This window comes from Ixodes scapularis, unplaced genomic scaffold (assembly GCF_016920785.2).
Source record: "Ixodes scapularis isolate PalLabHiFi unplaced genomic scaffold, ASM1692078v2 PGA_scaffold13__105_contigs__length_92229423, whole genome shotgun sequence".
NCBI classification, from domain to species: domain Eukaryota; kingdom Metazoa; phylum Arthropoda; class Arachnida; order Ixodida; family Ixodidae; genus Ixodes; species Ixodes scapularis.
This window is the reverse complement of record NW_024609839.1, coordinates 23,842,464-23,912,651: the sequence shown is the minus strand read 5'-3', so window position 1 is coordinate 23,912,651 and position 70,188 is coordinate 23,842,464. Positions and strand designations below refer to the sequence as shown.

At 47.8% G+C, this 70,188-nt stretch overlaps 4 protein-coding genes across 4 annotated transcripts; 3 read left to right on the top strand and 1 right to left on the bottom strand.

Annotated features, from left to right (window-relative positions):
- Positions 1-2,245: 2,245 nt before the first annotated feature.
- Positions 2,246-4,286, top strand: LOC115329215 (beta-1,4-N-acetylgalactosaminyltransferase bre-4-like). The gene has a single exon (XM_029990755.3). It carries the CDS (start codon positions 2,838-2,840, stop codon positions 3,906-3,908), a length of 1,071 nt encoding a protein of 356 aa, XP_029846615.1. The 5' UTR covers positions 2,246-2,837; the 3' UTR covers positions 3,909-4,286.
- Positions 4,287-7,955: 3,669 nt separating this feature from the next.
- On the top strand, positions 7,956-21,865 carry LOC115329221. Its single transcript, XM_029990760.4, has 3 exons — positions 7,956-8,335; positions 19,010-19,288; positions 21,304-21,865. The coding sequence occupies exons 1-3, from the start codon at positions 8,246-8,248 to the stop codon at positions 21,574-21,576; spliced, it is 642 nt and encodes a 213-aa protein (XP_029846620.2). The 5' UTR covers positions 7,956-8,245; the 3' UTR covers positions 21,577-21,865.
- Positions 21,866-28,419: 6,554 nt separating this feature from the next.
- Positions 28,420-37,545, bottom strand: LOC115329222 (mitochondrial import inner membrane translocase subunit Tim10 B). The gene is made up of 3 exons (XM_029990762.2): positions 37,495-37,545; positions 33,138-33,233; positions 28,420-28,647 (listed from the first exon to the last, which is right to left on the bottom strand). The coding sequence occupies exons 1-3, from the start codon at positions 37,522-37,524 to the stop codon at positions 28,477-28,479; spliced, it is 297 nt and encodes a 98-aa protein (XP_029846622.1). The 5' UTR covers positions 37,525-37,545; the 3' UTR covers positions 28,420-28,476.
- Positions 37,383-68,285, top strand: LOC115329223 (E3 ubiquitin-protein ligase RNF14). Its single transcript, XM_029990763.3, has 9 exons — positions 37,383-38,009; positions 42,045-42,213; positions 43,424-43,551; positions 45,224-45,398; positions 51,802-51,906; positions 52,429-52,649; positions 56,897-57,125; positions 62,702-62,874; positions 66,232-68,285. The coding sequence occupies exons 2-9, from the start codon at positions 42,048-42,050 to the stop codon at positions 66,433-66,435; spliced, it is 1,401 nt and encodes a 466-aa protein (XP_029846623.1). The 5' UTR covers positions 37,383-38,009; positions 42,045-42,047; the 3' UTR covers positions 66,436-68,285.
- Positions 68,286-70,188: the final 1,903 nt, after the last annotated feature.

The following is a 70,188-nucleotide window of genomic DNA, read 5'->3' as shown; positions in this document are numbered from 1 at the left end:
AATTTAATCAAAGTCGTGGGTCACTGAAGGCACACACTCATTATTAAAAATAGAAAAAAATATGAAACCCATTTTTTGTGGCTTCTAAAAAGCTGTAAATACGTTGATTGAAAAAAAAAAAGTTCCACAGACAACCGGAAGCATTCTGTGCGTTCGTCGTTTCGCGTATCGTGGGACTCGCGGGGACGGCGATGGCAGCGGACGACGGGCGTGGGACCTCTATTTCAGAACTGTCGTTCGCGGTACCGGCGAATTCCGTCTACCGTTAAAAGAGAAATTTGGGACTGATCAAAAGAATTGGTATTCATCCCGTACGACACGCCCGGCCACCAAGCCGATTTGCACGAAGACGTTGCCGAGCCGTCGCTCCCTTCTCGTGGCTGAAGACATCGCTCGCGCAAACGTCAAGCACGACGTGTCTACTTCGAGTTCAATATGCACGCGTACGATTTCTTTACTAGGTGCGAATGTCCCCAAAGCGTGGTGCTTCTCGACTTCGACCCAGGAGTGCTTTTGCTGGAGCAAAATCGACAGCAAACTTTCCAACTTACAGTTTACCGGCTGAATTGTTACTAAGGAAAGAGATCCAACAGAAAAGCGATGTCCCAGTAGCTTAGTGGGGAAGACGTCCGGTTCACACGCGGTAGGACCGGGTTCGATCCCCCGTGAACCTTTATTTTTTTTTCTTCGAACATTTTCCGATGTTTACATATAATTTTTTTTTACAATCATCACTGAAGAAACAAACAAAAAATAACAAACTAATGTTGTGGACGATACTTCGCTGATTTAAATGGTGTGGGATTTCCGTTTTGACACCTGCGAGCTCAATGTAATCACTTTCCACAAAATGCAAGGAGCATATAAATCAGGTAACGTCCGCTTTCCGAGGTGCCCGTATATGTTCTACAGGAATTGCAGCCAGCCGTTGGTCCCGATCCCGTTGATCTTTCGGAAACTCTGTCGCACAATGCCACTTTTTTTCGGATTCAGGAAATGTGAGCCAGCTCTTCACGCAACATCTTGGGTGTATTCTTTTCGGAGCCGATCATGGAAATTCACCACGGGCACTCACTACTCATCTCCAACTCCTCAATGTACAAAACAACTCATCTTGGGGTACAGAACAACGAGCGGAACAAACATAACAGCAAAAAAATCGCACGGCGAGCAGTTCCCGCACGCCCCATCGCACGCCGCATGTCCTGTCGTCTGCTACCAAAAAAGAGAAAAAAAAAAAAAAAAAAAAAAAAACGCACGGTAGGGTGTAGCCACGTGACTTCCGCCACTCACACTCTTCTCTCCACTTCTCCGACCTCCGCCGGGTTTCGGTTTCGGTTTCGAGGAGTTGCGTCTTTTGGCTTTATTAAAAAAATACGCTACTCTGTTGCAAAATATTTATTGGGTAGTACTCCGACACCGTAATGAAGCGCCTGGCAAAAAATAAAAAAAATTTTTTGGGGGGTGTCAGTGTTACGCACCTTTTTGGCTTACGATCGTTTCGTGAATCTGGCCTCTTCACTTCCGAAAGTTGCGAGCAGACGACGTTGCAAAGGAGCAAACGACGCTCAGATAGGGGTCGCGATCAGCCAATTAGGGTTCGGCGTTCTGACGTCACCGCTACCCCCCTGCGCAAGAAGCAGACGAACTTGTTCTCCGCATACCCCCATGCTGGAAAGCGCCGGCGCCGTGTTCGCGCTAACAGTGTCCGACAGTGCACATAAATACATGTACGAAGGGGTTTTAGCACCGTTTTTCCATGCCACGATTTTAAAATAAAAACGCCGTAACTGACCAATTATTTCATCTGCGTGTCTGGGAAATGTTCCAATGTGGCTAGTAGGTACGAATTATTCGTGATATTTGCTCCTATAATCGGGTGCAGGGAGGAAATGCACTCGCTTTTTTCCGTAGAAATGCATTACCGGAAGTCAATTTCGGACTGCTTGCTGTCTGCTTCAATTTGCAACAGCACACTAGCGCCAGTTGAACCTTTAGGGTACATTGTAATAACTCTATGCATACAGTGAGCGCATCACCTCGTTGGAGCGCATACAGTTCACGTTTCCGAACGACCGTTTCTCAAATATTTAATACTCTTGAGTTACAAGGTTGGTTACAAGCGTTATTTTTTTTTTGCGTTTTTTAAGCATTTTTTTTAAGAATCTGATTGAATAGATAGATACAAACTAGGCTCTCCAATACACACAGACTGTGGCTTGCGCCACCTAGCAAGTTTACTTATTAAATGTATGTGACGATGTGACAGATCGCCCGGTGTTCGGGAAAGTAGATCCAAAACATGCGAGGTCTTGCTTGAAACACCTCTGGCATGCCCTGCCTTTTACAGTGCCGACAAAGCCACAGGCGCGTGAGCCTAGCGCAGGCTAATGCTTTTGTTTGTACGAGAATAGGCCGATTTCACCAACGAGTGCACGAGATGGTGACGTCTCCGGCAGCGGCGGCGAAACGCAAATAACTGGTGTGATCTAGGGCCTCTCTCTGGCGCCACTAAATAATCTCTATATATACCTCGTTTCAGCTGAACACCAGAAGCAGCCGATGCTACAAACGCGAGCTCCGGGCTTTCAGCGTTCCCTGCCGAGCACGCGCGCTGGTGCAGTGCCAGCATTGTTCAGAGCGGTTCAGGGCCTCGTGCTCGTAGCGTCGGCTGAAATGAAGCATACTAAAATCGATAGGAGGTACTTTGCAATTTTACAAAGCCATGTTAGCCACGCGCTGGCGCCCGAGCCTGTCGCGTGTCCACATGCTGTGCCACAACATCGTCAACGGAATATCGAACCCTACGAAGTACAAGGGCAAGAAGAAACAAAACAATGCGTTCATTTCGAGTGCCGGGTTGGAGCTTTGACAAATCCTTCAGACAACGCTTGGTCGCGACAGCGCGTCCACTCCACGAATCGCATCTGGTTGTTGTGTTTATCACACTCCTCGTCGTTTGTTACCTACTTTTCTCGGCGGGGAAATCAACGCGGCCGACTGACGGCTTCCTTCAGATGTCCGAGTGGGATATAGACGCAAACGCCAGCGAGTGTCCGTGGACGCCTCGCACGGAACGCCAGGACTTTTGGATTCCCGCCGACAGGCTCATGTGTCCGTCCCTGTCGGCGTCCATGCCACAAAGTTTTCCCATCAACGCGGAAGTCAACAAAACTCTACTGGGCGAACTGTCCACAAGGTTACAGCCGGGGGGTCGGTGGGCGCCATCTTGGTGCAAGTCGGCCCACTTCGTCGCCATCTTGGTCCCTTACCGCGACCGCCAGAAACACCTCTCCCTGTTCCTCCAACACATGCACCCGTTCCTGCAGAGGCAAAGCGTGCAGTACACCATCTTTGTCGTCGAGCAGACCGCCGAAGGCGCCTTCAACCGGGCCAAGCTGTTAAACATCGGGTTTGTGGAGGCCACGAAGCGGGACAGCTACTGCTGCATCTTCTTCCACGACGTGGACTACCTTCCGGAAGACCTGCGTAACCTGTACCGGTGCGAGCAGCATCCCAGGCACGTGGGCTCGGCGGTCAGCGCGTTCCGCTACGTTCTGCCCTACCCCGAATTCTTTGGTGGGGTCGTTTCGATGAGGGCCGAGCACTTCGTCCGGATCCGGGGCTTCTCGAACCACTTCTTCGGTTGGGGCGGAGAAGACGACGACTTGTTCCGACGGGTGAAGCACGCCGGACTCTTGGTGGTGCGCTGGCCATCGTCGATATCGCGCTACACGATGCTGGAACACAAGAAAGAGGTGCCTAACCCTCACCGCGATGCGCTGCTGTTCAGCGGGGACGAGAGGTTTCAGTCGGATGGTCTGAGCAGCCTGGAATACAAGCTGATCCAGCTGGAAGAGAAACCGCTGTACACGCACATCCTGGTCGACGTTTATGCGCCGACTTGATCTAGAGTAGAGGGAAGCACCCTCACTCGACGGATCGGTTCAGCCCCACGAAAGCGCTGCCGCTGAAGTCGTTTTCTACGTTAATAATTCTAGTGTGTTCCTTTCGGGCTGTGTTTGATTGCTGGTAAGGTAGGAAATGCAACGACAATTCGACCCGCATATTGCATATAGTTCTTGAGAACAGCATGCGTATGCAACTGTCATGATTCCTATTTGTGTTTATTGGGTTTGTGTGAAACATCAGGTGTGTGTTTGATACACTGAATAAGTAATATTGCTCCAATTATCTGGTAACGAGTAAAGCATAAGTTCTTAACATCACGCTTGTATCCAAATGTACCGACATGCAAATAAAATTCAATACCTTGATCGTCTAAACGGCATTCCAGTGCACCCTTTAATATGTTCTTTTATTTGTCAAGCATTTTATGTACTGGATTTTTGCAACCGTATTACACCATATAAAAATGTTGTTATGCAATACATATTATTCCAGTCCCATTTATGATTCAATTTGATGGTATGTATAATTATTAGATCATTAATCACATCATGCCACAATATTGCGAAAGCGCTATCGCAAAGCACGTTTTACAAGATTCAAGCTTTAATTGCAAACACACAATATACTACACTTTTTAGTTAAATTTTATAATAAACCGCTATCATACGTTGTTACTACTGCTAAAAAGCGAAGGAAATTAAAAGTTGTTTTTTTTTTTTTTTGAGAAAATCGATCCTAAATTAGCAAGGTTTTTGAAACATTAGTTAATTCAAAGGTATGTAGCAAATGTTTTCTTTTAGATACAATATTCAATTTTTAATGAACAGAAAGAACTAGGTTTAGGATTTCTTCTACAACGAAATTTCGGCTCTTGGTGTATTCTGGGGCAGCGTAAAGGCATCGGAACAGGTGGGCTCATTTCAATACGTTAGTCGTCGTAACTGCAACCGTGGCAGGTTTCGACGGGGCAGCCGTTGGCTCGTTGCTCGCTCGACTCGGCGACTCGGTGCTCAAAAGTCGTTGCCGTGGTAACCTGCGCCTGCTCGCGTATGCCACGTGGTCACGGGAGGAGGGGCGTACCAAGGGTTCCCATTATTCGTCGCGCGGCGCGCGTGGGCTTTTGGGACTTTTGCAAAGCGTCTATTGAGCGTCGTTTGGATTAAAATGAGCGGGAAAACCCGCAGCAAGTAACGTTGACCCGCAGACTGTGTCCACTCGGCGCGGCCATCTTCAAAATCTTCAAAATGCAGTGCTACGGCCAGGAGGGTAAAGGTGAGTGAGGAGGGGTGGCAAATCCCGCGCGCCGACATCCTGGGTCCCGAGTGAAAGATCGCGAAAGAGAGCGACAGAACACGAGAGAAAGAAACCAACGTTGCCAGTTGAAGGAGGGCAGTCGCAATGGTAATCGCGAAGACTGAAAACTCTCATCAATATAGACAGTGATAATTTTACATTGTAAACTAAATTCTGAGCTATTCTAACGCGTATAAAAAGCAGTTACGCTGCATTAACATTAGTTCTGATGAAATTTCAGAAATCTGGTGGTTGCTTGGTTTCGTATTCTTGGGATTACAGTGACCAAGAGACGACTAGAAGATTGGTGGAAATTATCTACCGAAAATTAAATGATGGACAACTAACTAGCACAGCTGGGAACAGGCGGGACCACTGATCTCAATGACAATTGCTGGATCGCGCTTGCCGCTCCCGCAAGTGAAGCCACCGGACTTCACTCGCTTGGGATACGATTTGCCGTTTTTGCTAGCCTTTGCTGCGGTTTTCCAGCGTGCTGTGGACACGTTTTCTACTCGTTCGTCGTCATTCGCCGAAGAAGTTTTTTGAAGACTCTGTGTATTGTTGAGACTTGCCGTCGTGAACACGTGGAAAATTTTACGAAAGTGCAGTGTCGCAGGAAAAAGGCACAACGCGTCGAAAGGAATGGGCTGGCGGCGTGTTCAAAGCTTCCCTGGCACGCCGAAGTGCCGTGTCTCTGTGCCTTCGCACGCTTGGATACCGACCAAGAATCGACGCCGTGTGGATGTGTTTTGCGAGTGCAATGTGCGTGAAGCCGTATCAAAAGGTACAACTCGTCGAAAACAAGTGTCGCCGGTGTCGCGGCGTGATCAAAGCTTCCTTGGCACGCCGAGTGATGCATCTTTGTGCCTTCGCACGCTTGGATACCGGTCTAGAATTGACGCCGCGCCAAAGTTCTGAACGTGTGTCGCGCGTAGAAGCCTTTAGAGTTCTGGATCGTCCAGCTGTTCCGGTGAGTTGCTATCAATAAAAGGGAGAGATCTGTACGTGTTCTTATGTACTATATTAACCATGGCTATGTCCCAAATCTACTCTAATAGATTCCGTGGGAGCACGAATAGGGCAACGTTGTGGAGCCAGGGGGGTTTTCGAAAGCAAAAGTACAATACGGCGAGAATGAAAATCTTTGAAGCGCGGCCGATATAGTCGTGTGCAATCTGCTGACCAATTACAATTAGGCGAGCCGCGCTCAAACGTCAAGTGCAATTAAGTAGGTTGATAATAAGCCAGCACTGATCAGTGATGAGGAGCTGTTGTGGGCGGTATTGTGTAAATCGTCTAAGGACGATTTACACAATACCGCGCACTTTCCCCCCACCTTCCGTCGCCAGTGGACCTAAACCGCGAGGGCAAAAGACGCTGATCCAGAGGCACGAACAGCTTCACGCACATTGCACTCGCTAAACACATACACACGACGTCGGTTCTTGATCGGTATCCAAGCGTGTGAAGGCACAGAGACACGGCACTTCGGCGTGCCAAGGAAGCTTTGAACATGCCGCCAGCCCTTCCTTTCGACGCGTTGTGCCTTTTTCTGCGACACTACACTTTCGTAAAATTTTCCACGTGTTCACAACGGCAAGTCTCAACAATATACAGAGTCTTCAAAAAACTTTTTCGGCGAATGACGACGAACGAGTAGAAAACGTGTCCACAGCACGCTGGAAAACCGCAGCAAAGGCTAGCAAAAACGGCAAATCGTATCCCAAGCGAGTGAAGTCCGGTGGCTTCACTTGCGCTGCAGCGAACAAGCGGGGAAGCGCGATCCAGCAATTGTCATTGAGATCAGTGGGCGGGACAGAGGAAAATTGGGACTCCCTTCCGCGTGGCTCCGGCCCAAAGTCTCAAACCTGTCTCCCAGTGGGTCCGGTGCTGTGGTAACGCCGAAAAGGTTTGACCAGAGGAAAATTGGCGACTCCCTCGCCGGGGGGGAAGAGGCAGGGGGGTGATGTTTTTTAGTTTTTTTGCCCGATCCCCCGAAGGTCATCCTGGTGATATCCCACACTGCCTGGTGATAGTTAGGGCCCGTTCACACTTACGACTTCGGACAGTCGCTGGAGCGACAAGCGACTGGTGACCACCAGTGTTCACACCTGATCGGACAATAATCAACACCTTCCCGAGCCGGCCGAACGGTTTTTCTGATCAAAGGCGCCGGCAGAAGAAAAAAAAAAAAAAAAAAAAAAAAAAAAACTTAATGGTGCTTTGGAACGTAAAACAACTATATGTGCGCTCCCTCAACAATGATATTGTTCGTACCTGCAATGCCGAAAATGCCGCCAATCTCGTTCCAGGCCTGCAGCTTTTTGTCCCGATCTTTCTGGTCAGGGTGCCGCTGATTCTAAAGAAACGGATAGTCTTTGACAGCCTTAATAGGAGCTTCCGCGGAGAACTCCATGCCAGTTACCGCCGCCGTGCGTGCGTCGCTGTTTCCCGCGGGAAACAGTTCCGGACAAACGCACACTGTGATTGGCTCCGCCGTCCTGCAACGACTCGGTTTTGCGACTTGAGAAATCGGTCAGGGAGCGACTGCCCAAAACCGGTCGCTAGCGACCTGTTTTGGTCGCTCCGCGACTAAAAATCAGTCGCTAGTCGCTCCAGCGACTGTCGCAAGTGTGAACGGGCCTTTAGGGGCGGGAGGAATCACGTTTTTGTCTTTTTAGACTTAGGCTAGGTGGCGCAAGCTACCGCCCGTCACAAAGGGAATAGCCATTAACATCCATCCATCCGGTCTGCCTGCGAGGTTGCTGGAAGGCCTGCAAGCTCCGCCGCTTGCGGCAGCCAGAACCTTTTCCTCTAGAATCCCCAGTTACAAGCATATATCTTCTCATTCGTTTCTGAAACTGCTAATATTTTGCAACTGCACGCTTGAGACGCGTAGAAAGAACAACGTTTGCTTCCCGATCGATGCGAGAAAAGCCAATATGAGTCAACTGGAGTCCAAGCCGATCCAAAAGAAAAAGTTAGCCGCCACACCACTGCAGCCACTGTCCTTGCTGTGGTGCGAAGTTCCGCCAACATGCTGCGGACGTCCTGGACTTATTGCACCTTACCAGTGACCTCAATGGCCCGGTCACTGGTGAGTTCACCGCTTCTAAATGTGCTCCAGGTAAGCTAGTGCTGATTTGCCTCGCTAAACGTGGTCGTAGTTTGGTAAGCTACCAGCGCGCGACTACGGAAAGTGCGCACTATGGACTCGGTTCCCCTTGGGTTTCCTCAAACAAAAGAAAAGAAAATATTAATATAAGCTTCACAGGCAGTAGAGTTAGCGCTGCAAAATTCTCTACTCAACAATAGACCTCGCGTGCGAAAAAAACAAAAAATTGCTTTCTGGAGGGGCACGCTTGTGCACGTGCGCGTAGGGAGCCTACATACTCGCCGACTCCGTCAAGTATGTAGGCTCCCTACGTGCGCGACGAAAACGGCAAAAGGAGCGCGGCCGGAGGCTCAGCATTTGAAAGAGACGCCCTTCCGGTCTCATCCTGTCGGTGTCAGCTGACCCGACCGCAAAGACGGCAGGACGGTGACACTAACGTTTCGCACTATGCGCTGATATGGGCATGTAGTACAGTCCTAATCACACTTGTCTATAGGCAGTCGGCAATGGCCAGGCGGCGCCACGATAGTACTGCATTCAGCGCCTCAAGCGGAGGCGTCTCTGTTAATGGGGCGGCCAGTTCGCCCGTCGGGCCGTTGCGAGCGGCGGCGACCCCAATTTCAGCAGTCCCCGTGTGCACCTGCGTGCCATGTCCCTGGTTCTTCTATGTGGTTTTTTAAGACCATCGGGAGCCTTGATAGGTCCAAGTGTTGAGAAAATATTCTAGAGTCGTCATTTGGACACCAGTTTGAGTTGTTTTCACTACTTGTGGCCGCCCGATCGGTCTGTGCTTCGCTCGTCTCCCATGAACTGACACAACACATCGAGAAGGCAGCGAATGGGTTTATTGTACATCCCGGTTGCCCGGCTTGGAGAGCCGGCAGTTTGGACCCGCCGACCCTAGTAGTAGCCTGTCGTTCAGAGCTCACAGTCGGAACCCGTGTCCAGGCGTGCGGATCGCCCTTCCCACGCCAGTGCTGCGTAGGCTAGCTGTTCCAGTCTATCACAGCCAGACTCTCGCTGCGGAACCACTCCGGGATCGTCATGGAGGCCAGTATGGTCAGGGTTCGCCGCTTCCGCCGGTCCTGATCCGAACTTTGCTGGTGGAATGCTCCTGGGAATCGCCATGGGCCACACCAGCCAGAACGGCTCTATCGTTCCTGCCCGGCCCCAGCCTCGGGCAGCACGCTCTTCCTCTTTCCTCGCTCGGCCGTCCTCTCCTCCCGACGCCCACACACACTAGAATAAAATTTGGGTAATTAGAACCAAACTCTGCGTGCTACAGAACCGTACGCACATTGCAAAGCCTGGTGTAAAATGGCGCCAGGCAACAAAGTGTACGTGTAAGAAGGATATTTACGCTTCGCACGAGATTTTTCTAGAGAAAAACTTTAGCATTCTGCTTTCTGCACCCCGTCACTTTTGTTACCAGACTCAGCATTAAATTTCGTTGCTGAAACAAACAAAACTTTGTACTGCGAAAATCCACTTTTTGAAAACTCGCAGGTTTAGAAGGTTTTGGTTGCAACCACGCGTGCCGAATGGCATTAGGAGTGCCGGAACGGGCCAACGGGCCTTTCGCTTGAAGACCTGATCGCCCGATTCTCGACATCACAACGAAGCAACAATCGGCCCGATTGTTCCTATTGTATTTCCCTAATGTGGCTGTCCTAGCGACTCGTAATACAACTTGTATAAATATGTTATTTTGCCGAGTAGTCTGCAAAACGAGTTCGTCCGACCACTTTCCAAGCCTACACGTATATTTTCGTTCACTTCCCCCCCGACAGTTTCTGTAAAATTCACTTACTTGTTGCGTCGCACTGCAGTAATCCACTTCTGTCGCCATGTCGCTTCCCAAGATCTCGAAGGGAAGCTGGGGAAGCGGTGAAGTTCGACGCTTGAGTCACCTTTGCAACTGTGGCCATATTTCATACAGCAGTAGCAACGTTTATTTTTTGGAGGAACTCTAGGGGTGAGCGAGATGTTGCAGGAACCCGGTGAGGTTATAGAGACGTGAAGTTAAGACTCACTTTTACAAAAAAAACTGTTCCAAAAAGCTCACGCCGATCCGAAATGCAACATTCACACGTGGAGAACATAATAGCGCTTCACGACAGGGACGAAGAGTAGGAACGAGACAACACAATGCGCATTGTGTTGTCTCGTTCCTACTCTTCGTCCCTGTCGTGAAGCGCTATTATGTTCTCCAAGTTTCAGTACCAACTCTCCCAAGAATCCGCATTACTCAACTTCACACATGGTTTCTGGATGCGCCCGCCCGCAGCCCCTCGACCCGCGTAGTCCTGGCCTACCCAGTTTCATTATTTTGCAGCCGCTAGATGGCGCAACGTGTAGCGCCAAACTGCATTGCAGGTTGCCTATAACGCACAAGCGAGCGGCTTTCTCCGGGGAGCGCTGGACTGGTGGCATTCGTGGAAACTAAGCTAGTCACGTGGCGCAACATAGAATGGCCCGCTCGAGGGGTGTCTTGCCCACTCTATCAGCTTGATAAGCGATAAAAAGAAAGTGATTTATAATATATTTTTGTTTTTTGATAACGACATCGTTGATACGCCTTCATGCTTTACTTTGTTTATTGTTCGAGCAATGATGTTTGTAAAAAGCGTGCGAGCAGCCTTCCGCATTCGCCGCTAGCTGATAGAGTGGGGTGGCTATGTTGCACGTTTTGGACTCCCAGGAGACTAGGGAGAAGGAAGTGACGTCAACGACACAGGAAATGCAGATTGGATGTTGACAGAAGAAAACAAGATCAATATCCAATCTGCATTTGCTGCGTTGTTGACATCACTTCCTTCTCCCTAGTCTCCTGGGAGTCCAAAACGTGCAACATAGCCTCCCTGGACGACACCCCTCGAGCGGACCGTTCCATGTTGCGCCACGTGACTCGCTTAGTTACCGCGAATGGCACCAGTCTAGCACTCCCCCAGAAAGCTGCACGCTCGCGCGTTATAGACAAGTGTGATTAGCACTATACTATCGTGGACACTATTAGCTATGATTAGGGTGTGCATTTTCCGGTTTTAACCGAAAAACACCGATAAACATCCGTCGGTGACGAAAATATAAAATCGGTTAAAACCGAAAAACACCGGTGGTTGGATATTTTCGCCCTGGTTAAAACCGAAAAACATCGGTCGTTGCTAGTTTCCGACCTAGCGAAACCCTTTCCCCGTAGAGGTTCGTCAAACCTGTTATCTCGTGGATCCTGCATTCTTCCAGTGTTTATACATGGCTTTCAGGTGGCACCAGTCCGCCCTCCTTTCTGGGGGTCAAAAGCGTCTGGTGAACGCAGTGGAAGCTAAGCTCTCATACGCCTTTCCCCTATTGTGTCTCCCATGTCCCTTTTTTGTGGGAAAATTAACACAGTGGAGGGTAGGCTCTCACGTGCCTTTTCCGCATTGTGTCTGGCCAAATGATGTCGGTGCAAGCCATGTATTCAGAGGTTGCTGTGGTTCCTGGAAGACATTGCCGACTTCCGTGTCGTACAGGAGCGTGCGTTTTCATAATTGCGGCTTGCGAACCGCAAGGAACGTGCTTTGTGTGTAGATGCAAGCATGAAAGTATGCTTGCATCTACTATAATAACCAAGTGTGAGAAATAGTTGCTTCCTAGAGAAGAAGTGTATGAACTATGTGAATAAAATTGGAACTCTCTGTCTGTGATCAATCGCTTTTTTTTCACCGATAATCACCGTTTTTAGCCTCATCGTGAGATGTTCCACCGAAATACGTCGGTGTTTTGAAAATAAATAAACACCGAAAAACATCCGCCGATTTTTCTCACAAATAAACACCGGAAAGTACACACCCTAGCTATGATTCCCTGTTTTCGGAGCTTATTTTTTCGCACTGTCTAGCGTTACGTCTGCGTAACCCAAAATGAAAATTAAGGTTACGTCCGACGGAACTCCAAATAAAAATTTAAGTCGCGTCCAACGGAACTCGAGATAAAAAATAAAGTCCCCCCCACCCCCGCTGCCCGTTTCGACCTGGATGAGTTTCGTACTTCCGTAGGTCGTAGTACCGGCAGATGTTTGCGTAATTGTTACTACACGCGTTTGTGTAATTACATACGAGCAACACAATTTTTCTAGATCACGGCACATAGACGCCTTAAACGAGATGATGGGCCCATAATCTGTCGTACGAACCAACACCCCAACACTGATGTCTGAGGGTTTCGGGTGTCTCAGGCTTGGAGCATGCGTGCTGCGGTTTCCATTTGATTAATGTTTTTCTTTTCTCTTGTACGTCGCATCTAGCAAGAAGTGGTTTCATATCGAAAAAAAAAAAAAATAGATAACAAAAATCCTTAAGGTGAAAAAATTGCTGAATGGAGGGTAAAAAACGAGGAAGAAAAAAAAAGCGTATGTGACAGGCTGGCCTACGCAGCTTGTACATACGAGGAACACACTCCAACACCCTCGAACAGCCTGTATGGTACTGGAGGTACGGATAAAGCCGTGATTTTAACCAATTCGTGAATGCAGCATCGGACATAATGCAGAAGTAATTTATAGTATTTTTGTGTTTACGTCGTGTTTCGGCCACAAAGCGTAACATTTAATAAGGTTCCGTAGGTTACACAGGCTGTAACTTATTTCCGTCGGGCGTAACTTGAAACCTTAAGGTAAAGTTACGTCGGACGTATCTTTAATTTTTATTTTGGGTTCCGTCGGACGTAACTTTGCTCTTTATTTCAAGCTCCGTCGGAGGTAACTTTAATTTTATTTGGAGTTCCGTGGGACGTTGGACGTAGCTCAAAACCTTGACGTAAAGTTACGTCGGACGTAACTTTAATTTTTATTTTGGGTGCCATCGGACGTAACGCTAGACACTGCATTAGTTTTTACGGAATTCTAAGGGTGTTTTTCGGAGTTTAGTTTTCGCTTAAAATTTGGGGTTTATCGCAGTTCATTTTAATTAGACTCCCAATCCTCCAAAATTCAAAATTTAATTTTACTCTGCACTATTTTTTTTATATATATAAACATAAGTAATGTCAGAACAAAATCTGTTCACTAACCCCATATAGCCCTTGCGATTGGCAGTACCAGGTGCCCCACCACAAATATTGAAAACAAGAATTACTTCGATAAACATCAGTACTTTGAAGTAGCCATACTCCTGGGCGCATACAACCTTCAGCTGCCCTCCTCATCCTATGAAGCCTACAGGTTCACACCTTCACTGTGATAAAAACACTACCCCTCTTCCATTTAAGGACAAATAATACGATCCAAACTTGAAACCGGAACAGTAACTTTTGTCGTGGTCCAGAAGTAGATTGGCCCATTGTATAGAAGAAACCTTGACAAGATAAACAGGAAACTCCATTTTGTACAAGAAAAAAACAAACTGAATTGGCCTTCTATTGGGACCACAAACCCGATGCTCCGACGCACTTTCTACGTAAAATACCACATTTTCTGGCTTTTTTTTTTACACTGTGACCTCGAAATTCAGAGTTTTTCGGATAAATCCGAATTGCCAAAACTTTTACCGGCAAGTGTTTTTCGGAGTTTATCTGATTTATTTGAAAACATGGAACCCTTGCTATGACACGGCCAGCCGTGGCCTTTCCACACCCTTCAGCGTCACATAGTAGGGGGCACTCTGAAACACCACGCCTACCCTGCCTGCCCTGTGTGGTAAAACCACTCTTCCAGGTTCCGATCGCACTTTCTCCTTGTCGTCTGCTAGGCAGAAAGCATTCATCGCCACAGCACTTGCCAATGTTTTCTTCACCGGCTTTTCTGGGTTTCTCTTTCAGTACAAAGATTCCCCGACTTGTGGAAACGGGTCCGCCAAACATCCAGCAAAGAGATATACTGAGCTAAGCAGAATTAGCGCAAAATTTCTGACACAAGAGAAAAAAACACGAACAGGCGTCTGTCCGGTTAATTAAAGTAATCTACCTATACTCCGTTTCATAATAATTTGGCGAACTGTGGAGGCTGCGGCCCCCGTAACCAAATAAGAGTGCCGGAGCAATACATGTGATAACTTTCCATGGTCGAGGCCACGGGGGCCTCGTTACCGCCCCAGCAACAGCGCCGCCCACGACAAAAAGTAGTTCCAGGCTTGCTTTTCTTTTAACGGCAATTGAACTCTCGCAATTCTATCTCTAACGAGAAGATATGAAGAATAATCACAAATTTATGAGTTTCATTTATATTTAAACCAAAAAAAGTGACACCACACCCATATTTGCTCGATTTTTTTCTCCTTGTAGCGCCGTCGCCGTTTCCGCTTGGCAGTTTCCACTCAAAACATTGCCAGTGCCCTGACATTAGCACCCATCGCAGATTCGTGGCTAAATTGAGTGTGTGGTTGTCTCATGAACTGTTTTTAAAGTGCTTGGTATTCTAGCGGATGGAAATGTTGCTTCGGTGGACGTCATCCAAAGTTGGTTGGTTTCAGAGCAGACAACAGCCGCTTTCTCCGGACGTCGTGCCTCGCATTTTGCGTAGTGACTTAAATGCTCCCACAACGTCGGGTCACAGTGCCTCGCTCCGACGCTCTTATTCGGTCACGGAGCCCTAGCCTCCACAGTTCGTTATCATAAAATGGAGCATATATTTGCATACAATCATCGGCAATGATTATGCTTAGCTAGGTATGTCCCCTTTGTTCGTTGTTTGGCTAACTTGTATCTGCGAGTCAGGGTATTTCCGTACCAAAAAAGCACCCACAAAAGCCTGTGATGCAAACATCGGCAAGTGCCGTGGTAGTGTCTGCTTTGCACCCATCAAGGAAAGTTTGCGTTTGCTACCTGGAAGGGTAATTCCACCACACTGCGGAGGTGGGGTAGGCGCATTGTTTCTGAGTGCGCTTGCTATGTGGCGCTGGGGGTATGGAACGACCACGGCTGCCGTGTTATAGCTAATAGTTTCCGCAGTAGTAAAGTCTCCCACAATATGAAAGACCCACTGGGAGTGCGTGACAGAGACGGCGGCGGGTGGACACTCACTTGAAGCTCAACTGGACCTGAACGCACTTAACAGTTTCTGCTTTCGGCTTACAGAAGTGCGCACCGTCGTCGTGATGTCCGGATACATGGTTCCGAAGGCTCAAAACAAGCATAGTCATTTGTTTTCTTTATCTTTGAGAATATAATAGTGCCTTTAGACACAGACAAGAGGGGAGAACAGGACAAAACAATGTGCTAACTTCAACTGTTTAATATTAAAAAAAGCTATGGCTGCCATTGCGCCACTGCAGCTTGCAAGAACTGGGTCTCTCTATCTACCAGGCCAATCTAAGCCATGCCAATGCACCAATCCGTTTTATCCTCGTGTCTACTGACGATCGTGCAGGACTTGAACTCGGGTTTGCATCCACAGTCATCACAGTGAATTGACAAATGGCCATCCTGTTGCCCACTCGCTTTTAGGTTGTATTTGCGTAATCTATCATTAACAGATCTTCCCGCCTGTCCCATGCATTTCGTGCCACACGTCAACGGGGTCTGAAAGACTACTCCTGCGCGTGCTACAGACGGGCTGCAATGCTCTCAAAGTTTCAGCACCAACTCGCCACACAATCAACATTGATAAATCTTTTTTTAGGGGCGAAGCTCCTTAGGGGCTAGCCATGTCCGTATGTCCATCTGCCGTCGAATGCATGTGCTCCTGCTCGTGAGCTCACGAGCACATGCTCCCGTGTTCGTGTAGGAGAAAAAAAAAAAAAAAAAAACGCATCTCCACGTGGTGAATGATGTTGATTGGGGCGAAGCTCTGGTGGTGCTTGTCTGCGTAGACGCTGAGCCACAGCACGCCGAGCCTTTCGTTCGTTTTCATCCATGTCAGAAAGAGAATGTGTGGTATGGAACGTGGTTATATATGCATTTGAGCATTTGACCGCAGCATGACATGGATGTAAACGAACGAAAGGGTCGGCATGCTGTGGCTCAGTGTCTACGCAGACAAGCACCACCAGAGCTTCGCCCCAATCAACATCATTCACCACGTGGAGATGCAGTTTTTTTTTTATCATTGTTTTGCGTGTCAAATGAAGGAACAGGCAATGCTAAATAAATTTTAAGGGAATGAGTGCATTCATTTATTCTAAAAAAGATCTACGGCAAATCGCTAGGCGATTGTGTTGCGTACATGAAGCTCTTCTAGCATCACAAACGTTTAGCTATACTCTCGCGGTGCTCTTCACCAGATAGTTGAATGCGTACCATGTGCACACTTGATAGTTGTTCCTAGAATGAAGCTCCGCATGCCGGTGTGGTCGCATGTCAAACTTCTTGCAGCCCCAAAAACGTGTGCGCGAATAAGGGCGGTTCCTCGAGCTCCGGTCATGCTGCGCCATCTCGCAGCGTTTGTCAGAAACAGGAGTGAACCTTCGACACGCTTGTTTCGTGGCAAGGCAACAACACCCTTCAGATGCCTCTCTCTCCTTCCATTGTGTCCCCGCACAAAACTCGATATAAAAAACCTTTGGTTTGGCTACCGAGGAACTGAGCAACGTCGAGAAATACTTGGCGAGAAAATGGGTCCCGTTCTCGTTATTTTAGTGCCATTTATCTTCGTACGCTTCGCCAACTGCCATTTCTTAATGGAAAATTTAAAAAATTGCGGTGGCTTAGCTCGGCTATGCCAGGATATACGTAGCGTGAGCTTATGCGCACAAGATGAGAGGTGCTATCAAGCGGCTCCGGTGCAGCGTCAGATTTGGCCACTGCGCAACGAAGGCGCACAGCTGGGCACGCGGCGGCGCCAGTGCGTCTGCCGCGGCTAAGACATCACTCCTCTGGAATGCGCAGACCGGCGAGGCGGGCGTGGCAGTGGCGGAGCGCACAGCGGTGGCTTCGCGTGGCTCTCATAATGAGCCGTGCTTATTATGCGGAGTGCGCGGCGTCGTGCGCCGTGCTCACTATGCGGAGCTCCGCCACCAGCGCCGCACGCTCCACATAATGAGCACGGCTCATTATGAGGGCTACGCGAAACTGCTCAACCTCGGCCAGTGTAGCTAATGCTACAAAAATCGCTTGGAATGTTAGGTTTGAATAATGGGAAGCATCGACACTTAAGCATCTGTTCCGAACTGCCAGTGCCACTGTTGGGCAGGGACTGCTTGCAACCACTTAAGGCAGGAGTAAAGTCCCTCTATAAAATTCGCTCTTACAAGCACCGTCAACCACTGTATTGGAGATGCGCAAGACACGTGCCACAAGCGGGTGCTCTGCCGCGATTTCAGTGCTGCTACAAGGGCTGCTCATTTCAGCGTTGTGCCACCATTTGCTTCCAAGGGCCGCTCGAGACACGGGGCTCGTGCACTGGTGCATTTGACGCTACTTGAAAGACAAGCGCAAACACATCGAGGGGCTTTAGGTAGGAGAACAGACTGGCGCCACCTATCGCATATCCTCGGAACACTTTTCATTTGCATTTTACTAGAGTTTTGCAATATTTGCGAGATTGAATCTATTCGCCATCCATGAGAAACAATTGCTCAAAACATTATCAAAATTTTTTCAAGCCCGTGGGTGAAGGAACCAAAGTGTCTAGCAACCGAGAAAACCGGGAATTGTCAGGGAAATCATAATTACTGGGAAAAATCAGGTAATTGTCGGGGATATTGTCAAAAAGCGAGCTCAGTCGGGGAAGATGAGCCGGAAACACCATTGAGTGCCTTGAGCAAAGGCTTGAGGATGTGGGGGCAGAAAAAGGGGCAATAAATTCTGCTCACTTGATGTAGAGCATGCAACCCGATGCAAAGGGAACAGCTGACAAATCCAGTCCAAGCCTTGCATTGGACTGGATTGGATTGGATTGAGTGTGCGACACTAGACTAGATTCAGTTAGAGCTACTAGATTAAGTAACAAATGGGGAAGCTGCAGACCCCAAATCCAATCCAAGCCTTAAGCCAAAAGTGTGCATTTGGCAGCCATGCTGCCGTTCGGTTATTGAAGAGTGTGGTTGAGCATCGTGTTTTCATTGTCTTCCCGGAAGTGACCCCTTCACTGACGATGTCGGCGGCAAGGAAGTGCTTGTTTAATCCGGACTGGACAAACCCAAATATTTCGGAATATGAAAGTTGGATTAAGCCCATGCGAAATGATTCTTACAGTGTTCAATGCCTTGCGTTATAATGGTCTTATATAATTAACCGCCTCTACAATGGTCAGGGAATTTCACCTAAAATTGTCAGGGAAAACCTGGAAAAGGCAGGAAATTTCAAAGTAATAATTTGCTAGACACCCTGAGGGATGACGTTTAAAAGGTGGGAAATACTTAATATGCAGGTCGGACCTGTTCCTAAGATGCCCGATTGATGGTGACCGTGTGCCAGCGCGTTCTCTGGTCACGAGAGGGCAGTGTGCATTCCTCGGTTGCACTCAAAGGGCAATGTGTGAACCAGCCTTCAAGCCGCAGTCATACTGCTAATATATCGCACAAAGGGCCGTCTGCAGTCACCGCCTGAGGCATATGACGGTCACATTGGTCATACAAAAACTGTCTGCGGACATGTTTGAAGCATACATATGTACAAAGCAAACATGCTTCGAATGTACCCGAGGCGCGTTCGTGGATTTCTGTCCTCGTGTCTGCGGCGAACGCTGGATCTTTTACACAATATATGAACGGCGCGACTGTGGTTTAGAGATGACTGGGCGGCCAATCATTGGTCGATGTGTGGGTCTCGCAGGGTGCCTCGACCGTGGGAGTCCGCCACCTCTCGCAACAGCGGCAGCAGACGGCCAGGCCACGAGGACGGAACAGCTTCGAGCAGAGGGCCAACGCCATCTTCGACGAGGTCCGGGAGATCCGCCGGAAGTCCGAGACCGGGGACTTCGAGGTTCCCAAGCTGTTCCTGGTGGAGCGACTGTCTCGCGAATTCGGCCTCCCGTACTGGGAGAAGGACATACTGAAGCTGCTCAAGCTGCTCGAGTCCAAGGAAGACAAGAAGGCCGGCATACACCGCCCGGTGAGCCTCGGCCCTCTCGTCCCGATTCCGTCGCACTGGGACGCCGAGGAACGGATCTCCGACCGGTGCCTTTACCCTCCCCTACCGCCCGAGCGTCAAAAATGGTCCTGCAGCCGCAGCGGCGACAAGCTACGTCGCAGTAGCTGGCGCTTCTTGCCATGTGACAGGACGTCGCGATCCAGGCAGGGCACGTCCGTGGTTTAGACCCACGTTGCCGTAGAAGAAACTTAATGTGAATTCTGAGCCGAAGACATGCTCTTCGTGTAAAGCTTGTCAAAATATTAGGTGCTGGAAAACATCTGCCATCTGAATTAAGTCCTGAATGCATAATCTTTTTGTTCCTGCTCCGCCCTTTGAAAAGCACGGTGAAAGAGCACAAGGATGCACCTGATCTCGCCTCACCACTGTCCCTTTGTGCACGACAAGGTCCGTCTGCTATGCTCGCTGTCCCCATGACAATGAAGCGTCTCTTTAATAGATGCATACCTGGCGACCGACATAAAGGTTATGGCAGAAAGAAGGAGCGAATGCAAAAGTTTGCTGTCGTCGCGGTGTCCCGTGTCGCGTCCGCTTCGGTTTTTTCGTCAGTTGTCCCACTGCGGAACGAGCCGCAGCACAACTGGTGTCTGCTGTATCCATGTCTGCCGCTCTTCCACTGCCAGGATCCTGGCGAGCAGCAGCACGACAACGGCGCATGGAACACGTGTCTGTCCAGTGTATTAACGTTGTCCAAAAAAGTGGTTCCTGGATTTCCACCCGAGGACACCGCGAAAGTGTCGTGCCGTCGCCGGCCGCGTCGTAGCAGAGGTGGTGGACTTGGCAGACGCCCATTCTGCTGCAGGGGACTCTTTCCGTCTTGACAGTCCGTGGAAGCCTCGGCAGCCGGGAGTTGGGTCCGAAACGACGGCGGAACTCGTGTTCCCTCGTGGCCTTTTTTGGAACTTCTAAACCCAACTGTCAGGATCGCGACATCCGACAGCGTAACACTCCAGCTTCTGTGGCGTCATTCGTTGCCACTTGCTTTGTTTAATTTGCCCGCACCTCCTGCACACCGGTGCAGAAAGGAGTAGGGGCAGTGTACTTCCGGCACGTGTACTAAGATACGATCGAAGTACACCGTCCTACACTTTTCTGCACCGGTGCAGGAGGTGCAGGTAAATCAAAGGAAGCTAGTGACAGCATTGGCGGAATATGACGCTAGACAGGCCGGTTGGAGACGGGCTCCAGGCATTGTGGTTGGAGGGAGGAAGGAAATGCAAGGGCAGTTTTTAAAGTTCTTCCACCACCTACAGAGTGCTTACGATTGTATGTAGTTCACAAAAACTCCTCTCAGCCATTCTTATACCACTATAAAGGCTGGTTCAAAAACTAGCTACTGCTTACCAGGGCCGTACCCAGAAAAAAATTTCGGGGGGGGGGGGGGGGGGTTTTCGGGGACAACGGCGGCCATTTTGAAAGTGTCTATTGTCTTAATTTTGCCTATGAATCATGCGCATCGGTGGCATATAATGGAGAGTTACAGCAAACCGGACAACCGGTCCCGGTTTGGTACCCGGTAGCCGACCGGCGCCACTGCGCGTGCGCAGAGGTGGAGATTAAAATCGGCTGGCTGCCAGTGCACCGACCAGGGCCGTACACAGAAAAAAATTTCGGGGGGGGTCAGAACCCCCTATCCCCCCCCCTGGTTACGGCCCTGCTGCTTACGTCCGGAGAGGCTCAAAACCGGTTCCCAAGCCTCTTGTGACTGCCTACGACCAGCTCCTCAGCAGGGCAGCCTGTCATAAGCACATGCAGGAGGCTCAGAACCGGTCCTTGACCTTTACGGTTGTAAGCAGTCAGAAGTGCGCAAACCGGTCTAAGAAGAGACGAAGGTTCGTCAAACTGGTTGATCCCCAGGCTCGGCAAAAGTTGGCGACATCTTTCAGTTTGAACCGCTTTTTCTTGTGTCCCCACTTTCAAGGCGGTCGAACTCGACTCGGTCGACGATGGGTGACGGGGGCGCTTTTCTCTCGCAGGTGGGCAGCGTGGCGATAGTGAAGAACACGCCATTCATGTGCCGCATGCTGTGGCGGGTGAAGCACCTGGTGCGGGTCACCCCGATCACCTTTCCGGACGGGGAGCCCCGGGAGGGGGAGTATGGGGGCACCCACTTGGGACGGGACGGGGTGTTCCGCAGGGTGCCCCATATCGACGAGCTGCGCCTGGCCGCCACAGAGCCGGAGCGCAAGAAGCTGGACGGCAAGGAGATTGCCAAGGTGCTCCACCTTGCCTGGAACAACAGCCTGTGACCGTGGCCTCCTGAGTGCGCCGTTTGGCTGTAGAAGTTCGGTCACTGGCGTCTGACCTCTCCACCGCCGAACTTGGGCTTCGACGAGCGTGCGCTGTTCGGCTGGAGGCGTGAGCCGTTTGATCGGTGACACTTGGCCGCTCTGCCGCGAGACACTGGCTTCACAACGTCAACAACAACGGCTGTTCAACCCAACAACTCCTCTCTGTGCCGAAGTGCGGGACTGTCCGAAGAAATAGTGCTCTTCTTGAGCAAATCGTGTTCGTTATTAAATGGAAAGTTTAACCAATGTTGCCATTGGTATTCTTGAAGATTCCCTAGACCTTTGTGAAAAATATTCCACGAAGCCCCCTGGCAATCCCACACTGGGATTGTTGAGGAAGCGGCGCCTCCTCTTTTACCCCTCGAGTTCGGCACATGGAGGAAAACGGACCGAACACGTGACAAAGCCACATTTTTTATGACTCTAGGTCTTGTTGCACGTTCTGATCTGTGAGGTATCGAGCCTAAAGAAAGATGATTCAGATCCATGTTCTAGATCCAAAGGTACCAACCGTGGGCAAACTTTATTGTGACAGAAAAATTAATTTTGAGAAAAAAAGAAAAAAAAAATCTTTCTAAAACATGCTTGTAAACAGCCTGGATATGTTTAAGTTGATGTAATCAATTAATGAATTGTATTTGGTAACTTGAAAATGTGTACAGCGTGGGCAAAATGGATTGAACACACTTTAAACTGACCGCATAAATCGGTTTCTTAACTTACTGTGCTGGATTTACTACAGAGGTGCTTGAAGCTGGTGCATTAATAAATTGAGTATGAATACATGAAACCTCCGGAGTCAAAAGGAAGAAAATAAAAACTGGGTTTGTCTGTGGAAAAATGATTGCTAAGCCTTTTATTTCAAAATCGTCACAAAATCGTTGTGGGCTATTCGGCGTTTACTACGATTGAAAAATTCGTGAAATGGAAAAAAAATAGAATTTACTTAGCTATTCTTCACTTCATTTGGCCGAAATAAGCGCCACAGTAGCACATATTTTTTTTTAGTGTGCATGCAGTGTAAAGGGAAAACAGTTTTTGATTTCTCTTAATTTACTCAGGTGAGCCAATCATTCCACAATTTTAGCGAAAGCTTCCACCAATTTCAGGCACCTCTGTACTAACTCCCAGCGTGATAGGTTAAGAAACCTTTATGCGGTCAGTTTAAAGTGCATACAATCCATTTCGCCCACACTGTATTTTGCTCCTTATACGTAGTTCCTGCAGTTTTCACTCTTAGTGTCTCACCTTAAAAATGCTGAAAAAACAAACTTCAAAATATGCTTGCCCACTGCCTGGCTATGTTACTGATTCATTGTTAAACTACTACACTTTTCAGCTCCTTCGGCTTAGATAAAAAAAGAAAAGAAAATCCAGATATCTTTTTTTTCCCCCTGCGTAGTATATATATACCGTAATATCCTGAGTCATCGCCCACCCCCCTACCGCCCGAAATTCATTAAAAAGTGGGGTGGGCCATGTCTCGGTGGGTGAGCACAAACACTTGAAAAAAGCGGAAAAAAACGCCTATTTTTCTCTGCGTATCTAGCGCTGATGCACAAGAGATACATCAAACTCCAAACTCGATTTAGTTTCATTGTTTTATAGAAAAAAAATGCTCACGAAAGAATATTTTACTATAGCGAAGTCCGTTGCTTGCATACGCGCTAGAAACACCGTCGATCTGCATATAGCGCGAACGTTTGTTCCGTGAAAGAATGTCACCACCATGTTCTCCTAGTTAGTGAAAAAAAAATAAAAAAGAAAGTCTACAAGCAAATAGAAAAACCGACCAGGCGCAACGAGCGAGCGAGCGAGCGGACCAAAGAAGCGACCAAGAGCAATGCTGGGAAAGCGGGAAAGCCGGCGGTCGCGTTGGCAAATACTTTGGCGTCGGGCCAAGTCGGGCGCCTTGTCAATGGCAAACTCTTGCGCAACTTTCTTGTTTGGGGCGTACATACGTGCGTCCGTGCACGGCGGGCTATCAATAGGGATGTCGCGAACCACCCGAGGTTCGATTTCGAAAGGTTTCGATATTTGCGAAGCAAACTGAGGTTCGATTTCGAAAACTTTCGATATTTTCGTACCGACCGAGGTTCGATTTCGAAAAATTCGCAACTTTTGACCACAGCGGAGTTTCGAATTCGAAAATTTCGAAGCTTTCACGGTTTCTAAAATTTCGAATTCGAATATTTCGAATATTTTTTTACTTCAGGTTCGATAAATTCGAAGATTTCGAAATTCTTTGGAAAAAAATTCGAAAACTTCGAACGCTTCGAATTTTTATAGACATGAAGTTCGAACAATTCGAAGATTTCGAATTTCTTTCTGCATAAAGTTAGAAAAGTTTGAAGGTTTCGATTCTCTTTTAACGCTAAATTAAAAAACAAAAAACAAAAAAAAACTTCGATGATTTTGAATTTTTTTCTAATCCAAGTTTTCAAAGTTCGAAGTCCGATTTTCAAGTTTTTCCACAGTTTCAAATAACGTTTTCACGACTCACTGGTTTTCACAAAATCAAGTTTAGAAAAGTTAGGGTGTGATATCTAGATTCTGCGAAGTTGGTCGGGCAATTAAATGAGACGACGAGTGTCCCGGACGTGCTAGAATATTTGCCAGTGCAGAATTGTGACCGCCAGCCCCGGGGGGGGGGGGGGGGGGGGTTTAACCTGCATCACGCAGTAGTGATTGCACGAACACACTGTTTTACGAGACTCATTCAGTTCGAAACGGCCAGGGGCGAGCAGGAGGTTGAGGTTCAGAAAAACTTTGAAGCCACCTGGCAAACTAGCTCGCCACCCCTTGCACGCTGGTAGTAATCCGATCCGGTGAAGTTCTGGCATGCTTAGGGTTAAAGCTGCAATGTTCTGGCATGCTTAGGGTTAAAGAAATAAATCCCCTTCGGGGATTTATTTCTTTAAACCTAAGCATGCCAGAACATTGAAATAAACGACATTGTCTTTTGTAAGGAACGCAGCACCGCGTGTAAAAATTCGAGAAAAAAAAATTACGAATGTACCCCACTACTTGAAATCAAATGAAACCGTCCGCCGGTCTTTCGAAGTTCGAAGAACGTCGAACTTTTACCCTAAAAGTTCGAAGTTCGTCGAACTTCTGACTTTTCAGAATTCGAAAGTTCGAAACTTTTCGAATTCTCTTGATAAGTAAGTTCGAAAATTCGATATTCATCGAATTTTTTGGTCAGTCAAGTTCGAAAGTTCGACAAGCATCGAACCTTGCAGCGCAATAAGTTCGAAAGTTCGAAAAAGATAGAATTTTTTAGCGTAATAAGTTCGACGGTTCGAAAAGCGTCGAACTTCTTAGCTTAACAAGTTCGAAAATTCGACCTCCATCGAATTTTACGATATAGACAATTCGAAAAATCGAAATCTTTCGAACCTTTCGAACCACTTGATTCGATCATCGAAACTTCGATTCGAAAAAAGTTCGCGGCATCCCTAGCTATCAATGCACGGTTGGGACGCTCTGCAAACGTCTGTGTAGGGCGTTCCAGCAAAGCTTTATTTGCGCGTTGGCTTTGCCTAAAATATTGCACAACCGCGGTCGCGACGGGCTTGAAAAAGGAGCGGGTTCGCGGTGACCTTACTTCGGCGGAGACAGACTTTGACCTAACACTCTCCGGTTACATTAACAAACTCTTATTTTGTTATCTCCATCGTTTTTTTTTTTTTTTCGCACGGATACACGACCACTTTGGGGTCGCTCACGGAGGAAATGCATAAACAAAAAGAAGTGCCTTTCCCTCCTTCGTTTTACTTTGTCACGGACGTCCTCCAACTGTAAGGTCCGCGGCCGCGTCATTCGGGTAGGATGAGTGGTCGCGGATAGCAGAGTGGATAGCAGAGTCTGCGCTGGGGTATTTGAAGGGGTGGGCGATGACTCGGTGTTTTTTCGGAAATCGATATTGGCCAAAAAATGGGGTGGGCGATGGCTCGGGGATGGGCGATGACTCGGGATATTACGGTATATATATATTTTTAAGATTAGTTTTTATTTTTGAAGCATTGCTTGTGTCGCCTGAAACTTTCCTTGAGCATCTCTACTGCTGCTAAAACTGTTTCCAGTGACACACCAGCGGCCTTTGTGAAACCTATTTCGAGCCAAGGTCATTGCCCGATTTGCCGTGCCTGTGGCAGCATTTAAGGAAACATCCTCTGCTTCAAGTAAAAGACTCGCTGAAAAACGTGCTGTTGGGCAACATGCTCTGTCCGAATAGATCCAGAGCAGCCTTCCAAGAGGCACATGTGTTAGAACCAGAAGGGCCCGGGGTCAACAGGTGCACTGACAAGAGACCCGTTGGGTTTCACGATTTGAAGGAATTCGCAAAATTTGCTGAGACTTCCACTTTCACCCAAGGTCGTCATGTATGTTTACTACCACAGCTATTTTCAGGCCGCATAGATTGCGCAACTTGTCTTGACTAGACTCAACATTACGGGATGTTGTTTTTTTTGTAGTCAAGTTTAGGAAGATAGTCTTTTTTGCTTTATTCATTAGCTTCAATAGGCAGATAGAAAACTGTTGGCTAAATATGGCAAAGTCGGCGATTGGTTACCTTTTTTTTTAAAGGGAAGTGCAGATCAAAGTGCACATTAGAAGCATTTTTTTGCAGCCTTCGTTATAAAATTTTTTTAAACACATTTATTGTAACTCTCTTCTTGAGAAGATGGTTACAATTCAGAGTTTTAGAAGTAAATCTTTTCTTAAAACTCCTCCAATTGTAGCAAAGCGAGTTGGGTTGTGTGTATGTCTATACAGCCGGAACTTAGTCTGCCTCAGAAGGCGTCTGGTGTCTCAGCTGTAGACGAGTGCAGTACAACCGCTAGCCTGGGGTCTTTAACGTACACCACGCAGTAGTGGTACATGACCGCACGCCGGTACGATGCTCATCCTGATCAAAACGGGCAGGGGTAGGGATTGAACCCAGGATCCCTGGGTTCTGCAGCGCGAATCCTCCAATTGTAGCCGTTTTCTCATTAGTTTGTGCTCGTTCATTACCGAAGCTCGTTCTTTAATTTCCACTGCTGTAGAGTGCCTCACTGTTGCCTCTTGGCTGTGCCGTGCTAGACTGGCGACATCCTTTGAGAAGGTGCCTCCTTTTCCTGGCTGCGGCCACCATTTCTCTTCCTGCGAGATGCTGACCTCGTACGTGCGAGACCAATGGATTGGCTGTAGCGTGTGAAGGTGGTGAAGGTGCCGGCTTGATGCATTCCCAAGTGTTCGCATCACTCAAGAAATTAAGAGACCGTATGGTGTCCTTGCGAGCTTAAAACGGAGGTGACCGTAGTTCTGTAGTTGACACATATCAAGCGCGACGATCGGGAGTCCACCTCGAAATATGCGCCGAAGACAGACGCATGATTGATGGAATGCACGACGTTGCGCATTCTTAAAATTGACCCGGGTCGTTTCACGAGTGGCAACGCTCAATGAATGCGTAAATGGCTCCAATGGCTACGAATGAGCATGGGGCAAGATGGCGGGTCACTGTAAGTGCCACCAGCCCAGCAACATTGAGGCACTAGTCTTTTTTTTTTCTTCACTTTTATCTTTCATTTCTCCTTTATTTTAACACAGCACCTTCCATGTCTGCCTGTTACTTTTTATTAAAACGGCGGTCGCTAGTTAGCACTTGTTTCAAGTCATCCTCATCCTTTTGTATCTTGTACGTGTAATGTAAATTATGGCAGCCAGTGAGTGTGCAGTATCACCGGGAAGTTCAGTTGTTGCCAGGTAATGCAAACTGAATCGTCGTGCATCTTGCCTACTGCTCGCTTTAATTACAAAGTTTATCAAATATTCGCAATTGTATTTCACTATATCGATCACCCCACTACATGCAGAATTGCGTTTTATGAGCAACGCAGAGGACCCTAACTGCAGTCTCGGCCTCCCAGGAACACTTATTCTTTCCTTGTTTTTTTTGTTTTAGAGGCTCTTGCAATAGACCCTTTGCAAAAATCCGAAAAGCCCGCAAGCGCCGCGCGACGAATAATGGGAGTCCTCGGTACGCCCCTCCTCCCGCTGCCACGTAACCATGTGGCATACGAGAGCAGGCGCAGGTTACCACGGCACCTTTTGAGCAGCCGAGTCGGGCAAGCCACGAGCCTATGGCTGCCCGTTTCTCATCCCTCTCCGTTGCATTGGCTCTGTCGTCTGCTGCACCAACGCCTTGTCAAACGTGGTCGAAACCTGCCACAGTTGCGGTGCAAACTAAATGGATTCGGTGACACTTCAATACATGAGGGTAAGTTAGACGAATAGCGTATTAAAACAAGTTCACCAGCCGCGATGCCTTTACGCTGCCACAGATACAATACGCCGCTAACGACGCACGACTTGGCAGATGGCTGCAATGGCTGCTGGCGGTAGCTGCCGAGACACGCGCGCAGTCCCAGCGAGAAAGCATGTGACCTGTACCGAGGGTTCCCAAAATTCCCTGCCGTCGTGGCGCTGTACGTTTTGCAACAGGTCTATTAAAGCTTCTCGAATTTTCTCGCAGTCCTCCGTCTTACCTCTTCTGCTTTTCTTTTCTTTTCACACTTGGGTCCCATGACCAGTGGTGCTCGCGGCACAGGTGCTTGGCAGCCGGCCAACTTCATTTGACTGTAGCCACCTGCACTATTCTTGGAGGTTGCCGTGGCATGCTTCACTACGAAATCAGAGCGTCTTGGTCAGAATGTAATCCTGCATTAATAAGCACAACAAAAAAAGGTGTCGCACACTTATCGCTCCTCGTAATGTAAAAAAAAAACAAAAAAAAAACACAGTTATAAGGGTATGTATGAAACATTTATTTACATATGCTAATGCGCAAAACTGTAGGAAGAATGTGTTCTAGCTATGCGTTTCAACTGGCTGCTGCTTCTGCTGTTCCTGCTGCTGCTGTTGCTGCTGCTGAGCTTCGAGGGCGTGCTTCATCATCTCTGGCTGTACCTCCATGTAGATGGCCATCATGCGATGGTTAACGTTGATGGACTTGCCTACGCAGTGCTCCACGCAAGAACTCTGAGAAAAAAAGAAAAAACAAACCCCTAAATTTTGTGGTTGAAGCTGGAAGATGCAGAACGCATGTGTTTTGAAGCGCACTGGGTTTTTCTGAGCTCTGAAGAACTTAGTGAGAAGCATTTCCCCGATAAATTTACCAGGCAAACCCTGCACCATCTCTATACACTGTTCACTCTGAGACTGCAACGAAAGCTACAAGTGCAAGCTGACCCGCGCTCCGAGCTATTTCTAGAGCGCGAGCTCGTTCTGCGGAAAAACGTTTCAAATCAGCGATCTCATGCTTTCCGCATTGGTTGCAGTCTCGGCTAAAGGGTGGACACAGTATAGCGGGACGTGAACCTGCTAAATATAGTGTGGTAAAACTAGCACCGGCATAAAATTGTGCACCAGTACAATTTGCCCGGCGGGAAGCATTTCCAATTTATACACCAACTCGTGTTTACAAACCAACAGAAGCGCCCCTAGCGGCTTGCCACCAGTGCCACGCATGAACAACCATTGGAATCTGATGTTGTCAGCGTCGGTGTGAGTTCCCATGCTCTTTTTCGAGTTGTGGATTACATGTCTTCCTGGTAATGTCCGACTACTTAAGTTAACGAGGCTCAATGCACTAAAATACTTGGCGTAAATAATCTGGCATGCGGCAACTCGTTCAACGTGAACGCCACAGAATGGACGCTAAAGCCTGATTCATATGATTCCCGCTCGCTAGTTTCAGTCGCAACGTCGCTAGGGCTGCAAAAGTGTAGACAGCAGCTGCAACGCTCGACATCGATACTGAAAATCGCAAGCAGAATCTAACCAAGTGGATCGGGCGTAACCAGTCGGTGATGGCCACCGGTAACATTTTTCAACACCACCTCCTATCTATTATTTACACTGAGCCTACTTACCCCAAACAACCTTAAAACTTAAAAGTCTTTCGAGTACTTCTTATCACAATTTTTGATCTACTGGCCGCTCTCATTTGCGAGCAGACGACAGTTTGATGATCGCACGGTCATTTGAATGTGAAGTCTCGCTGAATGTGGTCTGCGGGTGGTCCGGACCACTTTACAGTTTTCCGGCGTTCACGTTGGAACAAAACAAATGAATCTGACGACCAGAAGTATTCCTGAATTCAACCCAAAGTGCTAGTAGTCCGACAGTGGTTTCTCTTTTGACGGCACCTATCCCCATTCTTGGACGAACCGAGCAGGCAGAAAACACATGAAAACTGATCTTCAAACCTTTCCCAGCTTTTTTTGGTACAGCGTTAGTCGTGGCGTTTTGACGAGAGGGCAGGTTTTAGTCTCGTTTCTTCCAAAACGACATGAGAATTCCCGTCCAGCATAGCGACTTCCGCCCACAGCCCCAGATCATACCAGAAGTCCACCTAATGCGCCACCACCGTGGCATGATGTAACGGAGTTGAATTGGAGTGTACACCAATTCAGGTTTTGCTGCCAAATTTAGCGAGGCAAGGCTTTAGCAAGAAGTGCTGCACCTTGGGGGGGGAGGAGGGAGACTTTATTTTTCCCATTTTTTTTAATGTAACTTTAGTCTTGAGCCTAATGGGCCTAAAAAAAAAAAGAAAAGAAACAGCCGAGATGTTACATGAACTGGCCCTTTAGTTACAGACTATTCAAATTTGTTTCTGGAAATTTCAAGGATCGCTTCGGCCAGGGCTATTTTTTCTATGATCCCAGATTGTTGAAGGGTTCTAGGCAGCTGCGACGAAAATTACTAGAGTCAATCCTGATCGAAACTGACTACTCGATTTCTCAAACCCGAGGACGCTTGAAACGAGGAAAATTGAATACTGGACTTACAATTTATCTGGTTTGGTATGGATTGTCTTGTGGTTTCGGAAAGGACAGTTAGTATTCACGATGCTATTCAAAAATATCTTAATAGCTGCTCCTGTCGCATAACAAGAAGCATTTGGCAGCACATCTTCGTACAGGCATTGTTATCATAGCCATTGCCTAGATCCACAACAAATTCTCTACACAAGGTATCCAATGATTTAAAGGAATTCATTATTTTTACGAGACTTCCACTGACATTCATAAACGTAACATATGCAACAACTACCGCAGACGTTTCCAGGCAGCTCAAAAGATTGCTTCTCTCAGAATCGAGTGCGGCGTCGGCTTGGGTCAATTATATTGAGCTTGGCAAAATCAAATTTTCGCTGTTTTTTTTGTTTTCCCTATTTGACAAAATAAAATTTGCGAACCACAAAGTATTAATAATCATGAATACATTTTCCACACTCTGTAAAAACATCGCCTGCCACCATTGCCGAGTGTAGTATACAAAGTATGGTGGCACACTTTAATGTACTGTAACCTCGTCGGGTGACTATCTTGTCTTTTGTGCCTTTGGACTTTCCAAAAACAGTTCCCTCTTGCCTCGAAAAAATTAAAATGATCGATTGATTGGTTGAATGCTAGAGTGCATGGGAAGGAGTGCCGTAAGCACCCTCCGAGGCTGCGTCATATCAAATTTCTGCATAAACTATGTCGCAGTAAAAGCACCAGAAGGGGACAATTGCGAGGAGCACCTTAGGTGCAACATGGATGGACAGCATGGTGCGCTAATGCACAAAAAGATCTGTTGTCATGTTTGTGGGCATATCCTTCATTGAAGTCGCAAAACTTGATTTTTCAGGAAGCAACACCGCAATCTGCAGGAAAGGTTAAACTACATAGAGCATCTGTTTAGTGGAAGTGCCTTAGGATAAGCTTAATTGCAAGTTAACTTTTCCTGCAACCTTCCCCTCGAGTTGAGTAGCTTCTTTCGTGTTGCGGTTAAGAACAATGTCGAGAGGAACCAATGGAGCACTTGATTTGCCAAAGCTGTGAAAGGATCAAAGTCAGGATGATATTTCCCTTACTTCCCTGCTTCCAACTGCCCTTCGACATGTGAAAAAATGGACAATTTTTGGAAATCACAGGTTCGGGAGGTTCTGGTATGAAGATATGTGAGCACATGCTCGAGCGAGCATGGGCACTCTCTCAACCGAGGAAGCTAGATCCTGCTGGCTCCATTGAGAGTGACCAAGATTGGGCCCTCCTAAAGTCTCTTTTCTGCTTTATCTTTTTTCCCCCAAGTTTGGTCCAACACGCTTCTTCTCCTTTCTTATCAATGCACACACCCTTTTATCCTGGAAATCCTCAAACCCCATTTTCTGCCAGGTGGCGTCAGTTATCTCTAAAATGGTGGACTGTGCTCCACGTCCGTGAAGCTTTCTATGTAGCTTTCCACGAACGCAAGTTGTTCCGCATATTTTCGTCACAACAAACAATCTGGGTGCAGCTTTCTGGTAAACCACTGTGTGAAATCGCTTGCCCAAAATGGCAGTGACTATTTCGACGTCCACTGTCAGAATATCTAAAATATTTCGACGTCTGTGACGTCACTTTCGTAAAATGTCGAAATAGCGGCTTTATTATTTCGACGTCCTTCTTCAATGCAGCAGCCGTAGCAGTGATAGCAGTTTTGGGGTTTCATTCTGTTTAGTTTCTGATGGTGTCGTCGGTGTTGTGTTGGCGTTTTGACGGATAGTTTCAGTCCTAGTTGGCAGTGGAGATGTCTTATTCAGCGTGTGTGTGGGACCGGCTCGACAGTTGATACTTTCGGATGTGACATGCCCAGCAGCAATGTTCTGAGCTCTAGCACGTCATTTCGGCACGTGTCTCACTTAAAATTTTTAATTTACAGCAAAGGTGAGCTGGATATCCTCTGTCTTGCCTGCACGTAACAACTATAAGTGCGTACACTACGCAACACAGAAATTTGGCACGTTTTAATTGCGCCTCCACATTGTGCGAGAGTGTCTTCGTATCGCTCTCGCTTTGCATCTGGCTCCCCCCTTGTTTTTTTAACCCGGTTTCGTGAGTTCGTTGTTTAGTTTAGATTTTCTTTTCAGTCCGTGTATAACGGGCGGATTAACTACGAAACAATCGAATGTTAACTAAAAGGTGGTGAATGCAAACATTGCTTCCTTAAAGTTTCTTGACCGGTGCGAACGAACAAAGGTTCTGGCGCTGCACTGCACTGCTGCACTCTGTAATGTTTGGCACAACCAAGCAAACAACATTACTTTTGGCCTGATAGCTGATGTACTTTGAGAAGGTCTTTTTGCAATCCACATCACTTAAAAGGTCATAAAAACAGCAGTCGACCGCATGACATTTGTTTTTCGAAAATGCGTGTCAAAACACGACGCTGGCTGCAAGCAAGATGATAATTTTTTGACCGCTACCTTCGATCGCTCCCCAGTCCAGACTCCAAAGTTCTAAGCTCGAGACACCAAAATAATGACAAAATATCTTGACGGGGGATGTCAAAATACCGTTGAAAACATTTTTACGTCTTCAGGAAGTGGCGTCGCGGACGTCAAAATAATATTCAAAATTAATTGGAAAGTTGACGTCGATATAGTCGCTGCCTCGTGAAATGTACACTTTGGTATTCCGCCCGGGAAAGAGGGCACTGCCTACCTCTTGACTGGTGAGCTCCCTGTAATTGAGGTTGTTGACACACTCCTTGAAGCACACTTCCGTCATCCGGTTGTAGATCATCAGGAAGTCTCGGAACTGCAACAGCGAAGCAGTTATAGACGAGGCATATCGCTTCCTGAGGAACGCTATCAGGTTAGAGGGAGCCTGACTTTCACCCCCATCACATGCCCAATAATGCTGTCCGCCGGTGAAAGTTAATTCTGGCTTGTAGCATGCTACGAACGGAAGGAGCGAGCCATCTACGGTGTGTTAAGACATATGTCCCAATTTCGCGACTGTCGGCATCAGTGTCTTAGGTCAAAAGAACTGTTTATGGAAGCATATACCTGGCATGTTGCGAATCGGTGACACACGTCCAAAAAGGGTTAATAATTTATTGGTACATTCTTATAATTTACTAGAAAGCTCCAGGACATAACGTAATATACCGAGCATCCGCCCATTCTACGATAAGTGCCCGGCCCACAATTTTGTAACCTTCGTCATGTACACAGAGGTCATAGCATTACCTATTGTTGCAGAACACCAACACTTGCAAAGTCTAGCAAAAAGCAAGAAAGAAGAAGGCGAGACAGTGGGTGCAGAAGGAATGTACACCATTGGAGCTTGATGGCGGAACCCGACGAAAAGAGGCCTTCGAATCACCTTCAGCAGTAACAATGTCATTGACCTAAGGAGTGCCCTTCCCCCAGTTTTACACAAACTCCTCCAAGTTTGTGGCGAGCGCTTGCTCGGGATTTTACGGTGTGCCAGGTGTGGTTCGTTGCAATGGTTGGACGAAACAGACGGAACTTTGCCAGTGGCTACGGTTCCATCTCGGCAGAACTTTACTATGTTTCCGGAACCGAGTGCAATGAAGGTTTTCACAAAGGTGTCTTTAGGTGGTGCGCTTATCATAGTCAAATTTTGTGGGTGTGGGTTTTAGAAAAACAATTTATTTTCTAAAAAAAAATCCTGTTTTTTTTTTCATGCACAGGGAAGAAAATGGTAGAAACCGTCCGGTTGACATGGCACCACGTAAAGCGAAAACGTGAGAAGACGAGCGCGTGTGGTTCCGTGAGCGATGCTATACGCACGTTGTACACCTCAACCGCAAATGGCTATATGCATGACGCGGAGAACTCGAGCCATTCGGTTAATGTAGCGGTTGATTTTGTCTCGCTATCGTCGTGCGACGTTTTGCCAACAATGTATTTGTTTTTTATGGCGACAGCTGTTAACAAAAATATGTAGTCGACAGCGTAAGGCGTCTGTCGTCAATGTCGGCAAATAAATATGCCCGCCACCCTCAGGATCCAATCCCGGATACCACAGAGCTTCGCCACAGCTTTGACGATTTCTCTAATACACAATTTATATTGGGCGTTTTGTTTTTTACAAAGTGTGTAATGAAATATGGAAGTTGCTAAAAGCTAGCACGTGATTCACCGAGGCCTGTTTACCTAAGCATTGGGCCCTCTCTCTCTCCCCACGCAAACTAGGCGGGATGCAAAAAGTTTTGCGTGGTGCGTATAGCATTACTCCTGTGAGCAGCAGCGTTAACCAGATGGTTTTTGCCCTTTTTCGCTCTCGCATAGGAATCAAACACAAATTTTTGAAGGCTTATGTTTTTTTGTTTTTTTTCCCTGGAACCTGCACTCCTGAAATTTAAGCATGATAAATGCCCTGCTTAAAGAGACCTTTACAAAAAGTTTCTATACACTCCAAAGCGAGGCAAGCAGCTACGCTTGCCAATATAATAATAATAATCCTCTTTATTTCGACCCAGGAGGATTGAGGTGTACCAGAAAGGCCGGAGGCCTGTACCGGTTGGCCTAGTATACCGAAATAAGCAATAAATAAATAAATAAATAAGGCTATTTACAAGACAGCCATTGCTGGATCCTGACCAGACAGAAGGATAGCCACCCCTAAAGTTCCGTCCAGATGGAACCATAACCGCCGCTAAAGTTCTGTTTAGACGGAAAAGAAACCCGACAATGAATCTCTGTCTGACACATACAAGGGTTGATCCCTATGCTCCACCCCTGACCCATTTCTGGAATAAGAACTGGCAATGTTTCTACATTATTTTTTTAATGTAGTCTTCTCAAAGTCAAATGCACTTGTCCTAGCAATCCTATAACATTTCCACTGCTTCCTAAAAAAAAAGCTTGTCCAACCTATGCATACGATGCATCTCCCCCATATACCCATTAAAAAATCTCCTCCCATGCAAGTGTTTCTTTCATTTTTTTAAAGAGTCTAGTGATTCGGAGATGGATCCAGTGAATATGGTGGATATTCTAGCATTTCCAAAGCTTCCTTTAGGATTGGCGTCCATTGCAATGCAAGATCCGACACTAAGGGCATTGTCATAACAAGGGAGCACTCCCTGTCTCAGCTTTTCACAACGTTTCTCCTCGATAGCGGTGCCTAGTTTTGTATTAGACACCCTTGGAAAGTCATCTGCTGATTATAAGGTGGTCAGAACCGCTGCCCAATGGCGGCAGAACCTGACATTGTGGAACCAGGCAAATCTTTCCACAAGACAGCGAACTTCTGAGTGCGGCCCATGCAAGGAGCCGACGATCGAGCCAATAAAACAACGCCGAAAGTGCGACATTGATGCGCTCGGCACCTTTTTCTGTGGGTGTGTTTTTTCCTTCTCATCCAACCAAAGGCATAAAGTGTGCCCAGACTTTGCGGTTTTCGTCCACCACTGTGCAGGGATTCCCACAGCTGCCAACAGAGGGCAGTCTTTGATAGGGGGTCTATTAGGTTGGCATAGTAAGAACCTGGTATAGTGGCTCCACCTCATAAATGACGCTGCATCTAAAGGTATGTCGGAAGCATGCGGCCAATATTCTTAAGGACTTACGTCGAACGTGTGCGGCCTGGAGCTCGATATATTAGGAGAGGAGGACAACATCTGTCATGTTAACATGCATTTCGGCTGCCTCAGAAGGGCGGGGCATAGGGGCAGACATCCAATCTCAAAAGCTTCCGTGGTCTCCCCAGATCACTGGCGAGGCAGCAAAATCACTCTCAAGGTTAATATTTGGCCTTTTCAGCTTTATTTTGTAAAAAAAAACAGACTCGACATCAAATAATATATTAAAAAAATATATTGTCTGCCTTTTTTTTATTGTTTTCTTGTCTCTTTAGTTTTCATTCTTTCCCTAGGAGCCACCGATATCAAAGTTTACGGTTTTCTGCACTGCGCTGCTGTTTGCATCATCTTTACCCGTATTTACAACATTCCTATTCTGCACGTAAACTCAGCTGATGGACGGACGAATGCATACGGCTGGCGCATCTAAAGGTTGCCGTGCTGTTGTGCAGCAGCACTGCTACCATAAGCTGCCGCTGCGACTTCGAAGCATGGCCCCCAAAGTCCTCAGCCCTAAGCGCGCATCAGGCGTGGTGCCGCCTTGGAGATAGTGCTTGTAGAAGTATCAAGGGACTTTATTGCAGTTGCAGCTCGCGTGTCCCGGGGACTTTTGTCCCCGACTTTACCTCAACGCCAGATCCGTCCGACATACCTTCGACAAAACCGGCCGAGCGGAGCGCAAACTCGTCTGCTTCTTTTGCAGCGGTTGTGGTGACGTCAGAACGCCGAGCTCTGATTGGCTCTGATGAAGGATAGTGGGTAGACCTCAAAGCAAGCTGCTTTGAGGTCTACCCACTATCCTTTATTCGGAACCAATCAGAGCTCTGCGTTCTGACGTCACCACAACCCCTGCCAAAGAAACGGACGAGTTTGCGGTCCGCATACCTTCAAGAAAATCGGCCGGGTACGGATCCGAAGTACCATTAAGATATCCGGCAGGGTACAACCGAGAGCTTATTTTTACCTTAGCTTGGCCAAAAAGAAACAATGCTCTCTACCGTGGCCTCGGGACAGAACCAACGGACCCTGCGAGGCTTTGCTCTCGTCCCGTCTGGACGGAACTCTGCTGGGCATGCTACCGTTCCGTCTGGACGGAACTCACCCGTTAAAAGTTTGCTGTAACGCTTGACGACTACAAAGAGGCAGTACAAACATGCTACGCGGCTTGGCGACAGTGAAAAAAAAACTGAAACTGAGAACCGCACAGTTTATGCTGGGAGAGACACGATTGCGCCTGCTTTCGCGCTGTTGATAAACTCGATGTGTCGAATTAAAGGGCATCGAGTTTTCACGTGATCACCCGACGGTGCTAGTGGCTCCAGCACGTCGCCGATTACACAAAGGCTGGCAACACATTTCCTGCGTTGTCATTGAACACCGCAGATGCATTCAACACACACGCTACCCCCCTGACAATACTGTTACGAGCCTTGAGAGATTATCGGATGTAAAGAATGTTCTCACATTTCGGAGCGCCGCATCATCTGCCGCCATTTGAATAGGATTATGACACTTCACGGCCGACGAACGCCATTAACACTTTCGAATTTGAAATATCTTATCTTACGCCAATTCAATTTAAAGCATTCATTAATTTAAATTTATTAAGCGTATCAAATATAAAATTAATCACTTTACCTAAAGAAGGTTCGATGAACTCGTCACCGGTTGCGAAAGTGTGGCGGCAAAACGACGGCCCCGTTCAGTTCGGCCATTCGGTCGCACTGGGTCGCACGAAGAATTACGAAGTGCCTTGGCTATAGTCGCGTTAAAATCTGTGCTTTTAGGTAGCTTGCACTACAAATACCACATATTGGCCTCAGTACTGGACACCAGCCATTGCGTCGAATTCCCGGCGCGTCTCTAAACCGCCCAGCGAGTCACGCAGGATATGTGGGAAGTCAGTCTCTCGGTGCGTTCGCGCTACCCGTCGTCCCGTGCTGCCTGAGAAAGAGCTGTGTCCTCCAGTTTCCTGTTCGGTATGCTCAAATTCTCGACTACTCATCCGTTTTTTTCTTCTTTTTTTTTTCATAACGTGTCTTTGCGATTTTCGCACTGGGAAGCAATTGCCTCGATAGTGTCCAGCAGTGACAACACGAGTCTTCGAGACGTAGTGGGCGTCGTTCATTCTAAAGATAGCTACTCAATCTGACCAGCAAACGCTATCTTTGTCTACTGTTTGGGTGACTTCACCCGCTCTCCTTTGTACGCATCGTCTGTCCGTGCTGCAGAAATAAACGCAAAGTAAGTGAAACTCGCAGGAAGAACTCGAAAAGGCACCCTGCCGCAACCTCGTAGTAGCAGCCGACATCTATTGCGCCGAATGTCTTTCACCACTCTTGAGGCTTTCAGTGCCTCTTCTCTACATCGTTGATTCGTATCCTACACCTCTTATGTCTTGCGCAGGTGCCTTGCTGTTTATAGTCATAGCGGTTGCGGCTGTTGGCGGTATATTCCTGTTACCGTGGAGAGTTTTAGGCTCTTGACGGTATATTCCTCTTACCGTGGAGAGTTTTAGGGAAGCATTTTTGCACATCCGATACGGTATACGATTGGCCGTCCTGCTGGAACTGCGCATGCGCGAGTCTTCTGCGGTAGCACATGCGCGGTTCGTACCAGAGGGCCTACCGTACCGTATCGGATATGCAAAGACGCTTCCCATACAACATGAAAGCCGTTTGCAATTTCTTGTAAGGCCGAATTAGAGCACAGCTCTTGAGGAGGGGAAGGGAAGGGTACAGAGAGGAGGGTATCCTCTCCCCTTCCCATCCTCCTCCTCCTGCTCCTCCTCCCCTCCGCTCCTCCTCCTCCGTTGGTTTATGGATGCCCAGTTGGCAGGTTCGAGCCCCTATGGAGGGGCCCGCAGTCCGACTGAGGATGATTGTGGAGAGGGCGCCGCGTAACAGATCCCCATGGAGTCATAATTAACCCCCAGTCCTTCCTTTGGGGCATGCCAGATGCCCTTCGTTCTTGGTTTAGCTCTTAAAAACTCAAAATTTGAGTTGGACAATGTTGGCTTCGCGCCGTAGAAAGTTATTCTAGAGGCACCAATGGAAGTGTCTCGAGTGTCACGGCGACGCCTTCCGTAGAGTCGCGGTGAATGCCCGTCGTTGGCCGACGTTCGAAGCCCCCGGGCATCTTAAACCTGGGGAGGTATATCCTCGGAAGTGAAAGTGTGGTAGACTCCACGTGCGCAGACATTCGCAGGAGGGAGTGCACGAAACGGAGCACTAACAAAGTTGTGCCGACGCCCATATAGTCGTCGAAGAAGTGAGAACGGCGGGTCTTTCAAAGCCCGAATTTCGGCACGCGCTCCACATCTTCCGCCGCGCTTTAGCTGCGCACGTGCACTCGAGGTGCATGAGACGCCGAAGCTTCCTTGAACACGGGAAGTTCGTACTGGAGGTGTGACAACCAAAACTCCTTCCTGCCATTCTCACCCTTTTGCAACTACGTAGCCAGCGAAATGTTAACCACGTCCGTTTGTCCAACTGTGTCCGTAATGTCGAGGAGGCTCGGGAGTTATTTAGATGTAACGATTTAGAGAAGTCTACGGGGTAGACGAGATCTATGCGAGAATAAATGGACATATATCCAATATGGACTGCAACCTATGCCCTCTATATTCTGTTCGACCCTAAGCTGACGGCGCGTCGGAAGCTACATGCTCGTCGGACCAGTCTTGTGCGTCTTTCCCACCAAGTGATAGGGCTCCCGCCCGTGCCCAAATCGGGAGGGAGGGGTCAGGTGACGAGGGGGACGTGGTTGACTGGCTCGGCGAGCACACAGTTCCCGACGTACTCTCGCCTTACGGGTGAACGGAGTATACACCTTTCCAAAAAACACTCGACCCCAGGGGCACCAAACCGTTTTCGAGCCCAGTCACTGAGTTTGAGGCTAGGCTCTCACCGGCGTCCCTCCTAACCCTAACCGAGTGGACTGTGATTTCAACAAGCGCAGCCTGCGTAGGCGCAGTTTCAAACGCTGCTGGCGGCTAAATTCTCGTCTTTTCCCGCTATATTTTGTGTTTCATGGTACATGTATGTTCTCGAGGACATTGAGAAAGCATTTGCCACATTTAAAAAAACAAAGAAAGAAAGAAAAAAAAAAGAAAAAAGCTGTAAACTATTTTTGTTGGGTACGCACGTGACAGAACGAATGTGACTGGAAGGTATAGTTCTAGTTATTTGTTTTTTTTCTTACGATAAGTTTTGATGGCGCCGCGGGATTTTCCGCATGTGAAAAGACAAAGAGCTTTGCTTTCAAAAATAGATTGCAACAGAAGAGGGCCGAAAGTCATGCATTTTTCACGCTCACAAATAACGTGTTTACCGATGGACAGGACACGGACATACAATTGAGTACATCCGAACAATATATCGTACGTACCACTCGATGCAGCGTTATCCGAAAATAATTTATTTGAGAAAGATCTTAAATAACACAGTCACAGTCGACGACAGTCACATTTTGACGATCGGACGGAATCCGAGATGACTTCGTTTTGGGGCACGTTTTGGCGAGCTTCCTTTTTTCACAGCCGCACCATGGCAAAGAAACAAACGCGACTGACCTGTTTCTCACCCCAACCTGGACAACTATTTTTGGAGATGACTGAGGATTCTACGCGGATTATCTCTGGGAGGGGGGAGAACGATGTTCGCAAAATCGTGTCGAGGGTCGTTCGACGTCCTTCACCTCCTTCGTTTCCCGTGTACGTCGAGCAGAAAAGCTTGAATGGCAGGCACTTACCAGCCTTATTTCTCACAATGGAAGATAACACAAAAAGGGTACGCAGCAAGCATAAAAAAGATTAAGTGGAAACTTTCAAGAGGGGCGAGAAAACGTCAAATGCAAAACCGCAAAAACATAGCTAGAGAACTGCGCTGAGTGTGTCTTCACAGTCCCAGAGAGTGGCAGAAAATTTCTAGCCGATAGAAGGCGCGAGAGTCGCACCAGCCGCATCAGCATCAGCAACATGGCGGCGGCCTAGGAGCGTTTTTTGGAAAGGTGTATAGGAGACTGGGGACGCCGCAGAGAAAATACACCGTCTCTGGGCGTCGACCCGGGGACCCTCCAAAACTAGCGGGACACTTTGCCAACCGAGCCAACCACGAGCCAGCTGCGAGCAGAGCAAATGCCGAGATCAAAGGCTGGATCAAGTGTTGGCTCTACCGATGGCTAGCTCTAAGTTAGCTCGGTTGGTAGGAAACTCTGCCGGTCTCGTAGAAGTCCCGAAATCGAGGCCCAGATCGGGTGGATTTTTTCGGTGGCACACCGGTTGCCCCGGGGCGCGAGTTGAGCTATCTCGAGTGGAAGTGCTTTTATTCTCGCGTCGTCATTTAAGGGCGAGCCCCGCAGATATTGCTAAGCGTTTATTTAGGAATAACTGGCATCTTCGAGCAACTCGCTCGATGCTGGGCTGCGGTCGTCGACCAGTGCCAAAAAATATTTGGCAAGTGCGAGAGTTAAAGAAGGCAAACAAAGAATCTTCGCACTTGGAAAGTATTGCGTATGTAACGCCGGCAAAAATCGTAAAATTCTACGAACACGTTGCAGTCTTGGTTTATAAAGTATAATCACCGTAGTCGGCACGAAAACAAACAGGGCGGAGCGTCTCTTTTAGGTGCCCAGCCTTTGGCACATGCCCGTTGCTCTTCTCTGTGCTTGGGGAGTGCGTGCACTCTCAAAGCCCGCGAGTCGATGAAGAGTTGTCGAAGCTAGAAAGCTCACGCTGGGGGCATGACAACTGAGACCCCCCCCTGCGATGTCCTCTGTTGCCGCTTTGGGACCACTTCCGACACGCAGGCGGGATTGGACGCCGAACGCACCGGTTGGCATTCTATGTTCGGGGCACCGTACAACGGTTGAAGAATCTAAGGAACGGTGAAAACACTGTTGCGAAACGGACTGATGTGCCATATTTCCGCTCATCCCTTTTCACTCAGGAGGCTCTGCCTCGATATGTCTGGCCCGGCGGTTGATGCGTTTCTCCCCGGGGCTGCCCCCTGCAGGCCATGTCGAATGCGGAGGAGCAAGAAAATGAGCTGCTCGTCCTGGAAAGCATCTTCGACGCGTCAGTCTTCTCAGTGGACAAGGGCCAGCCGCCCACGGGTCACTTCTTGGCCTGCGTCACCCTACCCAAGCCCTTCTACGTCCTCATCCCCAAGGTCAATGCACCGGGTGAGTGATTACAGGCGAGCGGTGCAGCGAACCGAACGACGAAACTCGCTCCAGATTGTTTCTGGTGTTTCCGAGAGTTATTGTTCGCAAATAAAGAAGACCGTATTAAATAGCCCAGTGTGCGGTCAAGTCCGTACACAATGTATTACTCAAGCTGCCATTGGTGGCACTGCCAACATGCTGCCGAGGCAGAACGGCGTGCCTTCTTCAGGTATTAGGCACTCCCAATTTGATTATCCGCATCTCTTGTATCTGACTTGCATCGGGTTACAGGCAATCCAAGCCAGGTTGCAAATAATCCTGACCAGACTGCAAGTAATCTAGGCCAAGTTGCTAGCAATCCTGGCATGGCTCTAACCAATCTTTGCTAAGTTGCAAGGCTAAGTCGCGTATTAAGGGCGGTCCAAACCAGCCCGTAACCCGTTCTCTGGGAGGCAGAATGCAGAATTTGTTTTAGCGGTACTACGTCACTGGTGACATACTTCGGCTTCCGCTGGACGGATATCAGAGTTGTAAATATTTAAACTTTTGGGACCCTGCAACAACTGGACGGGAGCAGGAGTGGGAAGGGTGCTCCTGGCTTCGGGAACCTTACAAAAGGACAAAGAGAAGCTAGAAAGCAGTTGCTTTTGTTTTCTCCTAGAAGCCACTCAAAATTCCCACAATAGGTGCTTTTTTTCCCGATTCCGCCCAGGGCATCTACCACTGCACATTTTTCCCTTTCCCGCTGCTGTCCAGCGCAACGAACAACCCCCTCAACTGGTTCAGATTGATTTCTATTGACGATTGGTTGTGACATCAGACGCGTTCCGTTTAGCCGCCTGGGGAACCGCCAGGACTTCACTTAATCGGCCGCTCCAGTCCCCGGTGCACTGGCTGCATCGCCCAAACAAGCCCACACACTTTCAACTTGATTGGGACCCGCACGTCATAAAAATATATCTGCCTTCTGCCTCCTGGAGACCGGATTGCAGCCTCTTTTGGACCGCCCTTAATCCCAGCCAAGTTGTAAAGAATCCCGGCCAGTCTGCAGCAACCCCAGCAAGGTTGCATGTAGTCCTGGTCAGGTTGGAAGCAGTCCCGGCCAGTTTGCAAGCAATCTTTCTCGTATGATTGCTTGGCATCTCGGGTCACTGCTACCAGATATTATGCATGGCCAATCTTGGTGTGTGGGTACCAATGAAAGTGTCGCTGCGCTCTTCGTCGACAGGGGAGATGGAAGACCTTGGAGTGGAGTACCTGCCGCCTATTCGTCTGGACTTTGAGTTGCCGGAAACTTATCCGTCTGAGTCCCCGCCCAGTTTCTGCATCAGCTGCCCCTGGCTCACCCTACGGGAGGTGAGGGACTCCCTTGGGTGGCGGATTATGAGTCTTTTTGTGCCACCAGCAAATCCTCTGCAGCTGGGATGGGAATGAATAGATGAAGACCAAATAGTCATTCGTTTCGATTCGGTTAAAGGCCCTAGGGGCGAATTTCATGAAGAGGAGGATTATATGATAAAAATTGACATAATCATACAATATTGAAAAAAAAAAAAAAAAGATTATGGAAGAGGATTCCACTCAAGAGAACTAGAAAAAATAATAGCAGAATAAGAAGTTGGGCAAACATGCAGGCAACGAAAAATCAATGCAGTTGCTATTTTTACGCACATTTTCAAATGCTCGAGACACGGTGACAAAAATACTAAATTATATAACATAAATAGAGCGGCATCTAGGGAGTGGCGCAGCAGTGACATAAATGTGTCGTAAGTTGGTGTGAGATCTGTTTCTTGCGAGTTCGTTCCAGTTGGTCATAGTCCGAGTGATTGCAAAAATCTGGGTGAGCTGCTGTTTGATTGTGATAATATTAAATCTGCATATTCAATGCAACTGCTATTTCTACATTCATAGTGAGTTATGCAACAAAAAAAAAATAACTGAATGTCGGTTTTTTAGCATATACTACTCGCATTTTTCCATAGCTTTTTTACCCTTCTGCTTTGCTTCTGTTGTTTGCATTCTTTGCGAGTAGTCACTTTTCGCCACAGTGAGTTACTTTTGTTTCATAAATGATTACATGTCTTATTGAAAAAAAAAAATTGATTTAAAAAATTTTGATACTTTTTGTTTTTTGGTTTGTCCATTCCACTGCAGACAGAATCAAACACTTTAAAAAACGAGTGAGCTAATATTTTTCTGTGATCGGGGTTGCCAAGGTTCGGCCGGAGACGTTGCGAATGCGATAGAGGTGAGGCCGAAAACGATTAATTTACAACGCATTATATTTGCAGAAGGAAGACGAAGATATAACGGAAAGCAAAGGTCTATGTACATAGTAAAATGGGAAATAATACACGCACACTTAAGCACATCTACAGTTTCAAGAAAAGAAGTTGTTCGGAGTAGGTCTTACAGTTTGACTTCGTTGCATCGATGAACCGAAGTGACATGCCCAAAGCAGCGAAGGCCCTTGTCTCCTAGGCGTCTGAAGGGGAGTGTGGAACTCTCGCTGCGACAGCTTGTGCACAGCAAGGGTCGGGCGCGTCCTGGAGCGTAGCCATGGACCCCATCCGCCGCTTCGTCCCGGTCTCAGTCTTCGATTATTCCCTCGTCGCCATCCTTTTCTTTTTCTTCCTCTTCTAACATCGTTGTCTCACGTGGCATCATCTTCTTCCCTCTTGTCCCTTCAACTTCATTTTATGTCATTTCTTAGAACCATGACAGGGTTGCATACTGCAGCAAGCGCAGCATGCATGCTTGGCTGATTCACAGCAGAATCTGCTTCTGAATCTGAATAGGGTCAATGAATGTCCAACGTTGCTCAGAAGCAACATTACGCAGTGGTGTAACAAGAACATATACATTTTTATTCTGTCTAAAAATTGTTTTTATATTTTTTTATATTCTCAAATGAACCCACAAAGATCTATCCATGTTGTTTTATAGAGAAAGTAGTTTAAGCAGGGAAGGGTTAAGAATCTTGAGGCCACACCTCACTACTGCCACTTGGTGGCCCTCTTGGCAGCTGGAGCGTCTGAGCCTGGCCCTGGACCAGTGCTGGCAGCGTGAACCCAACGTGGTGGTGCTCTACCGCTGGATGGGGCTGCTGCAGGACGAGGCGCTGGAACACCTGCAGCTGGAGACCAACCACAGCCTCAAGCCCCTGGTCCAGGACCTGGCCTGGCTGCCCAGTCGACCCGGTGAGCGGGCAAGCCGAGCCAATCCCACTCGCTCCCGACCCTCATCTGGTTGCAGCGCGGTGCCTGGATCGGCGTTGTTATATTTATTGCTTGTCGAGCTCCTCGGAAGAATGTCGTTCGAAAACTGTCCTCCTTCGTCACTTGCACGCGAGCGGGTACGGGTGGACGGCAATCCCAGCACCACCGGCGGCACTGCTCCCACGGGCACCAGAGAGGCACTGTTTTTGAACGACGTCTCCTTTTGTGCCAACTTTGCGTTTACCATAAAAACCACGACAGAATTGCTTTTTATTGTAGGCGATGTGAATCCGATGTTCCACCGGTTCTGCCGCTTCCGTCCATATTGGCTGGGCCAATGGTGCAGCGAGCGCTGCCGAGCAGACGTGCCGCGAAAAGGCGCTGGGCGTTCTAAGAGCCTGTAAACACTAGTTCATACAGAGTGGATAACAAAAATGATAAAAGCTGATACATCAAAGATGTATCTGCTTCGGCTGAGGCTCCGTTGTTTGGGCTGTACATTACGCAAGGAAATGGCTCACCCTGGGGTAGATTTGGTGTTGGGATTTTCCCCTTACAACTGGTTTTTCATCTAACGCATCATGCAAAGATCTTGAAAGGAGATCTCCCAAGAAATTAGGCTGATGGAGAATCTGCTCCTCAGCGTCATGACTCATCTTTTTGGTTGAGGGTATGGGTCCCGTCCTGCATTCATCTTTCTTCAAACTTCTTCAAACCTCTGCTTTTGGAATCTGCTTGGAGCACCATTGTTACATCAATGGATGCATCTTGCCACAAGGCCAGCAAAGCGGTGGTTGAACTTCCAGTCAAATTTTGTGACCTACAACTTTTTCCCAGTACATTGGAAGTGCTTTCCAAAGTCCCAAGTTTTCTCCGGATCTTCACGTTTCCAGAGTTGACCAATCGACATTGGTAAATCCAAGTCGCCTCGCACATTCCAGAACAGGGACGGCCCGACTTTTCGAGCACGGTAGTTCATTCTATCTGCAACCACACACCTTCAAAAGCAGGCAAGTTCTTGATCTGGAACGCAGTTGTAGAGCTGCGCAGGGGGCAACTTAAATTGCATGAATCAGACAAGACCGGTGTCTTTGTGGTCTTGGATGAAGGAACCTATGGAGAGAAGGTCGCGAAAACATTGGAAAAGAACTTTGATCAACTAAAGAAGAGATTATCAGGATGTCTGCGGTGAAAAAGCAAAAAGGCTGCATATTGATGAATCTGCCTTCTCAAGAAAACTCTTGGATCTTTTGCAAAACAATATTTTTCTGTATCTTTTACAGCAAAGACACACAAGGAAGGTGTGTCACTCAGGTGCATAGTATCTGAAAGAAGTTGCTAGCAAAAACATTTGGCTTTATTTCTACAGAAGCACCTCTCCATGGTGACTCCTCCATTTCTTCAGGATTTCAGACTCTACAGAATTTATCTCCCAGCTCACCTCCCTACACTCCACCACCCACCCACACTCCATGCGTTTGTTAGATATTAAAGAACTATACTAACAGCCCTGACCCCCGAATTCTCTAGAATTCTGTTTCCGACACACTCCATGAACACGGTTTCTGTAAGTTCCAAAATACCCAAGGGATCTCTGCAAAGAACTCCACAGATTTTTTTGCCCTAAACATTCAGTCTGCACTTGTTGAATACAACGGCAAAATATTAAGGCAAAAGAAAGGTGTTTGTAAAGTGAAGTCAGTGCAATCCCAACTCGATGTTTTCGCTCCAGAAAGCCAAGTGTGTCGATACGTTGATGATTATCTACAGCAGGGGTTCTCAAACTTTTTGGTCTCACGGAACCCCAGCAAGCCTCAAAAACTGCCGCGGAACCCCCCCCCCCCCCCCATATTTGCTGACTGAGATGCAACTGATGCACAATTGTAGGTAATTTTGCTTGTGTTGCTTCCCCTATATGCCCACCATATGAATCACAATGTCAGTATAAAGTGAGATGAAGATGCTTTGCATGGTCCTGCCATGCAGCCTGTGGCATGGGGGGGGGGGGGGTTGCAATATGGGTGTTCGCGGAACCCATGAGACCAGCTCGTGGAACCCCTGTGTTCCCCGGAACCCAGTTTGAGAACCCCTGATCTACAGGGTGATACAAGGAGACGCCAGGCTCTTTAAATCGACCAGAAGATTCGGTTTCTTAATCTATCGCGCTACGACTTTGTGCAGCGTTGCCCACAGATGGTGCATTTTTTGTGTAAAAATTGCAAAGAGCGAACTTACCTGAGGAAAAAGTAAAGAAAGAAAAAGGCTTAGCTCCTATGGAAACACAGCGAAGCCACCAGTCTGCAAACAACACAGCGCCGTTTCGCACCAGAGACAAGAGATGGCTCAAGCGGTCGCGACAGCAGCTGTCGCCAACGAACGAGCAGACGACGCCGAGAGCCGGCGTATTTAGCAGACAAGGAACTGCAGTTCCTTGTTGTTACCGCGCCTGTTTTTGTTTCTGCGACTGTCGCCGCCTGCGGAACGCGCGCCGCTTTTGAGTCGAAAAGATTGTCTGCTAAAGACGCTAGCTTTCGGCGCCGTATGCTCGTTCGTTGGCGGCGTTCGTTGTGCCATCTCTTGTCTCCCGTGCGAAACAGCACTGTGTTGTTTGAAGACCGGTGGCTTTGCTGTGCTTCCATAGCAGCTACCGTAAGCCTTTTCTTTCTTTACTTTTTCCTCAGGTAAGTTCGCTCTTTGCAAATTTTACAAAAAAAAATGCACCATCTTTGGGCAACACTGCACGAATTCGTAGCGCGACAGGTTAAGAAACCGAATTTTCCGGTCGATTTAAAGAGCCTGGCGTCTCCTTGTATCACCCTGTAGTTATCCACCCGACCTCAATCTCTTCATGGGCCATTTGTGATGCATTCAATTCCTCTTCGTAAGGTCTTAAGTTTACGAGCGAAGAGCCAGCAGTTGAGGGTCTAGAGCAACTGGATCTAAGACTTCATCTTCAACCTCAAGGCCTGTGCTGGAGTTTTTAGCAACGATCCAAAAAAAGAAATTGGTTCGTCCTTTCTGCAGCGACCACTCCAAGTTGGTAAAGCTTGGAATTATCTGACCCCTGTCTGCCTCCTCTCGTTTAAAATCCCGTCCCCACCTCTAATCAGCAAGCGTCCGACGTCAGCAAGACGGACTGCTCCAATCCGAGTACCCAGCAGGCCTCCTCCGTACCACCCTTCAGCGTCTTATCACAGCCCGCAACTGCCCTTCATCTAAAAACAAAGGAGAAGGACACACACGCTTACGTTCCACATGTGCATAACACTGCCCGAAGAGTCTCGCTCCTCGGTTTGATACGAAGGTGGCCTTCACATGTAGGATGAAGTTAAAACAAATGTGCCAAAGGGTGAATAATGGAATCCATCCACCAGAGTGCTCCATCAAGCGCTTCAGCCAGTAAGTTAAATGTAAAGAAAAGCTATTATATTCTATTCCGCTGAGTTGCGGCATCCAATACGCCCTGCAAGTGGGCGCATTTCGGTCTTCTGCGCATGGAAAAGGAGGTGTGAAGGTGGGAGAGGAGGTTATACTAAACTCCGCCTGCTTGGGGGGGTGTCGCGGATGTGAACATTTCGGCGTCAGCAATGACGGACGTGCTGTAGCAGCTGTGGCTGTAGCCATGAGTCCTTCATGTGGTTGCTGGTTAAAAAAAAAGAGGAAAGAACATTCCGCTTCTGTCCTCTGTGATTTAGAGGTCGGCTCCAATCAGGTGCTGACCAAGGGGCAGTGTTACCAGGGGAAGTGAAAACTTGGTGCATTTTCGGATAATTTCTTGGGGTATTGACAGATTGGCAGCTCTTTCTTGATTCGGGAGATGGTGGTGCATGTCTGTTCTTAGTTGGTGTAACGATTTGTATGATTAATTTTGATAATGAACGAGACTCTAGCCTATTAAATAGGTGCGTGGTTCTCTGCACCTTCTACCTTTATTAGCGGCTCCTAGCCTCACGAAACAGAGCAATAACAGGTCTATGATGCCCTTAGATGTTCGGGGTCGCACGTGCGCTACACTGAAGGAAGCAGCGTGTTTTAACCCTGTCTGTTAAGACAGTAAGCTTAGAAAAAAGTGACGAGCAAAAATTGAAGTCAATCGGATTACCCCCGAGCAAGTGTTCATCCGTTTAAATAACAGGGCATAGAAAAATAAGTTTTCATAAAATTTCGCCAGAAATAAAAACAATAATTACATCTTGGTGTCAACGAGTCTACGACATAACTTCCGCGATACGCTCGACGCCGTGCACGAAAGGAGGGAACTTGCGGACGCTAACCACTCTCGTTCTCGGTTGTTAGCAAACAAACCTCGGCATGTCGGCCACCTTGCGCGTGAGTCCTTTGGCTTCGCTCTTTGATACCTGTCTGGTAATTGTTAGACAGAAACACATCATACCGCTCGAGTTATTTCGCCTCTCCTCTCTGAAAGGTGAAGTCGAGCTCGCCCATAGAGGTAAGACAGCTGTTGAATAACAGACGACGTTGCAAAGTAGCAGACGACGCTCAGATAGTGGGTCTCGGCGACCCACTATCTTTCTACTCGAGCCAATTACAGCTCGGCGTTCTGATGTTGCCGCAACCCCTGCACAAGAAGCAGACGAACTTGCCCTCCGCATACATCGGCCAGACGGGAAGATGCCTGAACGTCGTTTGCCTTAGGGAACACCTTTTAGAAGTCTCCAAGGCGTTGTCTGACTCTTACCATCCAATTGTTGTGCATGCCCGCACCTGCCAAAATTGCACCCCTAGCTATGTAAACACTACAGTGCTTCGTTAACACAAAGACAAGTATGGGCGAGAAATAAAGCATTTGTGATCAAAAATGCTACAAACAATGTTTCAAAACCTTTGTTGTCGTTATCGACAAAAGGGCTGGAATTCCTCGTGCCAGAATTAGCTTAGAAAAAGCCTCCTTTAATTTTCTTCTTCTCTTTCAAGAATTTAGTTTTCATTTATTAAATTAATTTCTTCTTATGATCTTCTTAATTTCTTAATTTTATTTAAACTCAGCTTTTTTTATCGATCTTTTTCTAGTATTTTCGTTTTTCTTCATTCTTCTGTGACCAAAGTGTAGTTCGTAGTGCGATGGGCACAATATAAATGTGTCGTGGCTCGTTGAAAGAACCGTGATTCTCTATCCTTCGTCCATTTCAGTGTTTTATTCTTTCTGTATGAACTACAGTTTATCCAAAGCACTCTGCTACCTGTACTTGACAACTCATTTTGATCTGGTAGTGTTGGCCTGGAAGGCGTCTTTGACTGGTGCGTTAACGCGTCTTCAAATGCGGTCTCTCGATTTTTGTTTGATGAGGTCGTAAAAGGGCTCCTGCCCTAAACCAGGCGACAACACAGCAGCGAGGTTGGATGCGGCAGATGCCCGCTTTGGTAGAGGTCGCTCTGCTGCAGGTCGCTCTACTACAAGTGGCTCTGCTGCGGGTTGCTCTGCTGTGGGTCGCTCTGCTGCGGGTTGCTCTGCTGTGGTTCGCTCTGCTGCGGGTTGCTCTGCTGTGGTTCGCTCTGCTGCGGGTTGCTCTGCTGTGGTTCGCTCTGCTGCGGGTTGCTCTGCTGTGGGTCGCTCTGCTGCGGGTTGCTCTGCTGTGGGTCGCTCTGCTGCGGGTTGCTCTGCTGTGGTTCGCTCTGCTGCAGGTCTCTGCAGTTAAACAGTCAACCGAAACCAAAACAGACACGAGATGGGATGCCGCGATGACGGCGAGCCTTGTTGTTGGCTCGCCTTTTTTACTGGCATTTATGCAACCGACCACCGGGATCACGACATCCCATAGCACGACACGCCGGCTCACGCGATGCAATTTAAGATGTTCGGACCACTTTTGATGTGTCGGCTGGACAGGACAGTAAACACACTGGTCGAAGACGCATTTCAGGCACCATACCTTGAACTGGAGTGTTTACCGCGGTTGCAGATATGGTCTCTCGTTCGAAGGAAAAGCCCATAGAAGCTAAGGTGGAGCCAAACTCGACCTTCTTCGGCCAGTGTCCGGGTACCTTGGCCCTAATCCGCCAAACAAGTGCCAAAGATAGGCTTCGCTGCAGGTAGTTTTGTCTGGCAAACTTGTGCCTAAATTGCCAGACGAGTGCCAGAGTTAGGCTTAGCTCCTCGTTGTTCAATTTTTGTGCGACAGCTCTGGGCCCAAATTGTTTAAGAAGTGCCAGATATAGGCTCCACTGCTGGTCCTTTGGTACACAAGTGGCACCTTTGATTCGAGTCTGGCACTTTGGTAGGAAAACGCCAAGGAAGCGTGCTCGTTACGCCAACCACCACCTTGGAACAAAACCGTATCGGGCTCAAGTTAGGCGGTTATATGGCGTGCTGCCCGGGCCTTCACGCTAAGCCCGTCCTGACCCGGCCTTGCGGTTACGGATGCAGGAGAGTGGCGGAAACGCTGCTTCCAGTCCCGGGGCAAGTTGCAGTACGACTGTCGCTGCTTCAAGGAGTGGCTCGATCATCGGCAGCTGGCACCCATGCTCAGGGGTGAGACCTACCGCTCCCTTCTCCTTCCTTAGGGCTCTTGTCCAGCGCCGGGCCTTGCCCAGCCTTTGGCCCCACTCGGCGATGCGGATAATCCAGCCGCGATCACTCGTCTAAACCTGCAGTTTCCAATCCACTGTGCTGTGCTGTATTTTGGTTTTGATTTGTGCCTTGCCCTTGTAGTTACATTTATACGGGCTGTTTTTCTTTTCACGGTGCCTGACAGCCAGCAAAAACATTGTGCAATTACACGATTAAAAAAAAAAAAAAAAGGAAGGAAAAAGCACGGAGGGGGAAGAACCGTTTACACCCTAAAGATTGTGCGGCTACCCCATAAACGGCGCCAGCGTGCTTACTCCTCGCAAGAGATCACAAGGGATTTTAGTGCACTTGGTTGCATGCGGTCGTAAGTGCGGGAGTCGGCTTTGAGAGGGTGCCACCATAGCATCTCGCCACCGGTACACCGACTCTCCCTCGTGGCTGTAACCTCGCCTGTGACACGCGCGCTACGTGTTGCCCTTGCAGAGTACAACGCGCAGGAGAAGCGCCGGGTGTTCGACAGCGAGTGGCTGACCTGCCAGGTGTGCCTGACGTCCAAGCTGGGCCGGGAGTTTGAGCCCCTGGTGGGCTGCGGCCACCCGTTCTGCCGGGAGTGCCTGGAGCAGCACTTCCGCATCCAGGTGGAGAGCGGGGCCACCCTGTGCTGCCCGCAAGAGGGCTGCACCGCGCAGGCCCTGCCCACGCAGGTATGCGCTCTGCTCCTCTTCGCAGCAACGGCACCTACGGCACCACGTCGTCGTTGCCGCTCGGGGTGGGTCGGCACCTGTGGCACCCGCCCCGCCCCGAGCGGCAATCGCGCCGAAGCTCGACAGGAGACGCCGGATATGTCGGTCTTGGTGTCGCCGCGTGCCGTCATTGCTACGCTGCAAGACGTATAGATGGTGATGCCGACGCAGGCTAGGTGGCGCTGCTGCGCAAATCCGTTAGTTGTTACGTTCGTTAGGGAGAAGCGCAGCGCTTGTCTTGGTGGTGTTGGCCCAATGAACCGAGCCCACCTTTACCCTTTAAGTGCCTTGGACGAGCTGAGCTCGTCCAGTGGTTTTTTTCGGTAGCCTTCAATTCCACGGACAAACTAGGCTCGTCTGAGTAGTTTGCGGCGCTGATCATAGATAGCAGCATTCGTTTTAGTTGGTGCATTTGTTTTTTCGCCGCCGCTGATTTTTGCGTAATAAACTTTTGAAATTTTATCTGTATTACTAGAGGAATAAAACTTCTAAATAAAAAATAATATATGGCACTTTTAGGTTACTTTTCGAAAAAAAAGGGGCACTTAAGGGATTAGAGGGATACTTCAATGAAATTTGAAATATACCTGTTGTGTTCAGAAATAGGCTGATTATGATCCACAATATCCGTAAATGACAATCGCAGGTTTGTATTTTGAGCCTGTTGGCTGTATTTTTCGTTATAAATGGCCAACTCTGTCAAGCGCTCAGAAAGCAGCCAGCGAAAAGCACGTCACATCCGGCGCAATCGTGATGTATTCTGTCTTGGGATGACCAAAGCTGCGGCGAGGCCGACGTCAGGATGTCTTAGCCGTTCCAGCCACCAAAGCAGCCGAAGCACGCCAGCGATCGGGCCACCGCAACTAGCCTCAAAGCAGCTTTTGTATGAATTTTGATTGACGGGTTATTCGTCCATAATCTTGTATAGGGACAATAGCGACGTCTGGGACACATACAAGGGAGTCTAAGGTGGGAAGGTTTCCTCCTTTCCCTCTTCTCTCGTGGTGGCCGGAGGTGAGACAGTTAGCTTCACTACCTGTCAAGGTTCCTAGATGGGCATTACAAACGGGGCGTTAGCGACATCCACCTGGTGCTCTTTGCTAATAATTTAATTTGTCTTAAAATTCCCTTTTGTGTCATTTTTAATGAGAGATTGCTTTTTCTGATGTGATACTGCACCCTTGAACACGAATAGACCCAGAAATAAACGTCGAAATTTTGCCGTAGCATCCCTTCAAAGGGGGTAGTACAACGATTTTAACGTCGTAAGAATTCGAAGCTCGTATTTCGTAGACTGTCTTTCTTGGCACGAGGGAGAGGAAGTGTGTTACCTTCCCTCGAAATCCTGCGATTTCGCTGCGTGATTGCGAAGGAAAAAATGGGTGCCTTTTTTCGTGGGAAGTAGTGAAAGCGATAGCTGTGGCGCGTTTGCGTAATGAGGGCGAAAGGGCGGTCGTCACGTGCCCAGGGATGGTACGTGACGGCGCCGTTTCACCTGCACTGAGCGATCTTGACAACAGTTATTGTTTTTACTACTTCGCACGTTGATGGGAAAACCTCCCCGACACGAGCGAAGGCGCAGAATTTCTTGGTGTTGTTCAGCGGCGAAGGGAGGGGGTAACGTTGACGTTCGGCCATAAGTGGAGAGGGGGACGGATGCGGAGAAACGAGGTAAAGTTTGGTGGGGAAGGTGGGTGCAAGGCGAGGAGTTTCGGCAGAACATACGTTACACTTTGAGTCGAGTTCGAGAAGTAGAGATGTCGTAGTGAAGTCGAACGCGGTTGAACTTTCCTCCAACGTCACGCGAAGCAACTGGATACTGCCGAAGCGGGATTTCGTGTAACGTGAGTAATGCCTGAAAACACTTGTTTTGAAGTTACCGTTAGTGGACGACGCTTCCTCGTCCTCACGCCGTTATCGGCGGGTCGTCAGGGGTGTCCTCTCTTCCCCCTCTGTTTGGCACTGCCAATAGGAACACCCAACTTCTCTCTCCTCACGCTACGTAGGGAAAGAAGTAGAGTTTTTGCATCTCTGCTGCAACGACAGACGACAAACGGCGAAGGTGCCCCCTGTAAAGCCATTACTTTAAAAACAAAGTTTTTCTCGACCTGTTGCCCCCATGTGGCGGTCATAGGAACCACGGTGTGACACCATTCGGGGCATGCATGTTTTTGCGGCGCCGTGATCGGAATCAAACAAAACCATTTCTTGTCTGACGCTACCCTCTCCATCTTTTCCGTGGCGAACCTCGTTTTGTCTCGATTGCTCGCTGCGACCTTCAGCAGTGCTGAGTAGGTGTGGTGCTCTATTATAGCCGAGTCGGATCTCGAAAGTTCGACAGTTGTGGGGTGAGGGCTGAGGGCACTTAAGACAGAACCGAGCATGGCACTTCCTGCGACGTCGCTGTGCACCTCACTCGAAAGACGGAGCGAGTTGAGGATTACCCCAACCCTCAGTTTGTTAGATTGTTTTATGCACGCACAAAAAGATGTTTTTAGAGCGCAGCTCTTAGGCACCTGTTTTCGGCTTGAGCCGCGTCGCCGTTGCCGTCAGCGTAACCGCGTGTTGCATTATGGAAAAATTTAGCAGGAAAAGTTTTTGTAAATTTTATGCAAAATTTAGCCGAAATCTTTCTCCACTAGATTTAGCAAAAAAATTTCCCCGCTAAATTTGGCAGAAAAATTTACCGCTAAATTTGGCAGGTAAATTTCCTCGCTAAATTTAGCGGGGAAATTTTTCTGCTAAATTTAGCAGGGAAAGATTTCTGCTAAATTTAGCAGGGAAATTTTTTTGCTGAATGGGAGGGGAGCAGGAGAGGAAAAGAGGCATATCCTCTCCTCCTCCTCAAGAGCTGCGCTCTAATTCAGCATTTACAGAAAATTGTAAATGTCTCATTTTTTTTTTATTTTTTAGGTCAGAGGTTCTCAACCCCCGATGTTTCGCGGACGCCTTGTGGATCGGCGGAAATTATGAGGGCTCCATTCATGGTGAGGGGAGGGAAAAGTTAAAGGTTAAATATAATGATTTAATAAATGGATATAACTAAGTGCTAATGTGAAGTAGACCTCTCTTATTAACATACACACGAGAAAACTGGCCCGAAAACTGAAACATTTCTGAAAACGGGGATCTGAAAAAAGACAATCTTTATTGCCGGACTTGACTGATGAGGCAGGGCTTCGCGGACCCTTGGGAAGCCTTCGCGGACCCCGAAGGGTTCGCAGATCCCCGTCTGAGAACCATTGCTTTAGATGATATCGACCAATTGCAGCAATTGGCCGAAGTCGGGAAACTGTTGCACCGCCCCTTTAACTCTTTGACGGTTGTCTCGGTACATGTACGGCGGCTATTACACATATAAAAGAGCCCGTCTTGATAAGAGACTACGCCCACCGCAGGAGGTGGTGCCATTTGTTACGTGTTTGGCGAACTGTAAACAGTATATTCACATGGCGTTTTCGATGTATAATTTGAAATGAGACGCTCCGCACGCACGATGTGCTTAAGACAGTCCAATTCAGGCTGTTAACGCTTGATGAAAAAACAGTTAGGGCGCAGGCGAGCTGGTGTAAGTTTACCATTTTTTTAGACCACCTGAGACTGGGTGGAAGAAACACGACGACATCTCAACACGACGACGTCTCAATACAAACAGTTAGGGCGCAGGCGAACTGGTGTAAGTTTACCATTTTTTTAGACCACCTGAGACTGGGTGGAAGAAACCGTGTTTCTTCCACCCACCGTCGTGTTTCTTCCACCCAGTCTCAGGTGGTCTAAAAAAATGGTAAAATGTTAACGCTTCTCGGAATTAAATTCAGAGGACGAGAGCTTGCCATCCGACGGAGAAGTTCTGTAAAGTACCTTCGGTTCGGAATCTGAAACCGCCGAAATGTTGCGGAAGCGGACCAGCCAGAATGGAACCGAATGGAAGAAAGGTGTCAAACTTTTCGCTTTCAATATTTCTATTTGATGCTTCTAGACCCAAACGGCTTGGAAGGACTCGACGTGCTCCAAGATAACGAAGAAAAACCCGCACATTGACCCTTTCTTCGTACTATTTCTTTGGAAGCCAGACCCGACCACTGGAAGACATATTTTGGAAAACAGAAGCTCGACCGTCAAAGGGACCAGCCTCAGTTCCTCGCTGGGGCGTGCCAGATGCCCTCTGTGCGACCCCCGAATTCGATCGGAGGCCCCTTGGTGCACAGGTGAAGGCCCTGGTGGGGGAGGCCCTGGGGACCCGGTACGAGGAGCACCTGCTGAGCCAGTACCTGGCCAGCCAGGCGGACCTGACGTACTGCCCCCGGCTGCAGTGCCAGCAGGCGGTGGTCACGGAGCCCGACCTGCCCATGGCCCGGTGCCCCAGCTGCCACTTCGTCTTCTGCCTCTACTGCCGCATGGTCTACCACGGGGTGCAGCCCTGCCGACTCAAGCCCGGTGGGTGGCACTCGCGCGTCCCGTTCCTCCCTGCGTTTTTTGCTTGGGGGGAGGGGAGGGGAGGGGAGGGGAGGGGGGGGGGGAGCGAAGACGGGGGCGGAATGCGACGATTCGTAGGCACCGTCGTCGTCGGTTTTGGAAAAGAAAACGAGAGAGGGGGCAACAAAAAGGCGGAGAAAGAAAGCAGACGATAGGTCAGGCGGGTTCGTTTTGCCGCGATGCATTAAAGTTCGAAGCGCTCGTCAACTTTATTTTTTTACGATGCGCGATGCCGGTGTTTTACTGCAAAGTAAGCTACAAAAGAACTACTAGGTGCAGACCTTGCAGGTGATGTTCTGCTGCTTCTTTGGGTATATTAAAAGGGAACTGAAGCAGTTCTTTATTTGAAAGAATTTCGCCTCTAGAATCACAAACATGGAGATTATTTTTCACTTTGGTGCACGGATGGCTGCAGAAAATAATTATTAAAGTACCGTCGAAGCCCCCCCTTCCGGGAGAGTGGTGTCATGTACAGAGTTTACAACATTCTCTGCTCTTGCGCATCTTCGGCACCTATCAAAGCTATGTACGCGCACACTCACTATTTCCACTAAGGTCAGAAAAAGACGTTATTACCGGTGTCAGTGCGGGGGAATATACCTGGCAGGCTTGCAATTGCACATACTGTCCACACGAGCGACACGCACATGGCGGCCGAATGATCTGCGCACGACGTAACGACCAGTCGGAGGGTTTTCGTGTTTTCTTGCGTCTAGTTACACCTTCATGAAAAACAAACGTGATTATTCAGATTTATGAATAAAAATGCTTTAAAATTCACCTCTTACTCGTTTTTCTCAGAAACCCTAATAGATAAACACGGGTCGGTCGGGTGTGGGTTTCCTCTTAACGTTTTGCCGCGCGTCCTTTCTCCCGATGGTTAGAGGGGCGCGACCACCCCAGTAGGTTTCCCGAAGGCAGCAACCTTGTGGGGCCGGTCGTGGAGCCTCTTGGCGGGGACGCACATTGCTCAGGGGAAGTCGCAACACCTCTCGCCTCGTCCCGCTGGACGTGGCTTGGGGGATGCCGCGGCCAGACCCCCCAGCACGTCTGCCGTCTGTTTCTGGGTCGAAGCGGGATGGGGTCGCCTGCTGACGTGTCGTTGTTTTCTGGGAAGTCGTCCACTTCTGCTTCCCGCCTATCCGCGCTTGTCCAGTGCCTGGAATGCCCAGCGTGCGTTGGTGCCACCGGATGCCGAACGCTAGGTGCGAGGTCGACCTTTCTGGGAAAGGGGAGGCGGACGGGGAAAGGGCACGGGTTTCTTGGTTCGGAGACGACGATGTTCGCACCTTGGGTGTATAACTGTCCTGCTCTTTGAAATGTACAAATTATACGTCCTGTTACCATCAACTCTGGAGTCGCATCTGCCATTCCTGGTCACTGTCACCACATTCAGCGGCCAGCTCTCCGCCGCCTCATCATTTAGGTTCTGACGCAATTCCGCGGGAAACTTGGGAGAACCTTCATCACTATGACTACTGGAAACGGGCCCCATTTTTTCACTGCGAATTTTTTAAAATTGCTCGTAACTTTTGATTGGATGATCACAAGCTCTGAAACTTTGGCATCTGGTTCAGCTGGCTTGTGTTACGTTTGTGTGGAGAAAAAGTGTTTGGCAATGCAAAGTTTATATTTGCAGTGAGAAAAACAACAAAAAACTGCAGAATTATTTTCGTAGAGATGTACTAATCACATGGCTTGTTGTAGCAGATGGAAGGAACTAACAGTCTAATGCATTATCGCGCAAATGTCGCAGCATTGACGGCTCCGGTGAGAGGTGCCTCTGGTGGGGTACTGGAATGGCTGCGCACCATTGTTTTTCGGACAGCTTTTTGGAAGCCCGCGCTTGGCAAGGTGATGTAGAAGGAGTCAGACACACACAAATTTGTAGGCTTAAAAACGTACGAAAAAATTTGACAAATGAAAAAACACTGGCAGCACATGAGATGTGCTGTCAGTGTACCATCTTATAGACCTTTGCAAAAAGAGCGCTCTGGCCGCCGCCATTTTGCGAATCGAGCGACCCCTATTGGCCAGAAATTTCTGGCACCCGCCTGAGCTGTGGAAACCCGGTCAGCGTGACTCCCCACCTGCATTGTGCATTCGGAGTTTACCGGCTTTTCTTGGGAGTTTTTTGTTTTATTCGCCTGCTTAGGATGCTTACCCTTTGTATGTTATCTTCCACTGTGAGAACCAGGGAATCCAGGGCTCGTAGCCTGCTCGGCCTTCGCAGGAAACGAACGACGAGAGCGAACGTCAAGCAGCCCGCGACGCAGGCAGTTCGACGTTCTTGGAGGATTATTTCCGTTGAGATAATCTCCAAAAAGCTTTCCCGGCTGTGTTCCGGGTTTTCGCGTAAAATAGCTGATAGAGTCGGGTCCGGGGTGTGGAGACGGAATAGACACGTTCGTTCATTTGCTTTGAAGCTGTGAAAAAAAGAAGGTCTCTTCTACATGTTCCCCAAAGCACGCCGGATTCCGTCCGATCGTCGTGAAGTGACTGTCGTCGACACTGCATATTGGATATGCTGTGTTATTTGAGACCTTTCTCAAATCCTGTTCGGATAACGCGGCACCGTGGGGTACGTACAATATATGTTATTCAATATTGAATTTCATGTTGTGGACGGGGAATATCCATGCAGTTCGGATATCCTGTGTGGTCAAATATTTTGACCTTTAGAGATTGACACGGCTGAGTGTACGGTGCCGTAAAACGATGAACATAAAATGAAACAAACATTCCAGTTGCATTTGTTCTGTCGAGCACGGACTCACCAAAACAGCTTTCATTTCTTTGTGTTTGTCTCCAAAAATAGATCACTGCTTTTTAAAGACCTCTATAAATTATGTTCCCCACAGAACACAAAAAAAAAAAAAAAAAAAAAACGCGGCAATTCAGCTGCCACCAGCGTCCGGAATTGCGCCTACGCAGGCTGCCACAGCTTACCGACGAGAGACTCCACAGCCCAGCGCAGTCGGGCAACACTGACGTACACTCTCAAAACCAGGGACGCGTGCTGTAAATGGCTTCGTTCGAGACTGCCGCTGGAAAGGTCTATATGTTCAATTTTTTTTCAAAAGTTTTTACACATTTTACCAATACGCTTACCGCAAAAAGTTTGCGGCTGTACCTGTGTGTTTTGGTATGCTCCTTTGCAAGAAAGTTGCATGTGGAAGATTTTTTCTTTGTCCATTTTTTTGTTACCTTTGTCAATGCATGATTTCTATTAACAACACACTCGTGTTGTCTCTTGGGGTTTCCACAGAATTTTGCTACAAGTTTCCTAAATTTATATGAACTTTTTGGAGGTCTCCCAGAAGTTTCCAATCAGTTTCCTGAAAGTTTCCTGGAAGGTTCTTGAAAGTTTTCCAGAAAGTCCATGGATGTTTCCCTAAAGTCTTGGAAGTTTCTTTAATGTCTCCTTAAAGTTTCCCTATTTTCTTAATGTCCCCTTAAATTTTTTCTTTACGTCTCCTTAAGGTTTTTTTAACGCCTCCTTAAAGTTTACTTAAAGTCTCCTTAAGGGGGGACATGGGCCCGAGCCTCAAAATTTTTTGAAAAAATTCATTTTTCAATTCTGAGGTTTTCAGTTTTAGAAGCTAATTATACACCCTTACACTAAATTTCATAACCATGCGCCAAATAGTTCCGTTGATATATTTTCAGCATATTGTGAGGCAGTAACAAAGTAAAGGAGCTAGTTCAATGTTTGAATGCATTTTTCTCAGTTCCACTTTTTGCTGCAAATTTCATACGAAGGAATCTTTTGTTTGAAGGTAAAATTATTGTGATACCACAATCAAGATGTTTCTGAACTGAAATTTACTGGGGAATTGGGCTATCTACTTTATTTTGTTTTACATTAAAGTCCTCATTGAGAAAAAACTATGTTTTCAAAAATTGTCATAGGACAGCTATGCATCTCATATTTTGAGGTAATCACTGTTCCTGAAATATTTACATTTAAGTTATAAAAACTAGATAGCCCGAAGTCCCATATCCCCCACTTTATACTCAAGCACTTAAAATGGTGCATAATAGCTTCCTTTGCATATCATAGATTTCTTAACGAAGAGTGACACATCTTCTTATGCAGGTATGTAAAGTTGCCCTAGAGAGCTGAAAGTTTGCACAGCACACCTACATCTGAAGTTAAATCTCCCCTGCTAGTTTCATTCCGATCACTTGAATAGTTCAAAAGTTCAACCTCTAGCCAGTGTCCCCCCTTAAAGTTTTTTTAATGTCTCCTTAAAGATTCCCTAATGTTTCTTGAAGTTGAGCGGAAGCTTCCAGATTTCGTCGCAAGTTTTTTCCATCAGCTTCTGCTGCACTGCTGGCTTTTCTTCAGGGCCTTCGACGCGTAACCCTTTAAACAGTGTGGATAGAGAGCCGAGTAAAAAGCCTGTAGTCCTAAAATTGCCAGGGCTACAGGCTTCAGCTAGTTTCTTAGAGAATTTTAAGCATCGTTAATTCTTCTCTTTCACACTGGGGTTTTCCTACCGCACGGAGTCAGTGTACATTCCTGTAAAGCGAAACTTTTCAGTGCTTTTATTCTCCTAACTGAGCAAGCGGAAAGTGCTTTCCCGCCTGTAAAACCGATTTAGCATGCAAGGAGCAATTTATGGTGGAGGCTTTGGCTAAATCAAGGTTTTCCTGTTGTAGTCACCTAATGAAGTTGAGCAAGGATTTTTACTTCTGGAAGACATAAAAATGGGGACCAAGAAAATTGTTGTATCTTTAAGTGGAAATTTAGAACTGAATTCTAGGAAATGTGTCTCTGGTTACAAAAAAGAGGTGGGGCTGAATTCTATTAAAAAACAGAGAATGCTTCATATATGTGCATGCTTTACAGATTGATTTTCAAAAAGCAGTGGAAGTGCGGCCTGTAACGGTGGGTTATACGACCAGGATGGCATAATATAAGGGGTTAATCGTCGCAATAAATCGGATAATTAACTAAATTTTGCTAGTTACCTCTTTTACTTAACTCAGTTGGTGAAAGTAGGCATATGGTTCCAATTAAAAACTTGCAGAGCATCATTGGAAACCACTAAATCAGTTAGTTTTTAGGAGGACCTGGAGCATGTGGGAAACGGGGCGGTGCTCTAAAACGGGGGCCTCCAAACCCCGCCCACGGAGGCCTTCCGATCGGCCCACGGCTGCCCGCAGCCCTTCCAGTGGCGCCCTGCCCGTGGCCAGCTTCGAGCAGTCCCCCGCTACCGGCGCCAAAGTAACCACGCGTAAACAAACGGCGCCGCGGTGCGCCGTCTTGGCCGTTTTTGGCAGCCAGGAGTTGATGCTGCGACAACGGCGACAGTTGCATTCTGTCATACTTTGTTTTAGAGCTTCTACGCCCAACTGCCAGGATTGCGACATCCGACGGCATGCCAGTCCGACTTTTTGTGTCATCACTTGTTGGCTTTCGACGCGTGGGTGGAATAGGACGTTAAACGCATTGGTCGCAGACGCAGTCCGGATACTGATGTTCCACGTGGAATCAACCTCTCGAACTGGCCGCGACCGTTCTCGCGCAGGGGAGCAGCGTGCAATCCGGGACCAGTACCTGAATGGGTCGGCGGCGGAGAAGCGGCAGATGGAGAAGCGCTACGGGCGGCGCACCCTGCAGCTGGTCGTGGACGAGAGCCTGTCCCAGGACTGGATGCAGGAGCACAGCAAGAAGTGCCCTCACTGCGCGGTCTCCATAGAGGTAGTGCTTTGGTTGTTTGTACCCTTGCGAGGGATGGGGGGGGGGGACCCCGCCGTCCAGCTTGAAGGATTGCAGTGCGACTGAGAGTTTGGCTGGTCGTTTGCTTATTTGAAAAGCCTCGCCGGGTCGGCAGATTTTTTTGTTTTCAAGTTATAGTTATAGTCCTCAACTGTCCCTGTTCGTAAGTAAAGCACTTATCGAATTTAAGCACTGTCTTAGCAGATTTGAGCCATTCATTCGTGCGTAGCTATGAGCCAAAACAGTTATGTGCACCATTGTTTACAGGGTCCATTGGTTTCTGAACCTCTTTACAGCATCAGTGCCTATCAAAAGAAATAGGTGTTCCTTGAGATTGAAAAGCTTAAGAATCCTTGTAGACTTGAGCGTGTTGGTAATCTACATTGACTTAAAACGAAAGAAACACACAAGAGGACGAACTTGTGTGTTTCTTTCGTTTTAAGTCAATTAGGAATCCCATTATAGACCGTTGAAGCGGCCAAGGCGAACCTTATTTCCTGGCTGTCAGAGATCTCACAATTACCTTTTCCCTTTTTTTTCTAAAATTAACTTGCACGACTAACTTTTTTGGGGGACACTCTTGTTTACGCTGCTTCGTGGCGACAGTCTGATGCAGCTTATGTCGATAAAACCATAGAGTTATTATAATGTGCTCTAGAGGTTCGACTGGCGCTAGTGTCTAATCGACTTCCGGGGGCAAATTGAAGCAAACAGCAACCAGTCTACTTTTGCGGTGCTCCTGCGCATACCTATGGGAAAACACGCGTGAAATTTGTCTCTTAACCAGAAAATAACATGAATAACTTTTATTATTTTGGTTGTACTGGATAGTATGTACATTTATTAATATTGTAGATGTGTAATTGCTTTAATTACAGCATTTTTCTTTACCACTGAACCAGGGTGTCGAACCGGAACCAAACCGGAACCGAACCAGTATTTTTTCCGGAACTGAACCCGAACCCGAACCGTTATATTGTTATCGCGATGAACCCGAACCGGAACTGAACCAGAAAAAAAATAACGGTTACCGGCTCATGTCAAAACGGTTCGGCCACGCGCTGTTGACAATGAATGTGCTATCAATGCCATTTGTTTCTTAAGTGCCGTCAACTGACACACACCTCGCTTACATATTTTTCTTCTCCACTCAGTATTAGGAATATAAACGCTGCATCCATGAATCTTGACAAACGCTGCATCCATGAATCTTGACATAGGAACCAGTATTGCGCTGGTCGCGGCTTGCACGGAAAAAAAAAAATTAAAAAACTGTGCAAAAAAAAAAAAAAATTGCGTCACGGGATTTCATTTTTCTACAATCTGGTAAATCCTAAATGCTGCTGCGTGCTCATTTCATAACACGTTTCTAGAACGCGCGAGTTCTTAAAGCTTGCTTCCATCGGAATGAGAAAAGAAAAGGCTGTGGAGTTTGATAATAATGCATCCGGTTTCGTATAGGCACTTAGAAGCTAACATATTTGTGAGACAGCGAACTCTTCTATTTTAATATTTATCCTATTACGTCCTTCTGGCGTTGCGTTCGGTGAAGTGTTTTTCAAATTCCGTATCTTGTTTAATGAAAACTTCTTTAAGGGTCTAATTTGAGTTACCGAAGGCTAGTTCAAATAAAGAAAGATGTATTTTCTCCCCACTGTTCCTTCAATTGCTTACACGCCGAGGTGGCGGGATAGTTAGCGAGTTCTACTTGTAAGTGGGCTTGTAAGGAGGTCGCGGATTTTACAGCTACTGCGTCGGACCTAATTAGATGAAGTCCGAATGCGTAAACGTCGGTGAGGTAACCTTTGAGTGCACATAAAGAAACCATTCCTGGTAGAAATCTTTGAGCCTTACACTGCGATGTATCCCGTTTCGAATGTGCTGAGTTCAGATGTTTTATTTGTAATTTATTTTGATGTTGCAATTTTTCATTTATAATTTCCGAACCGGTTCGCGAACCGGTTCAGCGCCCCGAACCGGTTCGCGGATTGAATTAATCGAACCGGAACAAAATAAATTTACCTGAACCTGAACCGTAACCGAACCCGTATTTTTTTCGGTTCGACACACTGTACTGAACGATGTTAAGCTTCGCTATATTTCAGGCCCAAACCTATGTTCCATGGCAGGTATGTAAACACAAGCGACGATTCTAAGCAAACTAACGATCGAAAAGAATGTAGAGTGTGGTCAAGGTTCGCTAGTATTGCGGTGGCACTTATATATTGCAAATTGCCCGTCCTGTCATTGGTTGAAAATGACTCCGTCGTGCATCTTTACGATCGGTTTAAAAACATTAGAATGTAAGAAATAAAGTGCGTGGACTATGAAAGGTGTGTCTTTTTATTATTTCCTATGTCGGGCAGTTTTTATCGGGCGCCTGTTCTCTGACTTCTCCCTATTTGCAAAGATTTGGAGCATGCGGTTGATAATTTGAACCCAGAACATGCATCTTTGCACATATTCATGAGCAGAAAGAATAAAACAGTACTTATTTATTGCAAATCGAACTATATTACGTGGCTTTCATTTTATTTTGATCGCCCGCATGCACAAGGAGTTACTTATCCAGTGTTACTGCGTAGTTCTTGCGCTTGGTTTTCCAGATGGTCCTTTGTTCGTTTGACACGTATATCCCCCATGGTCGAAAGCGCCGATGCTGTGTTCGCGCTAACAGAGTCCGACAGTGCACATAAATACATGTACGAAGCGGTTTTAGCACCGCTTTTCATGCTACGAATTTCAAATAAAAACGCTGTAACTGACCAATTATTTCGTCTGCGCGACAGAAATGTTCCAGTGTGCCAGTACGTACGAAATATTTGTGACATTTGCTCTTATAATCGAGCGCAGCGAGAAAATGCACTCGCTTTTTTCCACAGAAATGCATTACCGGAAGTCAATTTCCGACTGGTTGCTGTCTGCTTCAATTTGCAGCAGCACACTAGCGCCACTTGAACCTCTAGCGTACATTATAATAACTCTATGGATAAAACAAATTGTCAATGAAACAATTTTCTTGATGAAACGGCGTTCAACGAACCGATTGCCACCGTCCACGGGCTAAAGTCCAGAAACTGTGGCATGTGCCAAACACTCGCTATTGTGTGCATTACTCTTCATGAAGCCTGTTAGCCTCTGCACCACATTATTCGCAGCAATGCAGAGGCTGGTAGGAGTTCTTTAGCTCTCATTCGGGATAAATTGGCGTTCCTCAGATGCCTAAAAGTTTGAGAACCCTTAGCTCTATGCGCAGCTCACTCGGCGGTCCTACGCACCGCTCACCCGCGAGCCTCGGCACCGCTGCGCGGAACTAATGGAGCGCCGTGTTTCCCGCAGAAGCAGGACGGCTGCAACAAGATGACCTGCTGGCGCTGCGGCACCTACTTCTGCTGGCTGTGCGCCGTGCCGCTCAAGTCGGCCACCAACCCGTACCAGCACTTCAGCGACCCCAACTCGCCGTGCTTCAACAAACTCTTTGAGGGCATCCAGGGTGCCGAAGACTTTGACGACAACCACGAACTCGGGGAGTTTTTGTTATAGGGGACATGTGGCAGGTGTGTGCGTGTGCAAGTCCATGGTGATCAGGTCACGGTGCCGGAGTTTCTGCGTCGTCTGCCGGGGACCGGCGTACGGCGCAGGCTGGACTCGAGAATTGCGTCGGCGTCCAACCATGAGAGTTCTAGTAGAACTGAAATGAATGTGGTGCAAAGGAACGAGGACTAGTATGAGTAATAGACTAGTAGAGGACTAGGAGGACGGAAAGCCACTACTAGTCTTCGTCTTTTTGTGCCATCTTTATTTCTATACGTGTAACGATGGTGTCCGATCCGTGCCCGGCGCCGGCTTCCCGCAAGCGACGCGGAAAGATCTGGCGCCATGACCCCGTCGCCCGATAGGCGTTGGTGGAAGCCATCGTCGCCGTTGGCAAAACCCGTGTTTGGCGAGGCACGGCCGTCGTCAGCGTCGTGCTTTGTGCGTCGAGTTGTACAGGGTGGTTTTTATTTTGAAGTCGGCAGAACGTCGGCAGGAAGGCGTCCTTTGGTCGGACGTGTCGTCGTCGTCGGGGGATCCGTCTGCGAGGCCCGAAGCGGGCTGCGATGGTGGGGATCCACACGTCCTTACAAATGCGAAGCGGAGCGTTCCCACCATACGCACACTGCGGTCACCGAGAGCGAGAACGGCAGGGCGTGAAATTCGAATGCCCGACCACCGGCACGCGCTGCACGCCTTCCGCCACGCTTTGCGTGTGCTCGAAGTGCACTAGACGTCGAGTCATCGTAGACGATATGAAGCTGGTGCCGGAGGCGGGACGATCGAAACTCTTCCCCGCCATTTTCGCATCGTCGGCGACCGTGACTTGTTTATTCGGCCAACATTATTCCTTCCTTCAATTTTATTTTTTCTTTAAAATTTTGTTACAAACGCACAATTAGACGAGGCACATTCTGTTTACTTGCTAGTTACGTTCTGTCTCTATGCTAACATGCTCATTCTGGGAGCATCGTTCATCCGTTTTATCTCGAAAATCCAGTTGCCCAATCTTTAACAAGGTTAAGATTATAATTAGTAGACAGGCCGTCTGATCTTAAGTCGTCGCATACATTCCGTTCTCTTCGAACGTGTCGAATGCAGGTGTGATTTCGCCCTAGTCGTTTTTACTCTCTCATGAATGCAGTTTTAATTTGACGACACGTCGTGCCGAAAATCGAGTTTAATGAAGTGAAGCCTCTGCGAGAATTTCTGTTCAGTGAAAGAGAAGCATCCGATTACAACGGCTTTACTATAATGTTCAAATTCGTTAGAAACAAAGATGCCCGTTTGCACGACAGACTACTAAACGAGTTGGACATACAGCTTTGACTCGTAATAAAAATTACTGGCAAGTTTTTTTTAGTTTTTTTTTAACTTTAGTTAAAGTCAGTGCCTTGTCTGTCCAATTCATTTACTTGTCGGTCGTCTCTTTGACTGTTTTCCTTTATTTCCGAGTATGTTCTACGCAAAAACAAACACCAAGCGTTACTACACAGCAGTTGCAACTCCTTTACCAATCGTAATGTAACGCCCGAGACTGTAGTGCGGAAAAATTAAGAAACTTCAGAGTAGAGAGAGAGACGGTGGTAGGGGAAGGTCTTGACGTACTCCCATCGTCATCCTTTCGAGACGTTTCCTAGTGTCGACACTTCTTCGACTTTAAATTTTCTCAATTTCCCTGCACTGCAGTCCCGGGAATTACATTACGATCAATTATCACCAGGTTACCAGTGTTCTTTTACCAAGTTGCGCTCTTTCAAGAATACTCGGACCTCCTCCTAATTGTGTGCTGTTCCCAGTTAAGGAATGTGACATGTGACTATACGACTGCTAATGAAGTAAAGCAAGTGAAGTTTCAAGCCTTGCATTTATTTCTCCTAGACCAGCACGGTTATTTTATTTATCTTTTTCACGGAATAATTTGGTGTAAAAAAAGAACCAGGTCAAATGCCAATACCGTAATGACACAAGTGTGCTACCGTAGGCTGCAACCTTCTACCAGCTTAGGTGGTTCAAGTCGGACACGACGCCACACGAAGCTGCCAGGTGGCACCGGCTACCACCACGGCTTTGTGCATTCAAAAAGTGAAATGTGCAGATATTTTGGCACTCAAGAATGACTGTGAATCTAGTACATATACAATATTGTTGCGATTCTAAGCACCCGCCCCGGTTTTCAAACATAAACACCCAAAAAAAAGTTTGCTTGCGAATGTAAGCACGTTCTGAATCTAAGCACCCCCCCCCCCCCCCTTTCCCCTCTTTGAACATCGCAGGTGTGAAGAAAGGGGGGTGCTTAGAATCGAGTAAATACAATATGTACTTCTGCCGAGCAGCCTTCGCTAAAAACGATTTCGATGCGACTTTCGAGAAAAGTTTTTTGGCCAGTATGAGACTGCAGCGAGAAAACTATGGGCAGCGATGACGTCGTACCGTAGCGTTTCGTGCAAAAAATTGCGCCAGTGGCCCATTTAAGGGGAAGTTCCAGTCTTGAACCTTTTCGTCATTTCTTATTTAATTTATATTTACATTTTCGCACCTATTGTAATTCGCTGTGCTAAGCATGACCATAAGCCAATTGTTTTTATATTATAGTTATGAAAAAAATATCTCAACTTTATTGCGCACCTTTTCGCCTAACATTTTTACCAAAACTGGCACGAAGCATGTCTGCATGTTTTTACAAACGGTAGACAGTGCAGCAAACCACTTGTCATAATTTTAGCAGCACTCTAGGAGTTGTTGCGCATTAAAAAATATTTTGCCGATAACTGGAAACGTGTCAATAAAGGTTTTGCCAAGAGATCAATTTCACCAGCCAGTTCGGCTACGCTGCCACGATGCATCGAGGGAACTGTAGCCTTCCTGCACGCCTCACAAGCCCGCTGCAGCTCTGCGTGTGGCGAGCTCCGCCGCCCAGAGCCGTGTATAAAGAGAGTTTGGTCAATGGGAGGCGCGGGCAGAGCCGGGGCATGCACCAGACTCGGAGGAGGGCTTGGCATGCTCTCTTGACCAACCAGAAACCGAAAAGAATCCGCTAGCGGTGGTAGCGAGAAACAGTTCTGATCAAAGGTATATGTTCGTATATGGTTTTAATAAGCACGTAAGAGTGAAGTGTAGTAACTCTTCGTGGTTGAAAATAGGGTGCATGTGATGTTTCGATCATGATCATGCAGAAAGATGTAAGAAACGAATGCACCGCTCAACTCTGTTTTGCTCGGACACAGTGCGACTGCTCGGAAGGCAGATCCTGGCCTTCGGCGCAAGGATTATGTCGATCGTTCCGCTAGTCGTACTCTTCCACCATCATTTTGGATGAGCGTGATTGAAACATCACGTGTACCATATTCTCAGTCGCCAAGAGTTACTCCGATGCACTTATCAGGTTTGTTTCTCGCGACCACCGCCAGAGTATTATTTCCGGCTTCTGGTTGGTCACATTAGAATTTCTGAAGACGCCCTGGAACACGCCCAGCACGCTTTCGGCCAATGGCACCTCATCATCATCATCAACGAATGGCCAAACTCTCTACATATAGACGCTTTACACACGCGCCAAATTATAGCCGCCATTGCTGACCTTTTGTCTTACCCAGATGCCGAGCAACTGAAACGGTAGTTGACGATCCTCTACAAAGGCCGATGCTTTACAAAAGGACACAGTTTAATCTAATATGGCAATTACCTGGCCTGCTAGGGTAATAATGAAGTGAAATAAACAAAATAAGAGGAAACAAAAACTGAAGGTCAGTTATGGCGGCG

What these genes read in the sequence shown, in the direction of transcription:
- LOC115329215 (XM_029990755.3), top strand. Translation starts at nt 2,838, where the DNA reads ATGCGTTCATTTCGAGTGCCGGGTTGGAGCTTTGACAAATCCTTCAGA.
- LOC115329221 (XM_029990760.4), top strand. Translation starts at nt 8,246, where the DNA reads ATGCTGCGGACGTCCTGGACTTATTGCACCTTACCAGTGACCTCAATG. An exon ending in CGCTTCTAAATGTGCTCCAG is followed by an intron (nt 8,336 to 19,009) that starts GTAAGCTAGTGC and finishes TGGGTCTCGCAG; the next exon opens with GGTGCCTCGACCGTGGGAGT. An exon ending in AGGCCGGCATACACCGCCCG is followed by an intron (nt 19,289 to 21,303) that starts GTGAGCCTCGGC and finishes TTTCTCTCGCAG; the next exon opens with GTGGGCAGCGTGGCGATAGT.
- LOC115329222 (XM_029990762.2), bottom strand. Translation starts at nt 37,524, where the DNA reads ATGGCGGCAGATGATGCGGCGCTCCGAAAT. An exon ending in ATGATGCGGCGCTCCGAAAT is followed by an intron (nt 33,234 to 37,494) that starts GTGAGAACATTC and finishes TCGCTGTTGCAG; the next exon opens with TTCCGAGACTTCCTGATGAT. An exon ending in GGGAGCTCACCAGTCAAGAG is followed by an intron (nt 28,648 to 33,137) that starts GTAGGCAGTGCC and finishes TTTTTTTCTCAG; the next exon opens with AGTTCTTGCGTGGAGCACTG.
- LOC115329223 (XM_029990763.3), top strand. Translation starts at nt 42,048, where the DNA reads ATGTCGAATGCGGAGGAGCAAGAAAATGAGCTGCTCGTCCTGGAAAGC. An exon ending in CCTGGCTCACCCTACGGGAG is followed by an intron (nt 43,552 to 45,223) that starts GTGAGGGACTCC and finishes CCCTCTTGGCAG; the next exon opens with CTGGAGCGTCTGAGCCTGGC. An exon ending in GCTGGCACCCATGCTCAGGG is followed by an intron (nt 51,907 to 52,428) that starts GTGAGACCTACC and finishes TTGCCCTTGCAG; the next exon opens with AGTACAACGCGCAGGAGAAG.